The sequence below is a fragment of the Serinus canaria genome, chromosome 6 (assembly GCF_022539315.1).
Source record: "Serinus canaria isolate serCan28SL12 chromosome 6, serCan2020, whole genome shotgun sequence".
Taxonomy (NCBI): domain Eukaryota; kingdom Metazoa; phylum Chordata; class Aves; order Passeriformes; family Fringillidae; genus Serinus; species Serinus canaria.
In genome coordinates this window covers 31449884-31521215 of record NC_066320.1, presented here as the reverse complement: position 1 = coordinate 31521215, position 71332 = coordinate 31449884, and the positions used below count along the sequence as shown (strand labels likewise).

General features: G+C 44.1%; 1 protein-coding gene across 4 annotated transcripts; it reads left to right on the top strand.

Annotated features, from left to right (window-relative positions):
- Nucleotides 1-25775: 25775 nt before the first annotated feature.
- On the top strand, nucleotides 25776-70901 carry CHST15 (carbohydrate sulfotransferase 15). 4 transcript variants are annotated; one of them, XM_050976383.1, is made up of 10 exons: nucleotides 36677-36696; nucleotides 37455-37592; nucleotides 42715-42912; nucleotides 51165-52232; nucleotides 52968-53307; nucleotides 56998-57144; nucleotides 61651-61807; nucleotides 65416-65572; nucleotides 68957-69104; nucleotides 70266-70901. In XM_050976383.1, the coding sequence occupies exons 4-10, from the start codon at nucleotides 51690-51692 to the stop codon at nucleotides 70454-70456; spliced, it is 1683 nt and encodes a 560-aa protein (XP_050832340.1). In that variant the 5' UTR covers nucleotides 36677-36696; nucleotides 37455-37592; nucleotides 42715-42912; nucleotides 51165-51689; the 3' UTR covers nucleotides 70457-70901. The 4 variants fall into 4 exon arrangements, with proteins under 4 accessions (XP_009085359.1, XP_018766081.1, XP_050832340.1 ...); XM_018910536.3 differs by lacking the exons at nucleotides 36677-36696; nucleotides 37455-37592 and adding an exon at nucleotides 25802-25871; XM_018910535.3 differs by lacking the exon at nucleotides 42715-42912.
- The last annotated feature ends 431 nt before the right edge of the window (nucleotides 70902-71332 follow it).

Below are 71332 nucleotides of genomic sequence, written 5' to 3'. Positions count from 1 at the left end.
TCCTTAACTTGGACACCTGGCTTTGGAGATTATTTCATGGCAGGAGCCCCAGGACCATCCCTGGGGTGGCCACTGAAGTGGTTTCAAAGCCCAAAGGTCTCCTGTTTGCTTTTCTGAGCTTGGCTGTCCAGACACAGAGCACAGAGTGCCTGTGGGGCTTGGAATGGGGAAAGGACCACGGGAAAGCAAAATTCCTGATGGCCAAAGCCCCCTGGAAGCTTTCCCTGCCCCTGGAGCAGCAGCAGGGTGCTGTGGGGGTGAGCAGAGGCTCTGATGCAGAGCCAGGGAAGCAGATCCCAGCTGGGAATGGTGAGCTGTTCCATGGAGCCTGGGGGAGGCTGCTGGGAGGGAGGGAGGGATGGAGGAGGTGGGAACATTGCTCCTGGAGATGTGGCACAGCCATCTGAGCTCACCTCAGCGGCTCCTGAGGAGTCCCCAGAATGCTCTGAATTCATGAAAACCACTGAAATCTCTCCAGAAGGTGTGGATGGCATCCCACAGCTCTGCCAGGGACTTGCTGGGGTTCCAGACTTGATGTGTGTGAGTGTGTGTGAGTGTGCTCCAGGGCCATCCATCACCAGGAGAGCACATCCAGGGACAAGCTGAGGGCAAGATGAGACCCTGGTGTGCTGGCTGCCACCAGGAGAGTGTCCCCTCCCTCAGCCTGAGCCTGCAGAGTGCTCCTGACTCAGGGTTTCCCTGTGCCCAGGAGCAATGGGGAGCATTAAGGGAACAGTGAAGATGCAATCACTGCTGCTGTGGATCACATCTCTGCTGTGGTGCCTGAGTGCATTTGCATAATTAAAACATGGAATTCAGCAAGAGGAGTTGCCTGAATGGATGACTCCCCTCACCCTCTACAACCAAGCACCATCTGTCATTTACAAAGAAAATTTGGCTTTTCAACCAAGTTCTTTCTTCACTGGAATTTAGTATTCTTTATTTCCATGGCAGGAAGGCTTTTCTGGTTCCCAGGACTCACTTTGGGATATATAAATCAAGAAGTGAAGGAAAATGTCTGCTCCTAGAGCGTGTCTGGCATGTGCCTGTGCCCAAGACATGGACTTATTTCTGGAAAACCTTGCTGAAATTGGGAAACCCCTGCCCTGAGTGACCCTCACATTATTTGGATTCCACACAGGGAACAAACCCTTTCCTCCTCCAGGATTTCATTCCCATCTGTGCATTCCCTCCCACCTGCCCTCACCTTCACACCTGCACTTCTGTCTGACAGCAGAAATAACATCAGCCTCTTCCATCAGGTTTTTCCAAGCTAGATGGAAAGATTGATTGGTTTGCTGTGATTCATTGTTGTTATTTTTCCTTTTTTTCCTTCCTCAGTGTGGGAATTTGTGTGAGACACTACCTGAAGGGAGGAGGAGAGGCTGGGTGTAGGTTTGATCCTGGGCCAGGGTGGGACTCTGTGGGTGACAGAGAATCTCAGATCCTTCAGCACTTCTGCTCCTTTTAGGGGAGGAAAAAGCCAAGCTGACATATTTTCAATTCACTCCCTTTGAATTTTCTGGGAAAAATCCTCAGAAAAAGAAAAAAAAAAAAAAACCCAGAAAGAAGCAACATTCCCCCAACTTTACAGCAGGCAAAACTGGAGACCCCAGCATTCTCCCCCAGTTAAATAAAAAAATTATTTTCTACCTCCTTTTGCACTCCACTGTCTGCCTGTAGCTCTGAGGGTGCTGCCTCAGTGGCACAGGCTTTTCAAATCTCTGCCCAGGAGCTCCTTGCCCTCACTTCCATGGGCAGGTGTGACCCCAGAGAGAGTGAGATCCCTGGGACCACCCTGCACATCTGGGCTGGGGTGACTGAGTCAAAGGCAGCCAGAATGGTCAGAGTGGTTTTCCCAGGATCCCCTGGCCCCCCTGGATGCAGAAGGAAGGTGAGAGATGCTGAACCACCCTGGGTGCTCCACCCAGCACATGGCAGCCCCTGGAGCCCTCAATCCCCAGGGTCTGCAGCACCAGGGGGTTCCCAGAGTTAACACCTCTCCCTGGGCTGTGTGCAGGAGCTCAGTGGAGCCTCCCCATGGGAGCAGCTTTTCCACTGCTGTTCCCAATTCCCAGTCCCCCACAGTCCCTGATTTCTGCACAGATTGTCTGCTCTTGTAGCACACAGCAAGAAATTCCTGTGGTGGTGTCTCCCAGTGCCAGCACATGTGGGCTGCTCCCTGGGTACATTTTTGAGCTCTTTCCATTTCAGTGTGATTTAAGGCTCTGGGGAAAACAGTTACAAAGTGGGAGAAAAACAAAACCAAACCCCAACCTCTCCCAAACTGCTGTGGCCAGGCTGCTGAGTTCATACTCACCAACCCAAGCTGCTCTGAGATAATTAGCTGAAAAGTCAAAAGAAACAAGCCAGATGTTCCCAAACCTGTTCAGCAGAGATTCTGCCTTTGATTGTGACAGTTTAGCATATGAAATAAAACTGTCTAGAGCTGGAAGTGGAGTTTAATTTCTAAGATGGTTAAAAAAAAAAAAATCTGCTTCGTAGGACAAAACTGTCTCAGGAAGGAGCAAAGAGCTTCTGAAAACCAGCAGGATAAAAGGCACAGTTCAGTAAAAAATTAATGAATTTTACCCTCTGTAGGGTATAAGTCCCAGCTACAACAGAAATTGGAGTATATGAGAAGTGATTATGCACACAAAGATACAAGTAAAAATCCCAGTCCTTACAAATCTGCATCTATAAAAATAATAATTATGGAAAATGAGTGTACAGGCCATGCCTGCCTATCAAAGAATTTGAAAGGAAGCACATGGAAAAACCATGATACTTACAGTTTTTCAGCTGAATTTTCAGTATTTTTCATTTGCCTTCAGTACTAGACTGGAATGAAGTCATGAGTTATCCCATCTGAAGAACTCACCCCATTTAATTTGGGTTTTTTTTCCATGGATCTCAATTCTGGAAGCAACTGAAGGGAATGTAGGAGGATTGAGAAAGGAAAAAAGAGAAGTATGAGAGAAGGAGCTAATTAAGATGCTAGACTATTGGAAAATCCCAATGCCACAGAATATGAAAGGTCAGGTAACTAAGAAACAGTCCAATTAAATTTACTTTCCCCTTTGGCTTTCCAAGAAAACCTCTGCAGCCACAGAAAATTTCACCCAAAGGAAAACTGCATGGAAATATTCGGTGAACTTCAGAGAAAGGGCTTATTGAAATGCTTTCTCAAGAGCCCTGGAACACTGCACTGAGCTGCACAGATACCTGGGGAGGGCTGGGGCAGGAATCAGTGGCAGAGCAGCACTCAGGGTGATTATCTGATTATCCCTCCTGATGAGGACACTCAGCAAAGCCTGAGCTGCTCAGAGTCCACTCTGTGTGTGACCTTTCCTACTGCTCTGCTCTAATCCAATCGCTTCCAGGGCTTAATGTGAAACGTGTGGTCACGGATAAAATCTCTCCAGAGCAGTCAGGAAGAGGAATGACTGCAGCTCTGCCAAAAGGAGAGAGGTTCCCAAGTTCAAGTCTTTATTGTGTTTGACTGCTGGGGGAATCAGTTACATCCTGCCCAGTAGGATGGCAGCTGGTGTCAGAGTCACCCTCTGACCAGCCAGCACTGATGGAGCTGATCTGTAAATCTGTGAGCTCTATTAATCACTTCCCAGCTGGAATAATTTACTGGGCTGACATAATCTAATGGTTCACTGCAGTATCACAGACTGTGATATGATTTCCTTGCTGATAACATTTTTAATTCACAGTCCATACTGATTTATTTTTTTTAAATTAAAATATCCTACTGAGTTTGCACATCTGCTCAGGGTTATCTACAGTAAGTTTGTCATAATTTTGGGTAGGAGAGTTTTGTAACAGGAAGGGTGATTTTGTAACACACTGTTGTACAATAACAAACAAATCTCTTGCAGCTACACCTACCCAGGATTGAGCAGAGTCCTCAAGCAATTGTTCCCAATTTGTTCTCATTCTTCTGCTTCCCTTTTTAAAGACATCCTTATCTAGATTTCTGCCAACCAAAGCCCATCTGAGAGCCATTCCTAAGAAAAACTGACTCGAATCTGAATTTAGCTGAGCCTGGTATCATAGAATCAGAATGGTTTGGGTTGGGAGGGACCTAAAGCTCATCTCATTCCAACCCCTGCCAAGGCCATCACACCCATCCCATTGCTGAACCCAAAGAGTCAGTGTTTTGTCAGGGGACACCAACGAGGATGGACCAAAGGACAAAAGCCTTAGACTTAAATATAACTAATTTTCTAATATTGTCTTGTCTAATGATGAAGTCCCAGATTCCCAGTAAAACTGAACATTTCTCTGCTATATCAGAATGTAGGCAGCAACCCCCTGGATGGCTGCAGCTCCCACATCACAGGTAGCTGGGAAAGATTGATGGCTGCTAAATATTTCTTCACATAAAGGTGAACAAAACCCTGCAAGTCGAACCAAGCTGATTTTCAAAAGTAGTGAGAAGACCTTTAAAAATGTGACTGGTGGAGGAAAAAGCATCTGCAAAGGATGTTCTCTTTAGATCCCTGGAGAAAAGCCACTGCTGTTTCTTTGCTGCTTTTCAGGCTGATATCTACTCACTCTGCTTGGTTAGAGCTCATCTCTTCCCTGTGAAGGAGGAGAGAGTTATCTTCATTTTTCACACAGCATGGCTGAGTTTCAGACACTGCCTTATCTAAGGCCACAGGATGACAAAAGCAGGCACAGAAGGACATCCAGACCACTTGAAGTTGAGCATGTTGAAACTGCTGAACTTCTTCCCTGTGAGCAGGAACTGGACTCATAGCTGTAGAATATCCTGTTTATTAGGGCCACTTGACATAGAGAAATGTTTTCAGGGAAAATCCATGCTTAATGAATTAGTAAAAAGAAAAGCTGATTTTAAAATTGCTTCTGCCTCTAATTATAGGAGGAGAGGAAGAAACACTTCAGCTTCCTCTGCAAAATTCTATTTGCTTTAGTTTGAACCACAACAGAGCTCAGATCCTGCAGGAATGCTGTGAAAGATTACGTGTGTCTTATTTATACAGTATTTGTTGTCTTCTTTCAAAATATTTGTCCAAGATTTGTCTTCATAACCAGCTTCTTCCAAACAGAACCCCCACAAAAGGCAACTACAGTTATTTGGAGAAATGTTTGTGCCTGGTCTGACAGGTAAATGTTAATTGGGTAAAAATGCCTCCCAATTTAATTAGGACAAAAAATAGTCTGTACTTATTCTATTGATCAGAAGAACACACTGAAATATAGCTGAGCATCAGACACAGACAAGTGTCATTTCCAACAGCCCAGCTCTTTCAGCAAATTCAAATACACTTTTATTTACTGCTTGGAATGCTGTGTAGAATTATTATCAGTGGGGCTATGAGGATGCAATTCTAGCATTCAGAACTTACGGAAGAGATGAATTTTTAAAGAACATTTTCAGGCTTTGGTGGATGAGGACAAAGCAAACACAACAGGTCACGCTCCGAGCACGCACTGAGAGCAGCGGTCCCTTGGTGTCCCTTGGTCCCTGCCTCATTTCCTGGGTTCTGCCTCCATGGAATTTTTGCAGACAAAGTTTGAGCTGCAGGGAAGCCTTTGGGAGGTTTCTCCTGGCCCATCCCAAGCATGTCCTCCCCTGGTGGAGATGGCTCTGGCACATGCCTTGCTCCAGACAGAGCCGGCGCCTTGGTCTGCTCATGGCAGATGGGGAAGGAGGTCCGTGAGTCAGGGGGGAAGTGGGAGCTACGTCATCTGTGAGCTCCACAGGTCACATTTGGGACAGGATGAAGCCAGCTGGACATGGGCTGCTTTTCCATGGGCTGAAAAATGGGGCCTGGATTGTGCAACTGGTGTCTGTGGTGAGGGGAATCTGGCTGTGACACAGGAAGGGTCGCACAAGAGAGGACTCATCCCGGGAAGGGGAGTGTGTGCAACCAGCCAGGATCATCTCCTGTGGAATGTTGTTATCAAGAGAAACAAAGCACACACAAACCCAGCCCAAAGCTCCTGTGCTGTTGGGGATGTGCTCCTGGGTTTGGGAAGCAGCAGCAGCAGTGTTTCATTGCCCAGCACTCTCCACCTTGCAGGTAAACAGGAGGGAAGGAGCCCCTCAAGCTGTGAGCACTTTCCTCCTCTGTGTCCTCTTCTGACCTCTCTGGGTATTCCTATTTGGCTTTTGCAAGCCCTGATATTTTGATTTCTCCTTCTCCCCTCCCAAGCACTCCCCTGTGCAGAACCAGGACTTGATGATCCTTGTGTGTCCCTTCCAACTCAGAGTATTCTTTGGTTCTATGAGCTCTGATTTTTGAGTCCCTCTGTGTGTTCTTCCTCAACCCAGATTTGACCTCTTGCTGCAAGACAACAACTTGTTCATAGAATGTTTTCCGTCTAAGCCAGTTCTTTATTTAGGCAGCTGCTTTTCTCTTTCTGTCTGCATACCACGCTAAAAAAAAAAAAAAAAAGTTGCAGGTTTTGTGTATGGTGTAAACTCCAAGTTCTGCTTTTTACTTTCAAGCCTTGCAGTGCCTTTCACAACAAAGATGCTTCCACCCTAGTGGGATCTCCCAGTTCATCCAATAGATCTTTACTGTGTTTTCATTTGGGTAGAAAACTGGAGATGGGTGACTCTTCTTCAGGCAAGGAGGAAAGAGAACATGAAAACAGTCAACAGTGAATTCCCTGGAAAACAGCTCAGATTTTTAGATATTCTTTATTTGGTTCCTTAATCTCTTTTTCCAAGCTGGAAAATCCCCCAAATGAGGACTGAGTTTCACACATCAAATAGCTCCCCACACCTCTGCTTTCCTGGGAGTGTTGGAGAAAGCTGGGCACTGTGGACACAGGAGCTGTAACCTGGCCAGGAATTACCTTCAGTGCCCTTCTAAACACCCTGATATCACAGATGGTGTTTTGGCCAAATTCCTGCAAAATCCACCCCTCAGCTCACAAAAGAGTGCTATCAGCACACATCAAAGTGAAGAGGGAAGACATAAGGAAATGGGGCTGAGCTCTACAGCATCTTCCATGGGTAATTGGATAACCAGAGCTCAGGCTTGGGGCTGAATCTTTCATTTTTAAAGTGGTGCAGGGAGAATTGAGCATTGGCAGGAAAGCAAGTCCTCATGAAGCAAACCAAAAAGCCTGAACATGTGAGTTTAAGCACAATAAGTGCCAGCAGAGAGATAATTGGGTGCACTTCTGGCCTTATCTGCAAACTCTGCTGTCCATGGAGTCATTAAAATCAATCTCCCGGTGAAAGAGAACGCCCGCCTCATATTGAGCTGTTTAAGTGGTTGCTGTAATTGTGCTTCCAGATGTTTTAAGAATTCATATGTAGGAAACTGCAGGTCTTTAATTATAGGTGGGCTGGCAGAGGGTGCACCCTGCTCCACTGCAAACAAGCCTGGGCTGGCCCGGGAGTGACCTCTCGGCGTCTGGTTGGGAAGGCAGAGGCTGATTCCTTCTGCATCCCAAATCAGCTGCAGGGAAAAGGACCTGCTCTGAAAGGACTTCCCTGCTCCAGCTCTCAGTGCTGATCCCCTCCTGGAATGTCACTCTGGATGGATGGATGGATGGATGGATGGATGGATGGATGGATGGATGGATGGATGGATGATGGATGGATGGATGGATGATGGATGGATGGATGGATGGATGGATGATGGATGGATGGATGGATGATGGATGGATGGATGGATGGATGGATGGATGGATGGATGGATGGATGGATGGATGGATGATGAAAGACAAACTTACTCTTCACTTTCTCCTGATTTTCTAATTGCAAATCAAGGTACTCAGGATGTAATGATTTCACTAAGAGAATTAAGCCCTTTTTTAAAATGAAAATTAAATATTTGGAGACAGTGAATACCACACAATCGTCAAGAATGTATTGCTCATATTCCTTTTTTCTTTTTTCTTCTTTTTTTTTTAAATTTAGTAAAGCACTGTGAAAGAATAACTTTCCCCTCTCCCAGGTTATCTGTGATCCACAGATGTACTAGATACACCATTATTTGCAGAGAAAGATTTTCACAGCCAGGTATCTTTTTTTGGCCGTTGATTTCCCTTTGAACTGAGCAGCCCTGGAGGGAGAGGATCCTAAAGAGGCTGAGCCTGGGGCAAGTCCTCAAAGAGGTCTCCCCTTATTTTATTAATGGAAAAACACCCAATAAACAGAAAGGAGGTGCATGTGGAGAGACCTCCGAAGACAGAAAGAAAAGGGAGAAAAGGTTAAAGGGTGGCTGACAAATTTAAATGTGAATGTTTCCAGACTCTCTTGGAACTGGATGAAAGGTGCTGATCTCCTCCAGGCTATTCTCAGTGTTTTGGTTCAGGACTGAGATTCTGCATTATGTAAAATATGCTTTCCTGCTACAGTTTCACCATTTCCTGATGTTAAAACCCAGAATAATTTAACTGTTTCAATTGGTTGGCCAATTGATGTCTACTGATAACTTGGAGATAAGGCCTTTCCCACATGTAAAACCTGTCAGCTTTTTTTACTAAAATTATACCTAATTTTTAGCAAATGCCTTCAATGGCAAAGAACTGTGTAGAACACACATAGAACCATCTGGGTGAAGAGAACTGCTGTCCCAGTGTTGGGGGTTTGGTAGAGGAAGGCACATGTATAAATGAAATTTTGAAAACAGCCATAAAAGTCGTGAATAATCATAGAATAAAATCCCAGGAGGGTCTGGGCAGGAAAGAACCTTAAATCCCCTCCAGTGCCACCCCTGCCATGGGCAGGGACACCTTTCACTACCCAAGGCTGCTCCAACCTGGCCTTGGGCACTGCCAGGGATCCAGGGGCAGCCACAGCTTCTCTGGGCCTCCCCACCCTCACAGGGAGGAATTCCTTCCCACTATCCCATCTATCCCTGCCCTCTGGCAGTTTACACCCATTCTCTCTTATCCTAGCATCAGAGGAGCTGATTCTCCCACTCAGAAAAACAATAGGTGGTTCTTTAGCCCTTCACCCTACATGGGGTTCATGAATTTTTGGCTGGAATGTAAGTGAGCACCATCTTGGACTGAAAGGTCTAGTCTGGACACTTCACCAAAATCAAGGAGCTCCTCCTGTGGGATTTTAAAGTTCCATTTCAATGTAATTGTAATTCACATTTTGTCTCCAAATGTGGTAGCTCATGGTGTTGACATTACAAAATGTCAGCACCATAAAACACCTGCAGGTTTGCAAGCTCCAGCCTGTGCTCCTGGAGACTTGGGTTTATTCTCACAGCACTGTCCATGAGAGCTAATTGAACCCTCCAGTTTCCAGAGGCTCTGGGGGAAGCCTTGTGCCTAAGGGGCAGCTTTTCCTCTCAAATGAGGTGTGGGAGACAGAGAATCAATGGAAGCTTCAGAGCTGAGACACATCCTACAAAGACCACTTCTGACTGGAGATCCTTTCCCTTCCCCACTGAACTGAAACAGGAACACAGCCAGGTTATGCAACAGGGCTGTGCCATTTCTGTGCTTTCTCCTTATCTCCAGCATCATCTCTGGAGTTAGCCATGGAATTTCACCCACCATGGTCTAGGGTTTAAGTGGAGTAAAGGCTTTTAGGAGGAGAAAGTTTATCTTTTATTGGATTACTCTGAAAGGGCAGATAAGCATCCACGCATGCAAGTCTAAATGTTTGGAGAGGAATTCCTTGTTGGAGACCTTGGCCTTTCTCTCCAGCTTTTTCAGTTTGTCTAATAGAAGTATTTTTCCTAGCAAAGCTTGCCATGGCTATTCCTGAAATGCTGCACAGAAGTCAGGGAACAGCAGCCTGGATTCCCAGTCAGGAGAGGCTCAGAGGCAATTTTTGAAGGGCTGGAACAGCAGGCACAAACATGAGTTACACAAAGGTCTCATGGGCTCAGATAGGAGCAGGTCTGATTTGTTTTTTGGCTGCAGACACTCAAGGCCATTCCTTGGCAGTATTACAGGAGCAATATTTACACAAGGATGAAGGACAACTTTGTCAAGGCATTTGCACAAATTAAAAACTTTATTTTTCCTTGCTATTATTTAGAATAGCAGACTGAAAAAAAAAAAAGCCCCAAAAAAACCAAAACAAACCCAACCCAAAGCTGGTTTCCCTATAAAGGAATTTAATTGGTTTTCATGGTAGGATTGAGTGACACTGTTTTCAAAGCACAGGCTGCATCTTGAGTAAACTGTGAGGATGAGGAGGAAAAGGAAAGTATTTTTCCTTTTTATTGGGAATTCTGTATTGATAATGAGGAGCAGAGGTTTTAACACAAGGGATCAATGCTGAGTGATCTGTGCTGAGCTGGAGAACAAATCATTTTTTCACTCATACTATGAAGAAAATTCAGTTTGGCTTCAGGCTGATCCCTGAATATATGATAATGTAGATAAAAATTTATTGAATTTAGCTTCAACTTTAAAAGAATAAAAGAAAAAGGAAAAGTCAGTATTTAAAATCTGTGACCACATATGGACCTTGGTGAGGTCTGTTGATATTTAACACCCTGCTGGAGCTGCTCAATACACAGGAGATACACTCTGTGCACCAGAGAGCAGAAAAATAACAATGAACTACTGAGTTACCTCCCCTGCTTGCTCTAGAATTGAACATAAGACGTTACATAAATTTCTGAAATGAATAATCCCATAGACCTTTCATACAAGAAATAAACCTGTACACCTGCATGGTTCATGGTGGCAGAAAATAGGACAGTGTCCTTGGTGGCTGATTAGAGCTATTTAGAAAAGAGCAGTTCCATTTTGTAGGGGAATGCTGGAATTCCTTAATCCCCTTAATCTCATTCTAAACTGGAATAAAAAGTTAACATTTGCTGGGGCAATAATCACCGAGTTAGCAGTATTGTGGTTTTAGAGTTGGAAAAACCCAAACAAACCCAAAGAAAACTGAAGGTAACATCTTACTGAAATGAAACATTGACAGATACATCAGGAAACCAGAAAATGGAGTCTAGATTCATTTGTCACCTCAAACACTGCTGCTGTAAAACCAGCCTGGTCCTAGTGCTGCTCCATGTCTGTCTTAGCAAGGATTTTTGGATACAGCCCCAGATGTTCTCTGTTTCTGCCCCAGCAGCACCCAGAGGGTGTGAGACACAGTGAGCTGCATCCTGATATGCTTTGGGGTGAAAAAACCAAATATTTGGGCATCTACAATATCTATCTTTGTACTCCCAGGCTCACTTCCTCTCTGAAGTGCAGATTTGATCTCAGCACTTCAGCTCTACCTCAGCCCTGCAATGAAGCAGCGCTGGAAATGGTGGGAAACTTTATGGCTGGTGGACACAAAGGGTGAAGCCAGTCCCAGAAAGTCCACTTTGCCCCAGAGCTCTTTAAAGTGAAAAGCCTCAAACATTTATTCTTGCTGACAGAGTTAGAAATGTATGAGGCTGTCAAAGCCCAACTCAGATGCAGTGTTGTGTCTGTCACGGTGTTGGTGGAGTTTAGATAGGAATGAGAAAAAGAATTTGTCTCCTCGGTAGCAGAAAATTGCTTATTTTACAAGGTGCCACAGAGAGTGTTATCTGCTTGGGATTTATGGGGTGGAGGCTTTAATAATGCATTTCAGCAGGAAAGGAATATTTGCTTTATGACATCCTTCCCAGGGTGGTGCTTGGCTTTTAGATGCACTGTGGCTTGGAAATTACCAACGCACCTATCAGGGAGCTGAGACACCACTTAACCCCGGGGCAAGGCAGGATGTGCAGAGGGGTGGGAGCCCAGATTTTTCCCAAGACTTGGGGGCAGCTGGGCTGTGGAGGCACCCTGGTGGGACACTGTCAGGGACAGAGCATCGAGGCATTAAATGCAGCTCATTATTTTGGACAGCACCTCTTTGTGTGGAAGCACCATTAGCTACAGCAGTGGGGCTGGAGCTGTAAAAACCAATTCCTGCAGGACAGCACCGGTGTGAAACACTGCCCGCTGATATCTGATAACAACAGTGAGATAGCTCGAGCATTTTGAGCCAAATAAGGATAAAAATAATGCAGTTGCTTCTATATTGAAGCCAGAGGCTCTGCAAACAGGCTGTAATGTGAATTTTTTTGGCCAGCAGCAGCTCTGTCAGCTGAGTGGAACGGCCACAGCCGGCTGAGCAGGGGGGAAGCGCCGTGTGACAAACAGCCAACAGGAGGGCAATATCAAGGAGGTGCAGAGAGTTATTTGTTGCTTAATGAAGAGCCTCTTGAGGCTGAAAATTTACAGTGCTTTCACAGTTCAATTTGGTTGGAGGAGGGAACAAAAATAAGCCTTGAGTGGAGCGCGGTGGCGTCGCGGCGCGCAGAGGAAGCGGCGCAGACCCCGCAGACCCACGGCCCAAAATTGTATTGACAAGGGAACACGAGCCAGCCAAGGTCAGCCAGGGCATTGTATGGGGGTGGTAATTAGGCCACTAATTAGATTCTCTAGGGCAGGCTGGGGAAGGAAGAATGCTTTACAGTAGGAAAAGGAAGAAACAAATTCCCGGCGCGCTGTCAGACGTGTCCCTTCAGACCAATCTGCCTCATGATGGCCATGGTGAGCCAAGTCCTGGCAGCCTGAGCAGCTGGGGGTGGGCTACAAGGACCTTGTGACAGGGGTAAGTAGGTTCTCTTCTCCAAAGAAACAGTGAAGTTCAGAGAAGGACCTGCTGTGAGTCCTCCACCGTCCCCAGAGGAAAGTCCTTGGTCAAACAAGTGGAGTCAAAGCTGGGTTTGGAGAAGGAAGGGGAGGAATGGGGGTGTTCCAAGACAGGAATCTTGAGATTCCTGGAGAATTGAGGGAGAATTGAGATTGGAGAGATCTCACTGTCTCTCCATAACGTGAGGGCAATGAGAGTGATGTGAATTAAAAAGGCAGAAAATATTCCCTGGAGAAAGCCAGGTCCCCAGTGAGTACAAGAAACTGAATTCGTGTTGTACAAACACTGCAAGTTGATTTTCTGAGGTGGATTCTTTGCAGAATCACACTCCCCACTGACTTGTGCTTGGCTTCATCCTGATCCCCTCCTCCTGGTCAGATTTATAAAATCACATTTCGTCTTATTTTTCATTTCCTGGGCTGTGAGATCAATAGTCTAGTCACATATCAACATAATCCAAATCTTCTTTTGTACTGTTTTTGTTGTTATCACAGAAAGGACTTGGACTGAAAAGAACATTTTACAAAAGGTTGTTGATTCTGCTGGGATGGATCAAAGCTAGAGCTGTAACATTGAGGGAAGAGAATTCAAACAGAAAGGAAAAAGTGAAGGCATCTGGGACATACAACAAATGCATCACTTTAGCTGTGATTTTTCACCTCTGTTTTACCTGTTCATAGGAAGGAATTGTTCCCTGTGAGGGTAGGCAGGCCCTGGCACAGGATGCCCAGAGCTGGGGCTGCCCCTGGATCCCTGGCAGTGCCCAAGGCCAGGCTGGACATTGGGACTGGGAGCTGCTGGGACAGTGGGAGGTGTCCCTGCCGTGGCAGGAGAGTTATAACTATGTGAACATATCTCCAGTGCATCCACAAATAAAATCAGTGAACTGTGCTGGGCCAACCAGACAGGAGGGAAACTGAGCCTAATTAAAATTACACTCGACTCTTGTGGTGTTTCTTATCTCTGCACGACTTGAAAGTAAAGTTTGGAGTCCAGGTACAGATTATATTGAATGTACAGCATGGAAAATCCTCCCCACAGTCAATTATCCTCAATAATTAAATCTGAAGGGGAACAATCTTTTGTGGATGGTCATTGGCAAGAGCCCAATGCCTTCAACTCCACTGAAAAGTTCCCTATGGAAATGCTGCACTCCAAAAGAAACCCCCAGGCTTGGGGGTGGAACTTTTCTGGTTGTATCTCCTTGGAATTTGGATACTTTGGTCAGAATTGCACCCAATTCAATTAAGACCATACATGTCAGCAACACTCGTGCTGTCACTTTCTTGGCCCGGTGCTGGGATGGAAAGAGGGAGACTCGGGATAAGGGGGAGGACTTTTGGAGCACTTAAAAACTGATCTGTGCACCTTGGCTACAGTGAACGTAAGAGGTTGTTGGCTCAGAAAGTTAATCAGAGGTCACCTTTTCAGCTCCCCAAAGCAGAAAGCACCAGCAGCCTTCACTCAGCTGGCAGCCAGTTGAAAAGGAAAAAATAGATTGTCATTTTTTCGGGCAGCAGCACTTGCCAGCCTCAGCTGCAGCCAGTGGTGAGATTCCTTGTTGCCTGAGGAAGTGTCCAGCAGAGCTGCAGGGAACACAGAGTACGGAGGAAGGGCTGGCTCTGTGTTCCTGGGGCTTGGGAATGCTCTCCCTCCATGGAGCTGCCAGCCCGGCAGCCAGGGTCAGCGCTGGAGCATCAATCCAGCCACAACTTCCCCTGGCAGAAAAAGAGAAGAGAAAAGGAGCAAGAATAAAGCTTGATTGAGGAGTTGGAACTAGAGGGATGTGGCAGGAGGGAGAGGAAGAGGAGTGCCTGATTTGGCTGGGCAGAGGTGCAGGGGGTGAGTGGAAGTCGGAGTGGAGCATCCCACTGCACGCCCTGGCCGGGACAACAGGAGAGGCTCAGCAAACATGGAGCCTTGGGGACTAAAGCAAATTTTCAGCTTGGGATGGAAGCTCTGATTTTATTGTATGACACGAATTCAGTTTCTTGTACTCACTGGGGACCTGGTTTTCTCCAGGGAATGTTTTCCGCCTTTTTAATCCACCTCACTCCCATCACCTACACATTATGGAGAGACAGTGAGTGCACTCTGGCTTGCAAGGGAAGATTCCTGTCTTGAACACCTCCATTCCTCCCCTTCCTTCACCAAAACCCTGCTTTGACCCCACTTGTTTGACCAAGGACTTTCCTCTGGGGATGGTGGAGGACTCACAGCAAGTTTCAATCAGTGGGGGCACAGCAATGATGGGTTATTTTTATTTCCTTGAAAAAATGGACAGAAATGGGGAATTTCATCACCTCCCACCCTCAAAAGATGTGCAGGGAGCTCATAACACCCCAGCTGCTGCTGAGAGCCTTCCCAAGTTCACTGGGCAATACTTTGTGTTATTTGCAGGCAGTAATTGACAGCAGCAGTTTAATTAAACAAAAACAGCAAGACAGTTTCTTGCTAAAAGGGCAGACAAGAATAATTTTCCAGAAATGGATCCTTCCAGCTTTCACTGAGGATAAACACTCAGAGCCCTTGCAAATCCTGATAAGTGACTTCGAGCCTGCCTTGTTATCTTGCCTTTTTTTTTTTTTTTTTAATACTCTGAAGTTGTTGGGAGGAATAAAAAGAGCCAGAAATCTTTATTATTATTCTTCCTAAGGGATTCATTGCATTCTACTTTGCATTGCTTCATCTTATTACCAATTTTTACTGTACATGCTTTTAATAAATACTTATTGCTATAAAGATAATAACATTGTTATCACATTAATGGCTTTGCAGTGGTGTAAATGAAAATTAATATTAATAACATTAACAGTAACCTTGATACAGTAGAGCACCGGTAACTGGGAAATATTTGAGTGTTTTACAGTACAAGAAACCTTTCTTTTCTGGTTTTTCTATGTCACTGCTGGAAGGGAAAGTAGGAGAGACAGAAATTAGATATTTGTGGAAGAGGCTTGGTGATTATTTCCCATTATAGATCACTGCAGTCTGGTTTATTAAAAATATCTTCTCCTCCCAATTCTTCCCTGAGGTATTTCTGCTGCCTACCAGCTCTGCAATGAATGAATGCAGACACCATATGGGCACTTGTCTTCCAGCCTGTGTGTGGGTCTTCTGGGGCTCTGCTCAGATTCCAGCAGATGGGTCAGACTGACATTTCTTTTCTGAACCAGAAGAGGAAAAAAAAAAAGCAATGGGGCTACGCTGCCATTCTAGGCAGGTCTGCATCTTCTCAACCAAAAAGCTGAATGAATCAACCACAGGGAATTTTAAATTGCATCCCTTTGCATGAAAGAAAAAGTCACCTGCAAGCAAATCATCAAATATGGTGATTTTTGCATGCTTGTACATTTCCCAAATATTCTCCTTTTTTCATATGTAGTCTGAATTTGAGATTGGGAGCACATGCAGCTGAGCACCAAAGCTTTTTTGCATGATTTTCTTTTGCCTGTGTTGGCCTAAAAACTCCAGCAGGAGCTGCTGATACCAGTGGTTGTGTATTCTGTAGCAGAGAAAAGAATCAATTTTGAGCAAAGAGCTCTCTGCTAGTACAACACAGGAAATTCCAGTGTGCTGGGGGTGAACTCAGAGGGAATAAGCATTGCAAGATTTCCAGTACTAAGCAGAGATTGCAAACTGTAAAACCAAGGGTTTACACGAGATTAAGCCTTGAGATTTTCAAGTCTGAAAAATCTGATAATGTCAAAGTTATTCTCTTCACCCTGTCACACTGCTCATTTGCTTTCATAGTTTGGGGACATTTTTAAACACTAAGGTATAAATTTAACAGAATAAACAGCAATGTAAAAAACTGCAGATGGTAACTGCAGAGCAAGCAAGCATTGGCTCCAATGGTGAATTTAACTTTAGGGTTCCCTGCTTTAGCAGATGGCAGATTTCAGGTCTGACTTTGCATTGATGTAACTTTCTTAAATGCAATCTTTTGGTGGGGGGTCAAATTCACCAAGATTTTGCTTTAGCTGAAGTTGCCTCAAACATCTAATGTATGTTTGTGTATGTAACTCATCTCATCTCAGGTGTTTGTTTGGGTTTTCAGTTTGGGGAAGGCAGCTGGATTTTACAACAGGATGGGGAGTGTCAGCCAACTCCTGGTGACAGAAGTTACAAGACATGAAATGAAGAATTCTTTTATTATGATCATGTAGAATAACATATTGCTCTGCTTCTAACTGGAGATGGAAATAAGAAAACGTGGCTGCAGCACTGTAGGAACCTTCATTAACTCCACCAATGACTCCTGCAGAGCCTGAGGAACTGTGCAAGAGCCTGACCTTGCTGTCAACATATCCTTCTTTTCCACAACATTATGACAGTGCCCCTATCACTAACTATAAATGAGAAGTAGATGCATTTTACAGGAATATGTAGATCCCGGCAGGCACATTCACCTCTCTAGGCTGGCACCTCTAATCTGTCTCTCTCCATCACTCTGATTTACAGCAGTCCTCAAAATGCAGACTAAGGCCTCTCAGTAGTGTTTATCTCACTGTCACTTTGTCACTTTGTCTTGCTCCTCTGCCTCTGAGCAGGGAGAAGCTGGCAGACACTGTCTCCAGCATAAAAGTGGATTGAACAGCTTAAAAGTGGCCAAAGGGTGTTGTGGAAAGCAGAGGTGTGAAGGAAGGTGGCCAGCTCTCCCAAAAGAATCATTAAAGATGGCAATGCAGCCTTGGCAGGTTAATGCAGCATCCACTGCCCACAAATAACACCATCATTTCACCATCCAGAAATACTCCAGGGAAATAAACATTTCTCATCATTGCCAGGAAAGAGGAATCATTAAGGAACAGAATGATGATGAAATGCAGAAAGTCTTGCTTCTTGAGCACAACACATTAGTTTCTGGGACACGAGGCTCATTTGTAACAGGGATCTAATTCATATAATCAACACCAAGGCTAAACACCGAAGAGAAGATTTTCTGAAATAAAGATTGATTTCAGTGCCAGCCTTTCCATGCTAAACACAGCCCCAGATTGCATTTCTGTGTCCAGGAGCGGGTGTTTAGAAGCCTAAATATCCATTTGTGCATACCAACGGGCAGCTTGCCTGTGCAACCCAAAAAAAGCAAGACAGGGATGGGTTTTCCAAATCTCAGCTCCCTGGTGGTGCTTCTTGGCTCTGGCTGAGAGCAGAACTGGCTCAGTGAGCCTCCCTGTCCCCAGTGCTCCTGGGCAGGATCCACAAGGCATTGAAGTGCTCCATGGCACCGCTCCGAGCCCTTTGGATCGGGATCAGGCTCTCGCTCCCTCTCATCTGCTGCTACAGCAATGCCTGACATTAATATTTCCCTCTTCAGCACAAGTTCTCCAAGCCCTTTTCAAGCCTTATTAAGGTTCACATCACACTCAGGGATGATGCTGAGGTCCTAATGACAAGGAAAACCGGGGACAAGAGAAGTGACTTGCTCAATGTCAATGATTGCAACCCAGAGGGAGCAAAGGGAGGATTTGAGTCTCAGTAGTTTGCTCTGAGCCCTAATGAATACTAATGACTGGCCATATTGATAATTCATAGTGCTTCCACTGGGTTTAACACACACAAAGTGCTGTTGAAATGCTCATTTTTTTCAGTGATCACTGGGGCTCTGCGTGGTGCTCATCCCACAGCCCACTCCACTCTGCAGATGTGGAAATCCACTGAGTTATTCAGATATTGCCCCACCAGTGGGAAGCTGAGCGTGGAAGTGGTGGCAGGATGAGGCATGAAAGAGGATGCTCACAGTGTCTGGCTTCTGGCATGTCACCCAATGCCTGATGGAGGGGAGCTGAGGACTTGGTCTCCCTGATTGCCAGAAGAGGAGCAAGCTCCATTAGAAGCCCATTCAAAGCATCTGAATTAGAAGCTTTTTCTCTCTGCTGAGCCTCTGGAGAGATGAACATTAAAGGTCTCAAGCTAGACATGTGAATATTCTCCCTTAAGTGCTTATTATGATTCCCATTTTGCAGGTGGGTGAACTGGAAAGGACAGGACTGTGCTAAATTAAGCGAGCTGCCTGCACTGGTTAGGCTCCCTCTCTGCTCCCTCATAAAACTCCTGGAAATGTCTATGAGAGAAAAGAATGTAAAGCTGCATAAATCTCCAGGGGAATATGTTTAGGTTGTAAAAATACAGAGACAGCATGGAAATACCTCCAAGTGCTCTGGGAATATATGGTGAGTCATGAGCAGTGTATATTAAATGGTCAACGCTTCTCCAACAGAAGCAATTCCTCATGCGAGACCACAGGAGTCACAGGAGTTGGCTTTGCCCCAAACTGCCTGATCCAGCAAGATAGCAGCAGTGTGCAGGAACCCTGCTCTTGTGCTTCAGCTTTTAGGCACTGGGAAAAAGGAGAAACAGAGATTTTTGATGGATTCCAGCACGGCAGTGTTTGAACTGTGTGAGTAGGAAGTTACCAGAAGAATAAAAAGCAGTAAGAATAGATAATCACAGAAGCACAGAATGTTTTGAGTTGGAAGGGATCTTAAAGCTCATCTCATCCAACCCCCAACACCTTCCACTAGGCCAAATTGCTCAATATAATTATTGCATGAAGTGCATCCCTCCCATGCTATTTCTTCTGTCTCTCAGTTCTCTGCCATCTCTGGCATTCTTCCTGAAGCCAGAATTCAGTTTGCAATCATGGTAGTCATTAAAAATTATCATCTAAGAAAGTGTTTATCAGCTCTATCATTGCAGGTGCACTGGAAGAATGATTGCAAATTAAAATGGCTTTGGAACAAGGCCTGAGCTAGCAAAAAAGGGAAAAAAAGAGGCAGAAAAAAAGGTATATTAATTTTTCTGAAATTAGAAGGTAGAATAACACTTGCAGGAAGCATTTATCATTATGTCAGCAAGGAGGTTACGTGACAGATCTTTTTAATAATGGTTTTCATAACTTTGAAAGTAAAGACAGTTGGTCTATCTTGGTACTTTTCATAGAACATCTAACAAGTTAAATTACTTTATTTGTGTATGTAAAATGAAGGCTAATACAAAAAAAGCAGGCTTGGAAATTAATCTCTTTGCAGTTGTACAGGGGCAGGGCCCATCCTCTGCTCCTGAAGGAAAAATCAGGATGGCACAGGCCATGTCTACACAAATAGACCCCACAAACTCAGCATTAACAAATCAGCCTTGGTGCTTGAAACATTTATAAATTATGGCTAAAATAAACATTTTTTTCTCCTCAGCACTATGAGATGTTTGTCCAGAATGTAAATAATTTTTAAGGAAAGATTCATATGTGCACTCACACGACTTGTATATAAATGTGCTTCATGCCACAAGCTGTTTTATTAATTCTGGAGCCACTGCTGAAAGCTGGGGTTTGCAAGGAACTTCATGAATGAAGAGCAACAGATGGGAAAGGGGAAAAGACTGGGGTATGTAGGGAAAAGAGCCTATAAAATGCAGTTAATCTGCTTTTTACTGGAGGTACACAGAAGGGTAAAAATCACTTAAGGATACAAGGCACACATAAAATCCAAGCACTCATTAGAACACATCCCTGATCAAATTTTAAACGCTTCATTTTGAATTCAGAGGCTGGAGGAGGAGTAATAAATGTCATGAAAGGGAAAACTCGGGGTGTTGGAGTGTGAATGCAAAGGCCCAGTGACCTTAAATTCCCTACCAGTGGCTCAGGGACCAAATGTGAGAACACAAAACACATCTGGAGAGCCACAGCTTGTGTATGGGACAGAAAAGGAAAAATGTTCTGTAAGAGGAACTAAACAGCTCCAGGAGTGCCCTCCCTATCCACCAGAGCCATGTGAAACCACAGGGCTGCTCAGATGGAAAAGAGGAACCAGGAGCAGAGATCCTCTTGACTCCCGTGTGTGCCTTGAATCAAAGCCAGACATGGTGGGGACACAGAAGCCACCTGATCATTTTAGCAGATCTGAGAACTCTTAGAGCACCTTTCCTCATTTAATCTGCTGCTCAGCTATCTCAAGCTCTTCATTAAACACAGCTCAAAAGCAGTGCGGATTTCTAAAGACTTTTATTTTTTTTTTTTTTAATATTTTATTGAATCAAACCATTTAAAAAGAGCTTGAAGCAACCTAAGGTCAAGCTCTGGGCTGCTGCCTCCCTCAGTTTTGCCAGTGCTGTGATGAGCCCTCGGGTGCTGCCGCCTCTCTGAGAGCTCCAGGAGGAGCAGTGTGGAGCTGTCACACGTGAGCTGTTCCTGGTCCCAGTCTGTATTTGCAGGGTGCCCCATGGCAGGAAGGAATGATGGATCTGACTCCATGCTCTCAGAAGGCTGATTTATTATTTTATGAGACTATATTATATTAAAGAACACTAAACTAGACTATACTAAAGAACACAGAAAGGATACTTACAGAAGGCTAAAAAGATAATAATGAAAACTGGTGACTCTCTCCAGAGTCCTGGCACAGCTTGGCACTGATAGGCCAATAAACCAAAACAATTCACATGAAACCAAGGAAACAATCACCTGTGGGTAAACAATCTCCAAACACATTCCACATGAGCAAAACACAGGAGAAGCAAATGAGATAAGAATTCTTTTCATTTTCTCTGAGGCTTCTCAGCTTCCCAGGAGAAAATCCTGGGCGAAGGGATTTTATCAGAAAATGTGAATGCCACAAATCTGAACCTATCTCCAGCTGTCTTCTGGATCATAACTCCTCCTTTCCCATCCCTTCAGAGGCTCACAGAGCTGTGCATGCAGCAGGTTTCAAAGCTTTGCCTGCCCTGGGAATCACAAACACGTGCTTCCAGAAGCAGCAGGTATTCACAGGCTCCAAGGCTTCTCATTGCACACAGTGCCACAAAAGAATTATAGTAACTCTGAGCACTGAGCCATTGAAATTCTATTTTAATTGATTCCCAGCTACCTCACAACTCCAGCATATTGTTAAATCAGTGGTGGATGAAAGTAGCAGGAGGTAACATCTTCTGCATTGCTGCAGGGAGAGCATATCTACAACAAGGCAGTAAATCCTGGGTGCCTCATTGCCAGAGAGATGCAGACAAATTGGAAGAAATTCATAAGAAGAGCAATAAAAATGATTAAAGGTTGGAAGAGACTGAGTTATGAGTGAAGATTAAAGGAACTTAATATGCATCACTTGGCTAAATGATGACTAAGAGGGGAATGATACCCTTCAACAAGTACTTGGAGGGCATAAAGATCACCAGTGAAAAGGAGCTCTTGAGGGTGCTGAAGGACACACAGCTCAGGATGAAAGGATGGCATCAGGCAAAAGGCAACTGAAATCTAAAAATCATTAAAATCTAACAGGCCATTTGTGGGAAACCAGATTCTGCCACATTTACCTAATCAAGTTTTCAGTTTTAATTTTTGCCTGTTGCAGGGACAAAGGCATTGTCTTCCATTAAAGGCTGAGCATGAATTCCCAGAGGCATTCCAAGGATGTGCATGCCAAGAGGAGTAATTCCCAGCCCAAGCTGGGAAAACAGCAAAAAAAAAAAGGCATTCAGAGTATCTGAAGGTTGATATACCCTTTCCTCAGAGCTGAAGGATGTACAAGATATGAAATTAGTGATGTGAATGTGCCTGTTGCCAGGATACCAGGGGCAAAATGAGAGTAATAATGCATTTCTTTAAAACATACACATTCCATTAATTCCAGTGAGAATTACACCAATATTTTAATGGCAGAGCAGACAACTAAGAATAGCAAATCTCCCTGCAATTTTCCCACAGCCTTGGAGTTGGGAGAAGAGCTGAAACCATCTCTGGGGGTGCTGGAGGGCTGTGGCTGCACATCCTAAGCCCAGCCTGCATCCATCGGGATGGAATTAGGCTGGGATTAGGCTGAGCTGCGGCTCTGCTCGGCGCTGAGCCCTCGAGCTGTTAAATACAGCATCCAGAGCACCTGGTGGTTTTCCAGGCTCACTGCACGGAAACTCCCGGCTGGATTTACAGGTTTGTTTTTTGTTTTTTTTTACCCAGGAAGTTGTTGGATTCCAGCTCCACCCCACCTCTGCTTTCCCTGAGGAAGGGGAGTCCCTTGGTGTCCCTCGGGGAAGGTGGCAGGTCCCTTTGCTCCAGCAGCTCGTGGCACAAAGAGGGCTGAGATGTTTTGGGGAAGTTTTAGTTTTTCCTGTCACTGCCCGCATCTGTTTCTGGTGGATTTGATGTAAGGATATCACTTTGTGCTGGCACCCTGCAGCAGCATCCCTTGAGAAAGGCTTTGGGAAGCACTGCCTGGGGATGGAGGTCATGGGAAAAGGGCTCCCCAAAAGCAGCTGGAGCGGGAAGCAAAATCCCCCTCGGTCCTTGCGGGCAATGAACTCCTTCCTCTGCTTTATGAGCTCGGGAGAGAGGAAGCACAAAGCAGAAACATCTGCATTTCTGAGCCCTCTCTGTGAGAATAACCCAGAGATGCTGATGCTGGGGGAGGCACGTGGAGGAAAAGCAGCCCTTTTTCTGGGATTAGCATCCCATTACAGCGGCGCTCTGAGGACACAATCTGATTTTTTTATCCCAGAGTTTAATCTGGCTATAAATGCACAGCTCTGCTCCTGGCAAGCACAGCCACTGGACCTGTCCACCAGATTTCTGTCCCAAGCTACAGCCAGCAGCAAGGAGAAAGGACTCACATGGTTAAGAGAATCACCTTTTAAATTGCACCACTAATTGCAGGCCTGCTTTTCAACACTGCTAAAGGACTCGCCCATCTTTTTCACCACATAAGCCTGCTCAGAGCTAAGAAATATGTACAAACTTGTTTTAAAAGTGGGATGATTCTTTATATGTTGCAGAGTAAGCATGGCAACCAGCAGAAATCAGATTTACAGAGGTGGAGGTCAGGACCTTTCTTTTTATGAAAACCAATCTAGTCAGAGATAGCTCTACTATAATTTCTATATTGAAACTTCTTCGTTTCCTCCCTCTTTGAACTCTGAATCATGAGAATTAAAGGTCAGTTTTAGCTTTTAGATTTTTAGGCTGTTTATTCTGATTTTCCTTCCTCTGGCTCTCATTACAAGAGCATGTAGTGACAGGACAAGGGGTAATGGATTCAAACTGACAAAGGGCAGGGTTAGATGGGATGTTAGAAAAAAAATTCTCCCCTGTGTGGGTGGTGAGGCCCTGGCACAGGGTGCCCAGAGAAGCTGTGGCTGTCTCATCTCTGGAAGAGTTTAAGGATGGGTTGGACACGGCTTGGAGCTGTCTGGGACAGTGGAAGGTGTCCCTGCCCATGGCAGGGGTGGCACTGGATGGGCTTTAAAGTCCCTCCATCCCAAACCATTCTGTGATTTTTCCTGGTAACACTGTTCCTGGAGAGGGATTTATTATGCCATTAAAGTTTGTGTTTTCCTCCCCATCTCTCCAGGTAACACTGAAGGCAGCCTGTAAGTGTCTGTGAGATGGGCAGACTCAGCCTTTATGGAAGTCTGAGCTACCACGTGTGGAAACCACCACCAAGATTTCTACTCCAGCTGCTGCTTGGTGAGGAATAATGTAAACAGAGACTTCCCCAGGGAATGAGGATCTTGTTTTCATGACAGCTTCTTTGATTTTTTTTTGTTATTTAAAAATATAGAAAAAGGAAGGGAGTGTAATTACACAGAAATCTGGCTAAGGATAATTGCTATTCAGAGCATCTCACGAGGCCAAAAAAGGCCTTGGAGGGCAGCATATTTAACTCAGAACAGAAATGCTGAATATTTTATAAATCACAGGTGTGAGTATTTTATAAATCACAGGTGTCACCTCATCAGGGTCTTTATTCTGGGTGGTTTTCTTCCCTAAAAACCAGGTGAGATTCAGATGTGACCTGAACAGAGATGCATATGTGGTGCTGTAGGAAATGTGTGCATGTGGGGTTTTTAAAAGCTTTTAAAAGTTTTTACATGGTCTTACAGGTGCACAATCACCTGCTTGAAATCGTTAATTTGTTTGGCTCCCAGTCAGAGCTGTGTAATTTATAAACTTCTGCTTTGCATTTTACTATTAAGGTACATATGGTTTCACTGCAAAACAGATTCCCACAGAGCTGAGTTTTAGATGCTTCTGAAAGTTAAACCCAAAGATAGGCTTGATCACAAAAGGAAGTACTAAAACAGAGAATTCACTGTTCTTTCACGTTCAGCTCGTGCTTTATCACTTCAGACTCCTAGAAATAATACTGCTGAGCATTAAGCACATGGATTTAAGCTTAACAGTGTAAGGAGGGAAATATGAAGAGTTTTCCTTTTGATAACGTTGGCTTTGCCAGTGTTGCATTAAACCTTGGAGGAAAACGGTGTGTGCTGCATCTCAGAGAGGATGTGTGTGCATCACAGATGTAATCACCAGACTATACATTTAACCATATATTTATCATCATAGCACCACAGGACAGTCTGGAGTGGGAGGGACCTTAAAGACCATCTTGTTGCAAGATGTCCCATGGGCAGGGACATCTTCCACTATCCCAGGTTGCTCCAAGCCAAACCTGGCCTTGGGCACTGCCAGGGATCCAGGGGCAGCCACAGCATCTCTGGGCACCCTGTGCCAGGGCCTGCCACTCTCACAGGGAACAATTCCCTCTTAAAACTTAATCTCAGCTTGCCCTCTGACAGTTTAACAGTTTTTAGGCATATTCACTTTACACATACATAAATACATTTATAAATATTTTGGTAGGATCTCGTTTGAGGACAAACTTTGCATTTAACTGAGTAGAAGATTTTGGCTCCTCAGCCACGTTGGTGCTGTTGCCGTTCCAAGCCCGGAGCAGGGCAGAGGATGCTGCCTGCAGCCTGCCAGGTGTGCAGCAGGGCAGCTCTGACTCCCCAGCCTCGGCAGCACCCGACCCGTGCCCCGAGTCTCCTCGGGGTGACCTTTGCCGTCACATCGGGATTCGGGACAGCCCGAATTCCCGTCGGAGGGGTCAGGAGGGGCCCGTCTCCTCCTGGATTCTCATCTGTCCCCCGCCGCTGCCGCGGGCGGTTCTTGGGGCCGGGATGCCCGGGAGATGCCCCGCATCCCGCCCCGGGGGGTTCCACGGAGCATCCCCCGCTCTGCTCGCAGCCCATCCTCGCAGCCCCGTGCCCGGCGGGACCCCCACGCCCCGGGGAGCCGCGGGGCAGAGCCCAGCGCTGCACTCCGCCTCCCGGGCTGCGCAGCGCGGCCGGGGAGCGGCGGGGCTGCTCCCTCCCCCTTCCTCCTCTCCTCCTCCTCCTCCTCCTCCTCTCCTCCTCCTCGTCCTCCGCCCCCCTCCCCCGGGCAGAGCCGGCGGAGGCGGCGGGCGCGGGGCAGAGCAGAGCCGAGGCGGCGGAGGTAGGAGCGCGGGGATGGGATGGAACGGCATGGAACGGGATGGAACGGCATGGAACTGGATGGAACGGCTTGGAATGGGATGGAACGGGATGGAATAGGATGGAATGGGATGGCGGGAAGGCGGGGGGTCCCCAGGCTGTGGCTCCCCAAGTTTGCAGGCAGCGGGACTTTGCGGGAAGTTGGGCAGCGGGGGCTCGGCTCGGCTCGGCTCGGCTCGGGGGATGCGGGGCTGTCCCCGCTCCCCGCGGGCTGCGGCACCCGGGGCGCTGCCAGGGCATCCCCGGAGCCGCGGCAGGAGCGGGGCCGTGCTCCCGGAGCCGCGGGTGCTGTCACTGCCCGCAGCCGAGGCTGGCGCGGGGCTTGGGGACAGCGCACGCTTGTCCGGGGCTCTCCTAAAAGAGCCATTCCATCCCGGCCGCGCATCCCACCGAGGAACGAGCCGGGCGGGCACGCTGCCGCTGGCTGCCAATGTTTTTGGGTGAAGAGGGGGATTTCTTAAATGCAAGCTGTTGGCTGTTAAAAATAGCTTCATAGCTGCTGAGAATGCAGGCAAGGTTCAGTGACGGGTTATTATGGTCAGAGTCTGTTAAGCAACAATTCACCAGCTGAACTTTGGCGGTCTCATATATGGGCTTCTCTTTTTCTTCTTCTTCTTCTTTTTTTTTTTTTCAATTTTCCTCTGCTGCTTCATTGTAATACTACAGCCGTACTCTGCAGGGATCCGGGTGTCTTAGGCACAGACAGATTTGTAGGTTAATAGGATATGTGAGAGTATTGTTTTGATGATGCATCCAAACACCTACCAAACTCTCAGATTTTAATTGTTTTTTGAATTTAATTTTATTTATTATATCATGCTATGTCCTAAAGTCCCCTTCACGCTGACTTCCTTGCATATGACATCAGAATGGTTTCACTTCTTGAATTGTTAGCCAGACCAAAAACCCATCATCATCATCATCTCCTGCAGAACAAACACGTTCTTTTGTGTTTTGAGACTTAAGAGAAAGAGCAGAGTGGCCAGCTGGGCACATCACAGATTAAATCTGAAAGTTTGCTGGAACTGTTCATGAAAAATAAATATTTTTAAGGTTTAACTGCAAATGGTATGTGCTCGTTTGGATAAACAAACACCTGATTGAACAGCACTGCACTTGATACTGACTAGGGACTGCCTGATCTTTGGCAGAGAGAGAAATTTCCACCAATAAAACATCCCCAAATGGACGGGAACCATACATACATGTTTATATCTGGGCTATTTATAGACATAGATATGTTTTTTATATACAGTCACTCTCAAACCGTGGACTTCACTCAAAACCAGCAAACACCAACAGAGTAGCTGCCTTGAAGCCTTTTTTTGTCAGTGATTAAAATGTTGTCACACGTCTCGTGCCCTGAGAGCTTCTCTGCTACTGCTGGTGCCGTTCCACTCTTGGGCATTAAGTCAAAGGATTCATCTGGCTCTTCACGTGCCAAAAGAAAGAAAATCAATTTGAATGCAGAAAGACTACTTCTATGAAGATGTAGTAGTGAAACTACCTTCTTTCTTTCCTTTTTTTTTTTTAATAGCACTTAGATCCTGTGTCTGTGAGTTGCAGCCACCGTGCAGTTCTGAAATCAATAGGAAAATAGTTTTATGGTTCAGATTTTGTCAGAGGAGGACTAATCTCAAATTCAGAGTGTTTTATTTGGTGGTTTGTAACAGGAACATGGTCAAACAGTGGAGATTTACATTGCAAAACACTTAATTTCACTAATGCAATGGGAGGCAGTAATAGATTTTTATCTTCATTGCTAAACTAAAAGCAGGTATCTGGAAATCATATAAATGAGAGGGGTGAAGCAGATCTCATATTTGAATTATTTCATGTGGTTGGAGGGGAAGGATGAAGGTGTGTAATCCACCAGCAGCATGAACAGGGATTTCATGTAGGCATAATCACAGAGATGCAAATAAGGTGCTGCTTCTGTTCTATTTTAACATTATTTCAAGCAACCTGTGGCAGGAGCTCTGTGAGAATGAGCTTTCAGTGCTCAAAACTTTTGTTGGCAGCCCAGGTGATCTCAGTTTTAAGGATGGGCTGGTACTAAAGCACCTCTCAAAGCACTGGTTTGTGTTGAAGAACAAGTGGGGTGGCAGCAAATTCTGCCAGGGATTTCTTGTGGAATTCCTCTGCTGACTAGGGAGGGAATCCTTCCTTTTATAAACTACTTTTCCTGCACTGATTTTTTCCTTATATGTCCACAGAGCAAAGTGTCAGTGTTGTAGCTCAGGGTTGTGTCACCACTGGCTGCTGATAGAATTTGTCCCGAGGTGAGCTGGCAGCAGAGGGCTGATCTCACCTCAATGACACGTGGATTTAGGAACTTGGAACACCCAGCTGTGCTTCTCTTCCAGCACAGATGCATCACTTAGGTGAAGAGAAGCCATGACATAAACAGATACCTCTCCCTCCTAATTTCCCCTACAGTTAAAGTACATCCCACAGTCATAAATCCCAATGAGATGTGCTCTTAAATCACTCAGTGCTGCCCTGGGTACTTACCTGATGTGGAACACTGCTTCAGACATCTCAGAGGGCTTGCAGAAGATGCACCCTGATTTCAACTGGGCTTGTTGACTGCTGGTTTTAGACTCCCATTTTCCCCTTTAACCCACCTGGTTTCCTCCATACCTCCCACAGGGAGGGGGAATTCTAAATTCCCACCACAATCCTTGGCTGGAGTTATGTTGCTCAGCTAGAAGAATCCAAAATGCTGTGGAAAACCATGGTGGATTTCCATTAAGAGATTATTTTTTTTCACTGCTTTCCCCCACAAATTAGCATTTCTTATTTATTTATGTTTTTTAGTGAAGTGCCCTGTTTTGCTTGCTGACCAAGTGAGGTGTCAGATCTGGAGTCTGAGCACAGCTATTCAGGGGAAGGGATCTGTAACCTCTTGTGAGCTCCTGTTTAGAAACAGCCTGAATTGCACCCATCTCTCCACTTACACTGCAATTTCACTAAGATTCTAGATGATCTAGAACTTTGCTGACCCATTCTCCTAAAAATTTGTGTGGCTGCCTGTGTATCTGACAGAAAACGTGTTGTGTTTGTCCCCACAGCCTGCTGGGTCGTGTTTCCCAGGCTCAAAGCCATGATTACAATTCTGTCCTGGTGCCTGGGCTGGGTTTTTGTGGATCAGGGAGCCAGGGAAGCTCCCTAGGAGGTGGAGAGCCTTGCAATGGGAGCACTGTAATCCTTTGATTACACAGCTGTGCCTGATATGCCTCTAAACAGCACTTTAGGGGCAAGCAGTTAATGTAGCTTTTCCATGGAATATTTATTAATTTGTGTTCCACCTGCTTTCCAGCAGCTGTTGAACGTGGATTGTAAACTGTAGATTTAAGGAGCATCCTCCAAGGGGAGAGAGGCAGGTGATGCCTTGCAGGAAGGAACAGGAGGAGAAATGTTGTCCTGGAGGCAGTGACAAGGAGCTGTGGGGAGGAGGAGAGGCCTGGTGAGGTGGTGGATGTGGGCAGGAGTGGGGGAGCCTTGGCACACTCTGTCCCACTGCCTCTGTCCCCTCTGGTGGCAGCACACCCAGGTCACAGTCTCACACTGGTTGGTGTGGGAAGGGAATGTGGAGCTCATCCAGTTCCAACCCTGACACCTTCCACTGTCCCAGGTTGCCTCAAACCCATCCAGCCTGGCCTTGGGCACTGCCAGGGATCCAGGGGCAGCCCCAGCTGCTCTGGGCACCCTGTGCCAGGGCCTGCCCACCCTCCCAGGGAACAATTCCTTCCCAATATCCAATCTAACCCTGCCCTCTGGCAGTTTGAAGCCATTCCTATTCTTCTGTCACTCCATCCCTTGTCCAGACTCTCTCTCCAGCTCTCCTGGAGCCCTTTGAGGTGCTCCAAAGTCTCTCTGGAACCTTCTCTTCCCCAGGCTGAACACCCCACTCCCAGCCTTTCCTCACAGCACTGATGCTCCATCCCTCTGATCACTCTGCCCCAGCCTGTTGCCTCTTCTCATTCCCAAATCCACCTTTCCCCAACTCCCACAACAGCCTGAGCTGCCTGAACCTCTCATTTCCCAGACCTGGCTGCTGCTTTCCTCCTGTCCTTGCCCAAAATTGAGGTGGCCCATCTCAACTCCAGACCCATTTTTGGAGCTCCTGGGGGTGGGACCCTTCCCCTGTTGTTTTGCTGAGAGCAGCCACAGCCCCTGCAGCTGGGGGATGGTGGGGGGCACCTGCTGCCTCCTGTGCCATGGCTTTCCTTGGAAATGAACCCATCCCTTGGAGAACTGCTGGGATGGAGGGGCAAGGGAACAAGCCAGGCTTTTATTTGTTTATTTACCAAGCAGCACCAGATACACACTTAATCTCCTAAAATTTACTATGCCATCATTTACTCCTCAGATAAACAGTGTTTTATAAATAAATGGGGTTTTGGGCCAAATCTGTATCTGAGGTGGGTTGTTCCTCACTGTAAAAGGTGCAGATCTGTATCTAAGTAGCAAAATACTCAAACTGACATTTTCCATTTGCTTCACGCCTTCCAGTAGGAAAAAATAAGTTTCATGAGGAGATATTTTTGATATTTTTTCCTGTAGAAAAACCTTAATTTTCAGTGTGGGTGAATGTACCCTGCTATCTAACCATAAAATTAGAAAAACTGATGAGAGTGAAAAAAGGCTTTTGTATTGTTGTATTTTACTTTGGTTTTGCATTTATTGCTGTTTGGCTTGGATACAAGTTGAGGTTAGAGTTGTAACTTCTCAGGATTGCATGGAATAGAGGGAAGGTCATTTCTTTCAAAGAAGTCATTGAGTTACAGGTGAGCTTGAGCTGGGAAGAACTCTGAGGTCAGACAAGAGAGAAGATAAAATGCAAAGTTCAAAGTCATACAGAGGAAACAAGATAAGACTGCTTTGAAAAATGAAAAACTCTACAAGATACAAAGGCAAAAGGATATAAAGATTTATGTGCAGACTGTGGATGGGAGTTTCTAATATTGGATGGTTTGCCCAGTTTCAGGTCTTGGAACAGTGTGGAGAAAAAACACTTAATTAAAGTGCTTTAGAAGTGGCACCCAATGAGTGCCAGTGAGATCCCAATGAATAGGGAAAAAAAAGGAGCAGAAATCAGGATTCTGCAAGGTTTTGCCCATAATTTGCCCGGTGTCAACCTTGCTGTGCCTAAATATGGATCTAATGGTCTGAGTGCCAGAATTTATGAATCCAAAGAAAAAGGACTCTTTGACTGGGGCAGCCAGGAGGTTTGTCTGTGTAAAGCTGGAAATAGGAGGAAGTGGAGAAGGATGGTTTAATAGTTTATTAGGAGAATGTATCACATAATGAGATGGGTTTGCCTGCAGGCCCAGCTCCTCACAGGGGAGCTTCATCTCCTGAAAATCCTTTAGCAGCTCTTAAAACCAACACTTCCTTGCAAGCCCATCAAATACCTTATCTAATATTCCTTCCCAGCCTCTTTGATTTTGGCTGCTTTTTAGTTGTAATTTGTCTTTTTTGCTCAGCTCTGTAGATATTAGATAATGTTAAACAGATATTGGTAATGTTAAGTAAATTAAATGGATAATGAATCTCCAATTTTTAAGTTCATCGTTTTGTAGATGTATTTCACTGTGTTAGGCTGGTGATTGGGCTCCTGCTCTTGTCTTCCACCCCTTCCTAGTGCATTTTTAGGGCTGCTGCTGTGCAGCTCATCCTTGGCATTGCTGAAGCCTGAGGACATTTCCTGGGGCTGCCTCTGGAAAGGATTTTGGGTGCTGCTGCTGCAGTGGGAGAGGAGCAGGTTTTGCACCTGTCCATCAGGTGGGAGCCTGTGCCAGGTGATTCCAGGGAAAGGAGCACTGGTTCACACTGTAACTTTCACACCTTCAGGATCAGGAATCCTCTGCCTGCTTTGTGTCTCCCTGGAGCTCTGGGCTGGGATAACACCGAGACATCTGGGTTGTAACTGCACCCATTGCAGGCCATAAAAATTCAGATAAAAACCCTGCTGTGTGTTAAAGACTGCCAATAGAAACTGCAGCACGAGATGCAGTGATGGGCTGTTAATTTAAGAAGACAAAAACATGTTCTTGAGCACTCCAGCATGGAGTACTACAGCTTTATGCCCTGAGCGACTCGTCGGAGCTGTTCGGAAAGTAAATAATTCAGATGAAAAGTTTCATCAATTATAAAGCTCTGAAAACAGTTTCTCAGCCTCAGGATTAACTTGCCTGAGGATCAGATAAGGATAAATCAGAATGAAACCACTATTGCACTTGACACTGAGTATTAGAATTACTTTGCAAGGCTATTTATACCATCTTTAAAACAAGAAATGAGATGTGAGAGGTGAGCAGGAGGAAAGAGTGGAATCTGAGCTGATCCTCTGGCTGAGGAAAAAGGAAATAAAAAATTGTCTGACATCAGGTGATTTTAAATAGGGAAGTTTTTAACCTGTCAGAGTTGATTTTTGAACGTTGCTGAGGAGATCAGCAAAATGAAAATAAACAGCAGAGTAAATGCAATCTAAATTGGCATCCATGGAAATCCCACATGGATTTCTCTGGCCTTAGGCTGGATCAGGAGTGATTCACCTTTTGGGCATCAGTGGTGTGAGGGGGACCAGGACCTGGGAGTGGGAACAGTTTTCCATTTGTCCTGGAGGGATTCAGAGCCCTGTGCTCACCAAGGAATGTGGCAAGGCTGGGAAATCTGGGAAAGCCTCCAGAGCCTGTCAGGGAGCAGCTTTTGCCTGGAGTCAGGGACTCTCTCAGATGGTTCCACTCACCTGCTGCTCATTCCTGCTTCAGCTGTACAGACTGAGCATTCTCCTGCTTTAGCACCAGAGCTGGAATGTTGCACTAACTCATTCTGGTGTGATACAGGGCATGAAAAGCCTCTGCTGAGTTTTGATAGTGTTTTCCTGTAATGATACCCATTAAGTGAGTGTAGTAATCTCTCCAGTTTTCCTTTTTTTTTTTTTTTTTTTGACTCGCTGTGCTGGTACATTGGATAATGAATGAAAAAAAAAAAAAAAAGAGAAAAGCCCTAAAAACGTGCCCTGAAAATGCTGATAAATATGTAAATACCAACAGTATCTTTTTTGGACTATTACAATTCCTACAAGCTAAAGCTTTCAAAAACTGGAAAATGAACAGGCACTTTATGACAATTAATATTTATGCATTAAAAACATGCCTGTTAGTGAAACATCCATCATCACTAAACATTTTACAACTTTAATACTCTCCTTTCTGTATTGTGACAGCAAATAATTCCGAGATAGCAAATATCATTAAGTTGCATTTAACAGAAAACTTGGAAGGTTTCAAATGAGATAACATAAACCCTGTGTTCATTCCAAACAGCAATTCTCTGGATGAACCTCTGCCTTCATTAAAGTCACTGAAATGTTTTCCTGCTGACTTCAGCATGCCAGCATTTCAAAAAAATAAATTGAAATGGGATCTTTAAAAGTTTTCTTCTTGATGAGTGGCTGGAGCTAAAGCCATTCAGCTGTGCTTTTCTGTGCATATGTTATTTAGCTCAGCCAGGAGGTCTCAGGGTGAAGATAATGCCTGGTGGGGATGAGGGAATGTGAGCAGGAAATAATATTTCCCTTTGAAATAATCCATCAGTAGCTGTGCTATCCCAGAGGCCCCTTTCTATGGAGATCCTGCAGATGTGGAGCCCCCTTTCAGTGCTGAGGGAAGCCAAGCATGCAGGTGGACATTCCTCTTAAGGATATTTAGGCCTTAAAAGTGATGGAAAAGCCCCAAAGTCCAGCTCTTTATTTATTGCACTGCTGCAGGGCATGGCTTTGGGGACATTTTTAGCTTTGTCCTTTTGGCATCAGGGATTTCTGTGCAGCAATTGAATAGGAGGAAGGAATTAATTAGATTTAGCCATGTCAAGCTGAAAATGAAGTTCCTCCTTGCACATCCTTCGAGGAACCCTCCATGGTCTGGATTTAGCTGCCATCCGCTCCATTTTTACTGCTGTATTTTTGGACTTCCTCTGCTGATAAATATTTAGAGTCTGTTTATCTTTCATCTCATTTCTGTTACATAGTGCTTACAGATATTTTTTCCCCCCCATAAATACTTACTACTGCAGAAATTAGTGTTGCAAGCCTTGATATTGCAGTGCCAGCAGTTTTGTAATTTTAATTGAGGCTGGCTGACAGTACTTCTATTAATTATCCAGGAGAGGCTTATGGCTTTCTAAAAGAGAAGTGGATTTCTGGCTGGAGGAGTTTGAAGGGGAGTTGTAATTGCTTTATGTCTGGAGTGCAGGTTTAGGTGCAGGAGGCTTGGCTGGATTAGATGTGGCCATTGCTGAGGATCAATAAAGCATGAAAAGGGGAAAAGCTGTTTCAGATTTGTAAAAGTTGTAGCCACCAGGATGCTGCTAAACTCAGAATGAAAAATGCAGCTTTTTCTTTTGGGTTTAATTAAAATCCAATGAAAGACAATTCACAAAGGCCAAAGTTGATATTAATTACTTTGAGCATGTGAATAATTGGTGCAGGTGAATTATTTCCTTCAGAAAATTCTGCAAAGCCTTTTCCTACAGCCTGGCTCTATGTGATTCTTACTGATGCTGCCCAGCTAAATCTCAGTGCTCTTTTCCTGTACCTTCCAAATTCCTTTGTGGAGTTGTGTTTTTCCTGATGTGGATATGACAGTCCCACTTTAATTGGATAACAGCACTTGTCACCCTGGCAGAGGGATGGTGATGCCCAGGGGCCTCAGAAATATCTGCATGAAAATAAATAAATAAAACATCTGAAAAGCTTTGCTAAGAAGCAGTAAATTTAAAAACTGAGTTGGTTAACAGCATTGAAATGAGGTGCCTCATTCTATTACAGCATAAAGCCACCAGATGTCACTTATTTTGTGCACCACTCTTCTGGGGAGAAGCATGTCCTTGGCATGGAAAAGATTAAAACAAAAAAGGACAACTTACTTTAAGTGGCTTTGTTTCTGTTTGTGTTCCTAACTGGCAACTGTCCTCCTTGATAAATATTTTCATCTTAAAATAGATCATATAAACTCATTTCTCACAGATCAAACAGACTTGCATTTTTTATGAGCCTTAAATGTCAGCAGTGCCATTTTGAGAGTCAGTCTTTAAGAAAGTAATTAATAGGTTTACTCCATTTTCAGAAGGGGGAGTGCACATTTTACAGATAGGATGGTTTTATTTTCATGAACTGATTTATCATTAGAGGCACCTCAGCCAATGGCTCACACAGATATTCATCTTCAGCCAAAAGCAGTGGGGGGAGTTTTCAAGTCATACAGAAGGTGGAATTCTTTGTGGAGAGGGAAAGGAATAATTCTGAAATCAGAGACCAACCTCTGCTCCTGGAGTGGAGCAGCTCATCCTCAGGGGTTAAAGGCTTCAAGGAGAAGTGGAGCAAAGGGGGGTGGGGATGTGTCCCCAAAGAGGGAAAACACTTGGTACCCAAGGCCAAGCTGGATTTCCTGGCTTGGATGGGCATGGCCAGTGTCAGGGAGCTGGAGGAGGTGACAATTCCTCACCAGTCCTGGGTGTGTCCTGCTCCACTGTGGGCTTTCCCTCCCCTTACCAGAGATGCCAGACTGAGAGGAGCACACCCTTTCTGCTCCCTGGTAACATAACCCCTGTGCTCTTTCCTTCTTTGGCCTGTACTCAAAGGCAGCACCATTAAAAAGAGGAAATTTAATTTGCTGGACTTGAAGCAGAAAGGCTGAAAATTGAGTGTTTTCCTGAAGGATAATGATTAGTGATTTTTTTCCACCTGGTGGTAGTACTGTAGTTTGTTTTTACATTTTAAATGTGTCTCCAGTTTTGTTTTTTACATTTTAAATGTGTCTCCTCCCTCAGATTTCAGCTTGGGATGGAGTCCCACTCGCTCTGTGGATCTCCTGCAGGTTGGAGGATGTAAATCCAGAGCTCTGAGTGAATGATGTGAGAGTTCCTCTCCAAATAATTTTCCATTTCGGTCCTCAGGAGCAGCTGTGCTGAAAGGCTACCTGCCTTCATTTTTCATCTGAGGTGAAAAATGTACTCTAGCCTGGCATTCTCTAGCTGGAGGCAGAGTACATGACACATTTTCCCCTCCCTTTTCCCTCTGTGCTTGAGCAAAAATAGAGGTGAGCAGAACACTCCTTAACTAATAGAAACAGTGTCGGCTTCTAAATGCAGCAAATTTGAATTTTAGCACCTCGTATGAAAGCAATTACATTAATGAGGGCTCCAGTTCTTAACTGGGGGTTGTTTATGACAGGGAGGGTTTCATTTCCTACTGCAGGTCTTGCACCATTGCTCCTGAAAGTGCCATCTGCCAGCTTTGGACCCAAAAATGCTCCCTGCCACTGTTGTGCAGGGAGATTCTGGCCCAGCTCTGGGATGGGGAGCATGATTGCAGCTTGGGAAGCTGGGAAAATTCACTTTCTGTGTCTGTTGAGCTTATGAAAGGCTGAAATTCATTCTGTTTAATGTGGTTACTGGGGGGGAAAGTCAGAGTCCATGCTGCCTGCCTTAGGTGGTTTATTTAGAAATTGGATTGCTGGTGGCTTTCTGTCTTGTGAGACACACATCTGAATTTCATTCAAAATCCCTCAAATCCCATATAATGGGATTCTGGATGGTGAGTTAGGAGATCTGGGTTTTTCTTGGACTTCTATCGTGTTATTCCAAATGATATTACAGGTGACACATGTCAGAACTCTGTCATTTTGTCCCCCAGAGGTGGAGCAGCACCTTGAAAAGCACTCTGAGATTGATGCTGGGAGTTCCACACCCTTTCTGGACCATAACCCAACCCCAAGGTACCTTTGAGTGCACTCTGAGGCTCCTGTATGGCCTGAATGCCTACAGCTGCATTTTCTCATTTAATTCCTTTTCACCTTGGGCAGAACCATCTCTGTTAAAACACTGATAAAATAATACATGTTGTATTTAATTCTCCATGTTGGGATAAAACATTTTGCCTGGTCCAGATCAGTTTTGTTGGCCCTATATAAGTAACCTGAAGGAGGAATAGTAAGAATAACATCAAATGCAAGTTTTCATGTGCAAAGAAAGAAGCCCATATAATTGTAAGGTTTCATTCTGATTTGCTATTCTTCTCAAAGTGTAATTTAAACCAATGAGCCATGCAATAAAGAAACTGAGGTGTGTTATCAGCATGTGATTTATTTTTTCACCTAACGAGGAGAACTGTGGAATTTTTTGAGTTTATAGATTATTCTGAACTTCTGCAGTCACTTACTTTGATTATAAATGGTTTGGATGCTGAAGGCATTTTCCAGGATTTAAATATGCAGGAAAACTTCAAATTAAATCAAATGATCAGTTGTGAGACTTATTTCTCTCCTGCACCAAGGATGGTGCTCTAGAATGCCTAATTTTTCACATACTGGTGAAGCAACTGCTGTAAAAGGAGCAGGACTTGGTTTTTCACAGGGAAAAATTGTAAAGTCACAGCGTGGTTTGGGTTGGAAGGGACTTTAAAACTCATCTCATTCCAGCCTTTCCACCACCCCAGGTTGCTCCAAGCCTCATCCAACCTTTCATTTTTCTCCAGGAGGGCCAGAGAACCCATCCCTGGCTGCCTTCCCTTGGGGACTCTGGTCTGGAGCTCTGCTCTGCTCAGGCACGGTGGGGATGCACCAGGGGATCACCACACTCCAGCTGCCACCTCCCCCTTGACAGCAGGACAGAGGTGAGCTCCTGGAGCAATTCTTTGGCCAGAGCCTGGAGGTTTTCATGGCAAGGCCACCACAGCAGTTCGTGAGGCAAAAAAACCCAACCAAAACAAGCAGTGTGGCCCCAGGCTCAGGAGGGCTCTCCCAGCTGGGTGGCAGTGCTGGAGTGGTGACCATGGCTCAGTGGTGGAGGTGATGCCTTGTGAGGGCTGGACAGAGCTAAAGAATAAAGCAGGGATTGATTCCAAGGATCTCCTCCATGGATGCACCTTGGGCAGCAGCAGAGCCCAGCCAGGGCTGCACCCAAGATGACCCAAAATGGCCCCAAAATGCCCGGCCGGGCACGGGGTCTCTCCCTGGGATCAGCTCTGCTCCATTCCCACCTTGCAGTTCATTGTCCCAGCCCAGCTTTAGCCCAGGCACTCCCACCCTGCTTGTTTTTCTCTCTCCAGCCCACGGGGTTTGTGCTCCTGGGCTGAGATTGGGATCATTTGTCCTTGGTGCCCAGCTGGAGCAGGAATTGTTTTGTCTCCCTGCTCTGGGCACAGAGCTCACCATCCCATAATATGAACCCAGACCCACACACTAAAGCAGCACAGAACGTGAAAAATAGAAAAGCTCAGACCTGAGGCATCAAAGGTGGCAGCTTGAGGTCGATGGTTGGACTCAGTGATCCTAAGGGTCTTTTCCAGCCTTAACAATTCTCTGGTCAGGCTGCTGAGTTCACCCTGGAGCTGCTGCTGTTGGAGCCAGGGCAAGCCAGAGCTGCTGGGGTGTGCCAGCCTCGCTCTTTGGGCATCTCCTGTGGAGGACATTAAGCAGGGTGGAGGGGCTGCAGTGCCCAGAACTGCTCCAGCCCAGCTGCTGAGTCACATTCCCAAAGATCTGATGGAATATGTGGCATTTCTTGGCATTTTGTTGCCCCTTGCTGCCTTTAGCTATGGGCGTGGAGTGATCTTTGCAGGAGACAATGATTGATGCAGCTTGTGGTGGCACCTGCTGTGCTTTTTAAGCACCATTTTTGAGGGTGGAAAGTGTTAAGGAAGCTGAGCACAGGGCAGCTTCTACAATGCCTTATTCCCAAAGCCATGCAGCTCTCTTTGGAGCCCACTAAAAAGTAACTCAGGAGCATTAGTGACAGGACAGCTGAGGATAGAGCTGTTTTTCACATTTCTCTGGATCTGAGGCACCAGCAGAAGTGTTTCCTCTTGCAGCTTCCTGCATCAGCTGGGCTGAGCTCTCCTGCTGACCGATACAGCCTTTTTCTCTACAGATATCTGCATATAATATGAATATTTTATTTATCATTGTTTCATTGTGGCCAGGTGTCACTTTTGAGACATGAGCTCATCGAAGCTTGAGTCCTCACTTACCTGACAGGGCTTTAGGGGTTTTTCTTAGTGTTATTATTTAGGTTGTACAGCAGTGCTTAAAGGAATAAATGGGCTTGGAAGCCATCTCTTCCAGCCTAAGACACCCCAGGAAGCTTTTATCCAAGTATAGTCCTTGCTGCAGAAATAGATTAAGGAGTTTCTAATTTATTTTACATTAAAAATATCCCCTCCAAGTGTATCTGTGTGCTCTTGATGCTGTCTTAGTCTCCTGCATATTTGAGAGCTTTGAATGCATTAACAGCCTAAACCAAGTTATTACATCAATCTCATGAAATCAAAGGTTCATATCTTTCCCTCCAGGTAAACACCATCAGCAGCAGAGAAATTTAAAAGATGGAAATGTGTTTCAGAACTTGGGAGGCATTTTTGCTGGAGATTTTTTTGTTAGATGTGTCAATTCTGCTTAAGTTGGAGTTTTCAAGTTCCTGCAAAGTATTTTGTGGGGTGTATTCTGGAGATGCTTCTAGCTCTTTGCAGTTTCATAATGTTAACAGTTTCAGTCTTTCTGCACTAGAAACAGCTTTTTGGGTTATCATCAACAGTCATGCATCTGTTCTTGAAAATCTGGCTGCCAACTGCAGTTGATGGAATTTGTGTCACTTCTGATTCCTTGTGTGATTTGCCTCAGCAAAGAGTTTATTTCAAGCAGTGGTGCCATTTCAGCTGCAGTCCTGTAGCAACTCCGTGTCCTCATCTATTTGTCTGGAGCCAAATACATCAACAAGCACTGCTGTTTAGAAATAAAAGCTCATTTTACCTCCCACTGGTCACCTTTGTGCTCTGCTGCCTCCAGGGACACGGGGCTTTTCCATGGCAGTGAGAGATTTCTGGCTGGAGCAGGCATTTGGGAACTCTGGGCTGTCTGAGGAGATGCTGTGCCCCACAGAGCAGATCTTGGAGCATCCTGGTCCCAGGCATCCCTGTGTAGCTCCCAAAAGGTGCTCAGGTAGGGATCAGGAAGGATCTGAATAAGGCACTTGTGCTGTCTCAGAGCTCCATCAAGGGTGGGCTTTGTTTTCTCAATTTCTCACTTCAAAACCTTTAAAAAGTGAATTTTGACCCCTGTGCAGCTGAAGCAGAGGGAGAGTGGCAGGTTAGTTTGGGACAGTTTCCCAATAACAGAAGTTAAGTAATTAACATATCCATTGGAAAAAAAAAATCTCTTGGAGCATTTGCCTTGGGTTTCCTCTGCCCACAAATAAAGACCATGTAGTTTGCTAAGCTAAATGTTGTCTTTATATTGCAGAAGATGTTGCAGAAGAGGCACGGTGTGAGGAACTGCATGCCAAATTTCCCTTGGTACATTCATCATTATGCAGAGTTGGGGTTTTGGTTTGCTTTTCTAATTTCTTTTTCCCCTTGGTTTCTTTTCATGGAGATTGAGTAAAGAACATTCTCAGATTTTTATCTTGTTTGTTTACAGTTTGGAGGCCAGCAAAGTGCAGTGTAAGGCATGAAAAGGTATTTGTGGTTGTGTTCTTTCCAAGTGGAAAACAAGCACGCTGATGCCAAGCACGGGAGAGACCTGCAGGAAGAGAGAGTCCAGGCAAGGGAGTCAGTGGTTCAGTGGCTGAGGGACAGATTTTCTTATTATTGTCCTGGATATTGCAATATTTACTCACTGGGTTCCATATGTAGCATGGAATTTTTCCCTTTTGTTATGACTGCTGTAAACTGGGGGCTTTGTGCTGTTGCAAGATTCCTGGGCTGGATTTTGCCCTTGTGAGAACAGCACCAAGAGCTGTGACATTTCTGAGAGGCTGGTGACAGAGTGCAGCACATCCTCTCTCCTCCACTGTGGAAATCAATGAGTTAAGATATTTGAACTCTGAATGTTTGATATTTGATCCTTTGAAGCTTGTGGTAGAAGTGTTGTTCTTTAGATGTGATGGTGTGAAGGTAGGAGAGGACGATCGTGAGAGTTTCATCCTTTATCAAATGGCTTTAGCTTCCACATCAAGAGTGTGCTCTGCCAGCCACACACACCTCAAAGCCAGGGGTGCAGAGGTGCAGAAATGTCTTCAGAATGATGGGATCTTATAAACTGTTTAATAAAGATGTATTGCACTTTTGTGTAGTTACAATGCACAGACTACAGAGGGGTGAGTGATGGAGCTCAAGCCTTTGCTGAAACACTTTGGAATAGTGGCAGAAGACTTTGGAAGTAAATGTTGCCTGACTTCTGCAGAATAAACACTTTTCTAGGAAGCTGGGAGCAGTATAATGAAATTATATCAAAAAGGTTTTGCTTAATTGGGTGTAGCCAGCAGCTACCTGCAAGAATTTTATCTGGTGATATTTTAGAGATAACTAATTAGAAATTTCTTGAGAACACTTAGAGCTTTCTTGGGTTTTCCACTTTGGGCTCTGAGTCTGCTGCACTTTGTAATGAACAAAGTGGTTTCTTGGTTAATGGCCTGAGGTTTATCTGATGTGTCATTGCTTAAAGATTTAAAGTTGTTGAACATTTAGAAAAGTTACTACTAAGCTTGGAACAGAGTTGGGTTTTTTTTAAAGTGCTGAAACAAAGCCTCAGTTGTGATTTGGCATCAATGAATAGTTTGAGTTAAGTAATTTTTGTTTGAATTTACAAGAAACTTTAATGACAGACTCTAATGCTGAGTTTGTCTTTTCAGGATGCAGCTGTGTATGTTTCCTTTCACCCACTCAGCACCAGATGAAAGATGAAATGCCCTATTCATGAAAAAGCACTTACATGGTACTTATGTACAGATGAGATACGTTTTTCCATCCATTTCAATGCATGTCTCACAGAGAACGCACCGTATATGAGTCACAACAAAAAGAATTCAGATGACTCTGTTAAGATAGTAAAGTTTATGGAGAAAAATCAACTTGGGGGTGGAGGAAAATCCCTTCTCAGCCACTAAAAAATCAAATGAGCAGCTGCGAGCATTTACGTTGCTCTAGAATTGCCATAAGTGTATTGTGTTTAAAGCAAAGTTAAGCCTCACATAGAATGGGTCCCCTTTCAGAAAAACTGCTTATACATGAAGTGTGAAGGTGTATCAGATGAATTCTAGCAGATTCCACTGGTTGCATTATTGCATGCAAAACCATTTTACCACAACATGAGATAAACAGGCACCGAAGGCATTAAGTGATGCAAATTCTATTTATTCCATACAATGTTATTTCATCCCTCAAAAGCAGCCTTAAATTAGCAGCTGATCTCTCACAGCCCACAGGCTTTAGCAATTTGTGCTGCATACCCCTTGCAAAGTGGCAGAAAGTATTAGAGCTCGGATGGTGGATGGAATATGTTCCTCACTTTAGATCAACCTAAGGGAGCAGCTGTTAAAATCAAGGAAAATCAAATGTGTAAAAGGAACAAGATGGTAATCAGAGTAACTCATAACTGTGAGTTATACCCACTATTTTGCAGCATGTCAAGGCTGAAAACACTTGGCAGGACGTTGGAAATACTCTCAGAAAATTTTTTCCCCCACGTGCTGGTTCTGGACCAGTAACCAATGCAAGAGACAAAGAGCTGGGCTTAAAATAATCCTTCAGCACTGACAGATCCCCTCCTGCAAACCCAACTGTGCTGCACCAGCTCTCCTCCTCTCCCTTGGGTGAGAGTCAGCTGGCACACTGACTCTAAAGGGTTTTATTCTTTTGCACAGTGAAGTGATTCCACCATCCCAGGTTGCTCCAAGCCCTGTCCAGCCTGGCCCTGAACACTTCCAGGGATGGGAAATCCACAACTTTTTCTTGTGTTCAGGTGGAGTGGTGAAATCACTGTGCTGTGCTCACCTGAATGAGCTCTGCATGGAGGGAAACCCTCGTGTCTCTGTGGATGGAGTGAGCTGCTCCAGAAGAGCTGTTGGAGTAAATTGCAGCAATGTCTTTCCAGAGAGTCAATGAAGCAGCCTTGGGAGCCTGAAATTAAACAGGAATCACAGTGGATGGCAAGGAACAGGTAACTACAGAACAGCTGGGTCTGAGGCAGCAGCTCTGTCAATACCAGACCAATTCTTTGCCTTGGGCGTTTTCTGAAGATAAACACTTATTTATTTCTGATTACAGCCTGACTGCAGGGCGTATGAGAGCTGTATTTAGAGATGATATTTTTTTCCCTCTTGCCAACCCCCAAACCTCTTCAGTTTGTTTGATAAAAATAACTGCAGTGAAAGAGCTTCATAACAGATTCAGCCTTCGTGCTCTGTGCTTCCCTGTTGCACTCAGAGCAGGAATTTGGCTGGTTTGTGGGATGAGAGTGGGATGTATTCCTTGAAAGAGCAGGCAGGTAAGAATTTCTATTATTGTAAATTATCGTGATGTTCTGTGTTGGAAATTAAACTTCAGCAGCTGCTTGGCCTTATTAAAAATGCAATACAAGCATTTATGGCAAGACCAGCTTTGTCACATTCACTTTCAGCCCCTGAAGTTGGATTTCAGGTGATCCCTGTGCCTTCCCAGGGAGCTCTTAGCTTATTTTTTTTTTTCCATAAAACAAAAAAAAGTACACAGGGCAAATTTAGACTGAACAATTCTCATGGATACGAAATCATTGCGTGAATTTTTTGACCTTCTACATCTGTCTTTATCTAATTTTGGTGTTGCAGTCTCTCTGGACATTTAAGTAGGTGCACTTTTTCTTAGGAAGTGGTAAAAATTAACTCCCAATGGCATCAGTCCTTTATTCTGGCTCTTGGTGAATCGATGGTTTTAATGAGGCACTGGCTGCTTTTTGTGAAATAGATGCAATTTCTGGTTATGCTCTGAATGTCAGAACTTTCTAATGTGGCTCCAGATTTTTGGGAAAGGAATCTGTGAGCCCCACAGGATGGCTGCGTTGGTTTACCCTTGTTTCCATGGGAGGACCCCCAGGACCATGTGGGATCTGTTGGGAGGTTGCTCACAGTTCCTGTGAGGATTGAAAATAAAGATTCCAAACTTTGACCATGCAGAATGATTTCTGAAAGTGGATTAAAGTGGCTTTTTTTTTTTTTTGTGAGAAGAAATGCACTGGAGTAATTTATGTAAAGACACAGTTTTTTTTTCTACAGTGTGCAACTCTTTCATATTCAATATAAACCTGTCAGTGATTCTGTAGCAAGGCACTGTGTGAGATGAATAGGAACTAAGGGAAGGGAAAAGATGAATTGCTGGAGCTGTTGCACATCGTAGGCAGCAAGTTTTGATCAGGAGTTGAGAAGCCAGTGTGCACTGCAGGCAAAATTCTGCTCCAAACATCCTCAGAAATGTATGAAAACAGCACTCTGCTCCATGTTTGTACAGAGGGAGGATTTAAACACATTGATGGGAGCTCTGCCCTGCCACGGGAGCTCCAGGCATGTGCTGCCACAGGTGGGGTGGCTGCTGATGCTGGTTTTTTTCCTTCCAGCGTTTTTGGACCTGTATTTCTGGAAAAAAACTGCTGATTTTTGGTTCTATTTCATTTTCCTGCCTGCAATTTTTATCCTGTAAGTAGCCCAAAAAGTATGGTTTTTGATTTAGGCTGTTTTAAATCAGATAGAATAAAAAGAAGGAACACTGAAGTCATTAAATATAATTGGTGGGTTGGTTTTTTATCCTGCTGCAAAAGGCTTTGATTTAAAAATGGGTAATACTGAGTTTTGTTATTTTCACATTCTCGAGGCAGACAAAACAACAGCACATCCCAACATGTGGCTGTGGCATTTTAGGAGTGCAAGGGACTGGACCTTGGTAATTTCCAGGAACTTGCACAAGACTTTAGGTGCAATAATGCATTTCTGGGGGAGGGCATGACCCTGCTGTCACTGATCCAGGTCAGGGAGCTCCCTTTCCCAATCCCCACTCTTTTCCCTTGCTTCCAAGAATCTGTTTATTCAGGCAGTGTTTATGCCCTGACTGAGTGGTGATTCAAGCTCAGTAACTATTTCCTGAGCACTGCAGCCCAAATAATAGAAGTCATCCTTATGTGATTGAAATGACTATTGTTACGCTGATTTTAGGGGAGTTTGCTGATTTTTTTTTTCCTTTTTTTGCATGTGGAGCAAGGAATTTGTTCCATTCTCACATTTTATTTGGAAGTGTATGGATGAGGAAGGAGCAGATTGTGTTTGGATTAGATTCTGAGCAAGGAACCAGCTGGGTTGGGGAAGAAACCACTGTTTTTTAGGCGAGATTGCTGATTCAGTGGTGATTCAGGAGGTTTTCTTTGGCTTTAAAAGGCCGTGAAATGCATTCTTCAAATGAAAATTTTAGACTTGAACAAGTGTTCAGCAGTTGTTCAGCAGGTTGAGTGTGTAACCATGGGCTGTGGCCACCTGCTCTTGCTTTTAGGATGTACAATTTTCCCCACTGATTTCCTTGAAATTGGTTCCATGGTTCATGCAGCATCTTGGGAGTTGCCTTTATTGATGATTCTTTAAAAATTAGAGGGTTTAAGTAAATAAAGGAGCTTTACATAACTTCAGTCTGCAGGAGGTTGCTGAGCTTTGTAATGAGTCCTGTGGCTTTTCTAAATCACTGCAATTGCTTTTTGCTTGTTTTTGTTGCTTTGTTTTCGTTTTTTTTTTTCCTCTTTTTTGTTTGCCAGAAGTTTATAGAGCTCAGTGATTCATGATCCTCTTTTTATTGACATGTCATCTTTCTGGCATCTTTCTGATTTCTCTGAGGTAATTAGATGTGAGTTCAGGCAAAGTTTATTTCCAAAAATGTAAACTTGAGGAGCCAAATGTGTCCAAGAAGCAGGAGAGAGAAAAATCTATGATTATTTCTCTCTTTTCCTTACATAATGGTCTTTCTTTTTTAATTTAGCTTAGATTTTATTCCTTCTACTGGGCTATTTTTTATTGAAATGGTACAACCTGCCCACTCACAGGATGAACTTCCTCCTGCTGTACAAATACTCCCCTACCCTTGTACAAATACTTCAGGTTGTTTGTGTGCTGCCTGTAGTCTGCTTCAATTCTAACCATTTCCAGTAAGCTTGACAGCTAAAAAATATCTGCCATTGTAAGGTTTTGCAGGTTTTTTGTGTCCAGAAGTAATAAGTTTTTCCTGCCTGGGCTGAAGAATTGCTGTTGTACATGGACAGTGTGGCACTGGGTGATGGAGGAATGGAAAAGGAATGACATGGTTGTGCTGCATTGCTGCTGAATATTGTTGGGCTTTTTCTTTCCATATGAAAATGTTACGAGGATTTCACTCCACCAGCCTCACTTTGCCCTTTCATGTTTCCATTCCTCTTGATGTGAGTCATGGCAAGTTTATGGAGGCAGGACTGTGGGCAGCCTTTCCCTCCCAGAGCTGTATCTCTGTGACTCATGACAGCCTTGTCTTCACAGCAGCTTCTGGGGGGAGACATTTCCACAGGGAAGTTCATTTCTGGAGTGTTCTGTGGGGCGTGGGACCAGCTTTGCTCTGAGATGGCAAAAAACATCAGCAGTGCAAACTGAGAACTTGATTTAAACAAGCCTTCCTGATTTGGCAGGGAAGGAACTTAGGCAGAAGGAATATTTATCCAGATTAGTGGAAGCAATTAGGAGACTATGGATAGAATAACATAGCTGTTACTCTAAGAATGGCCTTAGATATATTAAATTAGGAGCAATCTGATGTTCCTGGCCAGATGATTCGGCAGTATTAGCTTTTGCCTAATCTTTTGTTTGGGTTTTTTTTGGATAAAAATGTTTATCCTTCATTTTATAGCATCTGTAGCTTTTTAAGCAGGCCTCATCCTATCTAATCTGAGAGCTGGTGGATCATTTTCTCACTTGCCTTAGACATCAGTATTTTAGGTTGTGAGCTGCCAATCAGGACTGATTTACCTGAGATCTTCAATTACATTGTGTGAAGGAAAGAAACAAAGTGCTGTAGCTCCATTGACATAAATTCAGGGGAGCATTTACACCCCAGGATGAGAAATGTCCTCCTGGTGTACCTGAAATGTGTTTATAACAGGTTAACAGCCACCTTTTCAAGTGGTGGGAGGAGAAGCTGACTGTGATTAGAAGGAACGAGGCTACAGAAAAATGTAGCCTGAAGAGCACCAGCAAAAGTTTGATTAATTTTTATTTTAAAGAGTTTTGGAAAAAAAAAAAAAGGAAAGCATATTAAATATTAAGGAACTAGTGACCTGGAAAACAGGTCATACACATAGGTATATATATGTGTAAAATCTGTTCAATCTGTTTTATTTTATTTTATTCACAGAGGAGCAGAATTTTAGCTACGTGACTGAGCATATGAAAGTAATTGCTTTTTATAGTCTGTTGGTCTCTTCTCTCCAGGGACAAGCATTAGGGCAAGAGGAAATGGCCCCAAGTTGCAGCAGTGTTGGTTTAGGTTGGATATTAGGGAAAATTTCTTCATCAGAAGCCCAGGGCAGTGGTGAAGTCCCCATCACTGGGGGGATTTAAGAGCTGTGTGGATGTGGCACTTGGGGACATGGTGGCCTTGGCAGTGCTGAATTAATGTTTGGCCTTGATGATCTTGGAGAGCTTTTCCAGCCTCAGTAATTCCATGGTTCTGAGATTCTGTAGCCATTTTGGTTGCAGTCTTCCTTTACGATCCTCACAGAGAAAGGGGAGGAATTTTATGAAATGTTTATTTAATAGGAATAAGACAGAATTTCAGATACTTTCTATACAATCAACAAAACCCATGTGCATGATGAAAAATCTTGCATGTTTTCTTTTGAGGGGAATGTCTCTTTTTACCCTGTGGATGAGATGAGTAGGGCCTGGTGGGTGCTGTATTTTCAATGCTTTGGTGTGAGGTTTTGTGGTTTGCTTTTGCTATTCCTTTTGTGGTTCCTGCCAGTGTTACCTGCCAGCCTCCTCTCCTGCATCCTGAGCCCCCCACAGCCCCTCCTCTCATGGAATGCAGGAATTGTTCAGGGAACCTGCCAGTAAAAGGTCTCACCTGTTTGCTATTAAGTTCTGTTGCATATAAATACCTTTGTTAGCTTGAGCTTGCTCCAGTTTGGAGCAAAGTCCCCCCTGGCTTTGGTGGGAATATATTGAAATCTAGAAGAGCTTTTCCTTTTTCCCCCCATTCCTCTGTGTGTCATCTTGTATATCCATGCTTCCTCCTCAGGCTATTCCCAGAGATCCTGATTTTTATGAGGAGGGCTGCTTTTGGCCAAGGAGCCTTCAAAGGTTGCTGTTGATTTCTGCTCTGTGGTTGGGGCTGGCAGGCATTAATGTACAGCAGACAAATGCAGTATAGACGTGATCATAAATAATTCACCCTTCCCTTCAACAAGGGGAAATTACATGCTACATTATTCAATATACAAAGACACTGCTTGTTGTGTAAAGAGAGTAATTTTCTGCCAGTGAACAGCCAGCAGCTTTGCAGCTAAAATATAAGGAGACACACATGGTTTATTACCAGCTCAAGCCTCATAACCTTCCCTCTGCCTGCAATCCACATCCTTCTGCTCTCAGGAGTGGAATACAAAGAGGTGACGTGTGCTGGTGGCTGTGGCTGCTGGGAATGTTGGATGGGAGGAACAAAACCAGGGCACTGTAGATGTCTTGATTTCATGGGGTGAATGAGGGAAACAAGGGCTGGGGGGAGAGCCTGCCCTTCTGCTGAGCATCCTTCGTGCCATGGTAAAATCTTAGGGAATGAACTTCTATCAAAAACTGCTTGGGACAGAGAAGGGAGTGGCACTGGGGAATTAGATCCCTTTATGTGTTTATTACAATTCAGTTTTTTCATTTCATGAACGTTGACAGTGCAAAATCATGTAAAATGGAGTGTTGGTAACTAGCAGTTATTAAAAAAAATGAGATCAGTGCGTTTATTCTATTAGCTGAGTGATCTGTCATTGTCCTGTGATAGGTCATCAAACTGATCAGCTAATTAAGCAGCCTGATGCAGTGCTTGTGCATGAGCTGGCAGAGTTATGGTTGCTGATGAAACTTTAAATTTCCCCCCCTGACTGGTGTGATTAATATCTCAGTTTTCCTGCAGCCTAAACATATTTCCATTTTTAACCCCTCGTATCAGCTTCCTGATAAACAATTTTCTTCACCTGCCAAAGATGTAGTTAACATGGTTTTTCCTTGGCTTTCTAATATTTGTGGCAGATTTTCTTGAGGAGTGTCTGCAGCTGGGAAGGGTTCAATAAATTCCAGCCCATTTTTTAACACACAAGTGGACATAGGACAGAGAAGGTTATGTGGTTTTTCTAAGGTCTTGTGGTCTGCATTCATTATTGTATTTCTGATTGCTCTTTTAAAAATTTGAGAATTGATGTCAAATACCCAAACCTGGAATTGATCCCATAATGTTATCTCAGATAAATCTGTTCAGTGACTGAGCAGGGTGCAGATCCCTGTTAGAAGAGGACTGGATAAATTGGATTTTTCTTTATTTTAAATAGCCAGTGCATAGGAATTGTCTATGAAAATGAACAGCAAGGAGCTGGAGAGCAGAGAGGGTACTGAGGTGGATGTCAAAGAAGAGGGGTTCAGGGTAGAAGAATTTCATAAAAACAAACGTGTAGAACATGATAAATGTAATTAAAGAGGTGCTGTAGGGTGGGTTTTGCTTACCAGATCTTTTCTAGCTACTGCTTTAACCTCTAGCCTCTTCTTCCTGCTTCTTTTTTGAGAGGGGCTTTTTCACCTTCCTTTTTTATCTTTTGTGATGAAGGCTCTCACTTCCATCCCCCTTTTTTTACAGTATTTTTTTTTGAGCTGTCTCTGTTTTCATGGCTTCCTCTGTTGGATGTGGATGCTGCCTGAGTCTGCCCTGACACTGCCTCTGTCTCTGGCCCCCTTTGCTTCCTCTCTGACAGTATTTGATCAGGGTCTTATTTCTGCCTGAAATATTTACTTGGGAAGTGGAAACTTCTCACTTCTCATCAGGACTTCCCTTTCTTGTCCTTCTTCTCACCACCATTGGTGGTGTTTGGACAGCCATCAAGGTCTTTCCAACCTTGGCTCCTTTCCATAGTTCCCCTTTTTCTTTTGGATGCTTACTGGAGGGATATTTTACACATAAGAAAGCATAAACTTTCTAGGTTTAAAATTACCCATATGAATCTGATTTTATATCTTTAGTTGTCCAAACTTCTGTCAAGGTCATCACAGCTTTGCTCCTTTGGAGAAGTTTTTAAGACTGGTCTCTTTGAGAACTCTTGCACTGATTTCCTTCCCTTTGGTTTAAATATAGTCAGTAATGATTATGCTGTGATTTCTGTCTGCCTCATCTGGCTTAGAGAATAAACTCATTAAGGAAATGAACTTTTTTGGGGTGGAAGGGAAGCATTTTGCAAATACTTTTGTTCAATATTTATCTAATTATTCTTGAGTCCCTGAGACACAGCCTGCTTGCTCTGATTGCAGAAATCCTCCAATATGTGACAGTGCTCAGCGGGAGAAACATCAGAATACAAATAACTTTTTACAAAAGCACTTTGTCTCATACAGAAATGCAGCCAGAAGGATGATGATGAATGTGGGATCTGAAGTGATTGCCCCATTTGATCAGGACACTTTTGTAGGAATGAACCAGGGCTTATTATCTAGAATTATAGCAGTGATGCTTAAGCATTAAAAATAGGTGTTGATAGATCTAAAGGCAAATTGTGGGACTCATAATAGTAATGATTATACTTCTCTGATTTGGTATGTAATAAGAGAACCCATCATTTTGTCCAGAAACCTGAGATCCTGTCATTAGCCTTTTCCTTGTGTCTGTTTTTTAATCCCTTCACTTTGCTGAATGTTTTACTATGGCTTTTGATTTCTTTTTTTGTTTGGCTTTTTATCTCCCATGTTTGAAAGGAGATTGTTACTTTATCCCTGTCTCAAAAAGGGTCTTACCCCACTTGAGGACTGTTCATTTAAGGTCCTCAGGAGCAGATAGAGTGTAATTATTTAAACCTGTGTCACTGGATACTGTCCAGAAATGCTCCCATATTTCAAGAGCAGATTAAGATCTGTTGGGTGGGTTAGTGAGTCGTGTAGTGTTACCTGCAGTAGCAACCAGTCACTGAGGTGAGCAGATGGGTGATGGAAAATCAGGGGCAGCTTGCTGTGAACCTGGAGCCAAATGTTCCCTGGGTTTCTTGTCCTGAGTGCTGTAATTAACAGACTTGGCAAATGGCATCTTTCAGACAGGAATCTGAAATGACTGGTGGTAGGCTGTGCTTTGCTATGGCTGTAGGTATTGTGGATATGATGCCTGGCTGTGTATAAATATCTGGGTTTGTTTCTCTAGGTTGGACAATGCATCTCTTTGGAGCCACCTCTGGGAAGATGAAGCTTCCAGCAGCAGCAGCAGCAGTGTGGTTTGGAACCTGCTTGTGTTAAGGGAACCTGGAAACTTCTACCCATATTTGCCTATTCCAGCATAAAGCAGAGGAAAATGAATTATTTTTATTTTTTGCATATTTTCACACTACATAACAATTTTTTTTCCTTCTCATTTTGTTCAATGGGAAAAACTTGAGCCAATTTTGTTGCTGATCCTTTGCCACATTCCTCTTACTGAGCTAAATTCTTGGGAACCACATCCAGAGTACATCTATTTTTGTGAGTTGGTGGTGGTTGGGGCTTCTTTTTCTTTCTGTGACACATGTCACTTTTTATTCTGTTTTGAACCTGTCCTTTTTCATTGCTGAGTAGTTGTAGAACCACTCCAGGAATGAAATAATTTCAGACTTGCAGAAGATGACTCATATGCTTCAGAACCATTTTTATGGCTGTGCTTGGCTCATTAACGTAGGAGTTTAACAGTAGTAATATGAGGTATTGCATTAATTGCTGCATACATTTATTACCAAATGACTTGCACAGACAGTGTTTCAGATGCCGTGGACCTGACCACAATAACCAGAAGTGTCCTGTGTGCAGAGGAGAAAATAAAATCCCTTTGTACACCAACAGCAAGCAGATGAAGTGGCTCGCGGTTCTGGAAGTGAGGACTGATCACTGTGAGAGCTGGAATGGGTTTTTCTGCCTGAGGAAGGGGAAGCTCTGCAGTTTGATGTTTGGGTTGATCATAATGACTCTGGTGATGGTGTCCTACATACTGACTGGAGCCAAGCATGGCCTGCTGCTGATCCCATCTCCCTTCCATTACGGAGCTTTTGCTAGCAATCCCAGCTTAATGGACAATGAAAGCCTTAGTGACATGAAAGACTATTACCAGCCGTCAAAAATGAATATTTCATATGTAAAGGATTATCCAAGCATTAAATTAATTATTGACACCATTACTTCGAAGATAGAGTTTATAACGAGGCAGCGCCCTGATTTAGAAGAGCTGAGGAAGCAAGAGCCACATGTAAGTATGAACTGAGGCGTGTCTTAAACTGCTTTTTACATCCTTATTTCAAGGCTTGTGGATCAATCTTTTGCCTAGATATAAAAAGGTGCAACTGCTTGGATGTTCCTGCAGTGATTTACACCATCTAGAGTCTCCTGATTCACAGCAGCTGAGGAGTTGATATTGTAGATCACATCCCTCTGAGTCACGGGCAGGATGGATGGGTTCTATAAATGGTCTTGACACCTGAAGCAAAAATCAGGCAGTCTTCTGGTAGCTGTACAACATCACTGAACTTTTACCTTCCCTCATGCAAAATCATTGTGACTTACATTTACCTGTCTCCTGAAATGATAAATAAGAAAAGAGCCTTTCTAATAACTGCTTGCCAGGGCGCATTCCTGAAAATCATTGCAAACTTGTATTTCAGAGTTAAAAACTGGAAGGTAATTTGATTTGAGTATTGGGTGTTTGACTTTGAAAATCACTTCCTGGGATTGCAGAGGAGTTGGGGCAGTTATTGAGGCCCTTTCTGGCCTTAAAATAAAAGGATTTCTAAATACTTGTCTCCCAGTCCAGTGGGTTGCACAGGATTTGGTTCATCAGAAGCAATGAATGGGGTCAGCTTTGTGGGTAGAAATACCCAGGGAGTGTTTCCGTTCTCTCACCGTGCTAAGTAAGAAAAGTGAGTGCTAAGTAAGAAAAGTTGATTGCCTGCTGCTTTGACTGAAATTGTTGTTCTTTATGTTGCAGATGTTTTCGGTAATTCCTAACAAATTCCTTCCAAACAGCAAGAACCCTTGTTGGTACGAAGAGTACCGCGGGAACACGACCACGGATCCCTACGCCACCAACTCCTACGCGCTGTACTCCAAGCGCTTCCGGATCATTTTTGATTACCTCAGGAAGGTGTTCTGGAGCCACCTGTACCACTACAAGGACAAGCACTACCGCCTGCGCTGCCTGCCACACTTCTACATCATCGGGCAGCCCAAGTGTGGCACCACGGACCTGTACGACCGCCTCCGGCTGCACCCCGACGTTCGCTTCTCGGCCATCAAGGAGCCCCACTGGTGGACCAGGAAACGCTTTGGTGAGTCAGAATGTACTCTGCTAGCCAGGCAAGTTGTCCCTCTTAAATTTTTTTAAGTGTTTGGGATGAGGTTTATAGATTTGCTGCGTGTTGGCATGCCTAGAAACCGCTGGAGTTGGTGGTTTTGGAAATCCAGCTGGTGGGCGCTCCACCTGCTTTTGTTCAGTGGTGGTTTGGGTTAAGCCTCTTGAGAAAATGCACATTTAGTTTGGTTTTATTTGGAAAATCTAAGGGAAAACAAAACCAGTGCACAAAACCGGCCTTATGAATTTATAAAGGCAAGAAGAGAAACTGTCAGGTTGTCATGGGGGAGTTGAAGAGCAGCAGTGATAGTTTTGTACTGCAAAATTCTATAAAGCCTTTCTTACATCAATAAATGATGGGTCACACTATTTAAAATTTGAGTCCTTATGGCTCAATAAATACAACTGTGGAAAGAGCTTCATTAGTGCCACCGCTCTCGCCAACACTGATCAGCAGAGATGCTCTGCATGAGGAATCTCTCTCACACTGAGGGCCCTGCACATATTTTTGCTGCTTTTTCTGGATGATATCTTTATTTCCATCTCTGAAGGCAGACTTGACAAGCTGGGGTTGTGGCCAACTGGAGCAAAAGGCATCCATCCCTCATAACTTCACCTCCAAAGGGTGCATTGGAGGGTGCATTCTCTGCTGAGCACAGAATTTCATCCACCTGAAGTGTTTTTCTCCTTCTCTCTCTCTGGATGCTGAAGAATGTCAGTCTTGTGGTTAGAGATTAGAGCTGCAGAAGTCCCATTTGAATTTCCTAACTGCTCCTCTCTAGAGGTGGATGAGTGCTGTGCCCTCTGTATTCCACCCAGGCACTGGATTTTCCTCTTCTTGGGTCTGGCTGTTAAGTGCTGGTGTGCCCTCACTTTTTATGACTTTGGTATCAAAGATCAAACACTTTTCAGTGATTAAAAAAAAAACAAAAACAAAAAAAAACTTTCTCTGTTTCCAAGAGGAAGATTCTGCTTGTTTTGGTGACACTTTAATTTCTGTTTCTCATTTGGTGTTGCTTCATGGCAGACAGAGACTTTGGAACAGGAAAACTGGCACTGGAGCGTAGATGAGGACTTTGATCACTGCTTTCTTTTGGTGCTTTTCTAAGCTTCCTTGGAATGGGAAACTGATGAATTTCTGTGGCTAAAGGAAAGAAAGGACAGTTTCTGAGGCGTTGGGGCACTGGCAGTGCTGCTTCAAATTCTTTATTTCTCCTACATGTGATCTTGTTATTTCCATCTTGTTTCCCTGTGCCCTGGATCTCAGAAGAACCTTTGATCTCCTGCAGGCAGGGTTTTGTTCCTTGCTTCTTGGTGAGGTGCTCTCAGCCACAGAGATGGGATTTCACAATTTTGGTGTTAAATTTTCAGTTTTCTTCCTTTGCAAATGCCATAAGAAAGTTGCCAAACAAAGTATTTTGGACATTTTCTAAATACTTTTTTGTAAACTAGGATGTAGAGCCATGTGATGAAAATGCAGCTTTGCTTTTGAGATAACTTAGTCCTGTTTGAGAAACACTGGAGGCACCAGTGTGAACTGAGGAGTGAAACCAAGTCAGGCAAAGAGAAGCATTGTGGTGCTCCTTAAAGACCCATGAGAAGGGACTTGTTCATCACAATCAGCAGCTGACTGAAGACAAAACATGGGAATTATGGAATAGTTTGGGTTGGAAGGGACCTTAAAGCTCCTCCAGTGCCACCCCCTGCCATGGGCAGGGACACCTTCCACTATCCCAGATTGCTCCAAGCCCCATCCAACCTGGCCTTGGGCACTTCCAGGGATCCAGGGGCAGACACAACTTTTTCTGTGATGGAAAAAGTTATTCAGATAAAGTGATGGAAAGAAGGGACTGTCAGCAAAATCTGTGGAGGATTTGTGTTCCATGGTAGCGCTGGCAGGAAAGGCTGAACCCAACTGGTACCTTAAACTAAAATGTTTTACATCTCCACTTACATGAACCTCAAGATAAATGTTTGGAATGAATTTTGGAGGAGGTAATGCACCCAGCCTCACTTCAGCAAGACTGGGCTCACTAAAGCTCTGAACCTCACCTACCAAACAGGCAGAAGAATGTAAAAAAAAAATCAGGCTGGAGTGCATTTAACTTGAGAACAAGGGTGAATTCCTATCTCTGTGCTGGCATTCACAAGCCTTCCACTTGCAGAGTCTTGTGGTCAGCCACTGGGGACCAAGTGCTGATCCTTGAAGAGAACATTCTTTGCATAATTCAGTTTTTTTGAAGTTGTTTTGTAAAGCTGGAGAATGAGGAAACATTGCAGAGCTCGTGGTCTCATGGGAGAGGGATCTGTAGGGATGACCTTCTGATCATCTCAGCTGTATGCCACTGAGAATGAAAGATCAAGTTTATTCCTGGTGGCTCAGTCCTTTAATTCTGCCTTCAAAGTACATTACCTAATGGTTACTATTTAAAAATTAAAAAAAGAAAAACAGAGGATATGGCAAACACACTCACAAGTGAAACTGAGACAGCCAGCAAGTGGCTATGACTCCTATGCTCCTGGCTATTAACTTGGTTTGGTTTCTAACACTTAGGCTGGACAAGAAAGACTCTTTGTTCAATGGCATCCTCTGATTCAGTGGATTTTTATGAGACTGACTAATTTCAGCTGAAGTTAAACAACCCTCTGGGGAGGCCCCATTTCACAAATCACTCCTTTCCCCTTCTGCTGGGATGGTTGATGCTCCACAGGACTTTGTCTCAGCTTGACTGTCTTCTCTCTCTCCTGGCTCCTTGCCACTGTTTCTGTTCCCAGGAGTGGGGTGGCAACAAACCAAGGCTGTCTGTAGCACCACACTTGCACGTTTTCCCCCCTCAAAACAAGTCAAAAATATGCTGTTGAACTTTCTTCTACCCTCATTAAATCCCACTTTCCTAAGGGGGAAAATCAGAGGCAATGGACAAAAGAACTCCCTTGCTGAGCTTTCCTCTCACATAATTGATAATTATTGGCCTTGTGGGAACAAGAAAGGGAGAGCTGAGAAGTCCTTTGTGGGGAGCACGTACAGCAAATGGAGAAGTGAGACTAGATTTGGAAACAGGAGTGGGAAAAGGAGTACAAAAATCATAGGATGCAGCTCAAGATGCTGAGAAATGCAGGGGGAAGGTGATACTGAACTCACCCTGGAGTGTAGGGAAGGAGAGGAGAAAAACAAGATACTACCGTGGAGCTTTATTTGCATACCTGTGAAAGGAAAAAACCCATGAATGATTTCCCAGCGTGTGTTGATTTGCATATTTGGCATCAGAGCCTGTGCTCAATCTCAAAACAGTAAATCTAGTGGGAGTCCAATATTACTGCAATTTACATGGGTGCAAATGGAAGTAGAATCTTATCTTCTATATTCCTTCCAAAAGCTAAATTTAGAAGAAGATAAATCCAAGCTCATTCATGCAGGGACTACAAAACAGAGCACTTAAAATACTTCCTATCACTGTGAATTTATGGTGTAATCATTCAGTATCTCAGATCTCAGCCACTTCATTATTGGCACTTCTATCTGAGGGTTGCACTTGGTCGGTCTGACCTCGAGCTGATGTTGGCTGGCTCGGGGCCAACCACCTTGGTTTGCACCAGTGGTTAGTCTTGCCCTGTTGTTGGCATAATTGCTGATTTTAATTCTCTCTCTCTGGCTGTTTTTCCTCAGGAATCATCCGGCTGAGGGATGGATTTCACGACCGCTACCCGGTGGAGGATTACCTGGATCTGTTTGACCTGGCAGCACATCAGATCCAGAGTGTGCTGCAGAGTGATGCTGTGAAGGAGCATGGCAAGAGGAACAACATCATCATTGGTAGGGCAGAAACAGCCCCCAAATTCTCTGTAGCTCCACACTGGCAGTGCTCAGAGCTGAGGTATCAGAGGGGGGTTTTGTGGCTGGTTTTCAGCACAGAGCCCCTGATGTTGCTTTTCTCTGGTGTGCCTGGAAGCTCTTGGCTTTCTTTTCCTTCTTTCTTTGATAAGAAGCAGTGATTATCTTCAGAAAATTCCTGAGCAAGTGCTGTATATCTGATGGGCATCAGCATTTAATTAATGTGTTGGTTTTGGTTTTTATTCCAAGAATGAGAATGACCTCAGTGACTCGTTTTCATTTTGTTTTCACAGAACCATTTAGGTTGGAAAAGCCCTCTAAGATCATCACTCCCATCCATTCCCCCAGCACTTCCAAGGTCACCATGAACTCATGTCCCCAAGGGCCACATCCACTTTAAGCACAATTATGAGGGGATTGCCTGTAGTGCTGGGATTGTGGCTTCACTTCCAAATGCTGGAGCAATGTCTGGGATAAATCAGTAACTGTGGTGGTGTGACACGCACTGGGTGCTGCAGGAATCCCAGAGCTGCTGGGAGATGTGGTAGCAAAAGCTCCCAGTGGCTCTTAAGCTCCAGCAGAAAAAAATTGATATAATTAGTTGGTGTTAAATTACTTAATTGCCACTAAGAATGGTCTAGAAGTGCTGTTTTATTGTACTTGGTGGAAGTCCATGGTGAGCACGGGGCTCTAGGGAGGGATCCCTGGATTGCTGTCCCTGACACACACGGGAAATCCACTGGGCTCATCCAGTCTGGCCCACGGTGTACTGGTTTACAGTGCCCATGAGGAACATCACAAACTGCTCAATTCTGCTTTTGCTGTCTGCTAAAACCAGAACACTGAGGGATGGGAATTTTACCAGTCTTATTTCACAGGGAAACCAGACACATTCCGTGCAAAAAGTGGTTGTGCAAGTGCCAGTTGCCTGTCAAAAAGAGACTTTTCAAGCAGGCTTGAAGTCATAATTCTACAGAAAATAGAGACAAGAGTTTACTGCCTGACCTCAGAATTAGGCGGGGTTTGGTCTCATTATAACCTAAAATTTTAACCTGTTGATGGCTGGATGAGATGGTGATGGTGCCTTAGGTTGGTTAAGCCAGAGCCTTGTCTGAGTCACATTTCTTCAGTACTTCCCCAGCCTCCATTTAAGTCCATCATTCACTTTATCAAACATTGCAGCACTGAGCAACATGTGCAAGATGGGGCTCTTAAGAAATGTTGCCTTCAAGGACATCTGCAGATTTTCCTGCTACTTACAATAATATCTCCTGTCCTTTGATGGGTGAAGTGCTTATACTAATTAAATTCACTAATCTAATTGGCAATGTACATCTTTGATTACCCACCTCCTGTTGCAGCTTTTTGTAGGGCTCACTTTGTGTTTCTTTTTCCTGTGGTCTCATTTCTTGTGTCATTAAGGTTCTGCTGGGTTTTCTTATTAAGTTTACAGGAAAAGTCTTGAATGATTATACTCATTAAGGCAGTCTTTTATGACCTTGGTAAAAAACAAAACAAAGACATCTAGCCTAAAATGAATCTGTATGAACATCAGGTTTTCTCATAATCATCCTTTTCTTATTTCAGATGACTGTAAAGAAAAATCAAATTAAAACTGTAAATATTTCAGTAGTTCATAATGTTATAATATTTTGAAAAGTTAGGCTTCTTTGGATATTAAACCTAGTGGGTAATAACTGCATTTTCCAAAAAAATAAAAAGCCCAATATCTGTTTAGAGATGAACCCCAGAGGACAGGGCTGATCCAGCCCGAGGCATTCTGAACAGGATTTGTTTATGTGGAATCATTATAAGATAAATTCAGAGGAATGACTTGTGAAAACACAATGTGATGTTAATCCATTAATGACTGAATGAGGAGGTTATGCACCATTCTTTAGGCAATTTAATAATTCATCTGATCTTTAAGTCCATAAGGAAAAAAACCAATTCAGTTGCACCGGTGTAATTAAACACAATTAATTGTTGGTGATTAATTTATCTCATGTTTGGTATGGCTTGTTCTCTTTGCAGGTATTAAACCTGTATTATATTATAATTATATATACTTATAATTATCCATATAATGTATATATTACATATGTAAATATATATAATTATATATTATATATGCCATTTAATATATATAATATATATATGTATTATATATAATAATATATATTATATATCTATTTTTATATAATATATATGATTATATTATATTAAACCAAAACCAAACACTGTCAAATTGTCAGAAATATTTTTGTTTGCCTGCTACAGGAAATTAAAATTATACAAGTCAGCAGGGACCAGAATGTTATATTTTTATATAATTTTTTTTTCCCCTCATTAAATTTGTGACTTTCATCCTGTGGGAAGATTTAGCCTCTTGAGCCCAGGTTTTGCTGGGCTGGAGCAGCACCTTGAGCCCTGTTAATGCTTACGTTTTGTGCCTGTGATCTTGGGTTGGACTTGGCAATCTTGGAGGTCTTCTCCAACCTTTATGATTGTGGGATTTGTGTCCCTGTCTTATGTCCTGCCTGCAGATTTGGGGTGGTGGAATTCAGAGTTTCTGTGGAGTGTGGGCTCTGATGTTAGGAGAATCTGCCCATTTATGTGTAAATGCACTGGGTGTTTTTTGTAGCTCACATTGCAGCAGTGTAGGGAGGTGTTTGCAGGTTTGGCCACACTGACTGGGATGAATCCAGCAGAACACCCGGGGTGACCAGGGGACAGAGCAGAGAGCTGTGAAGGGTGATCAGATCTAGTCCAGACAGGGATAGGGGTGGCTTGATGGGGTCACTGACTTTAATTACCTTGCCATGACCGAGGCAAACATTTGGAGGGAGCTGTTTGAGGCTGTGCCTGTCAGGGGATGGAGCAGGGACGTGCCAAGGTCACCCCCATCCCTGGAGTGCCCTCCCCAGCAAATCCCTGCCTGCAGGGGCTCCTTCCCTCTGCATTTCCCCACGTCCTGATGGCTCAGGAGAGGTTTCTGTGGCAGGGCTGTCTCAGCTCCTGGCCTCTGGTTAATCCTTTGTGTTTCTGCCTCACCCAGCATGGGAGCTGGGCTAATTGAGTTTTAATTGACAAGTGGAAGCCTGCTGGTGATTAGGCAGTGCTTTGGCTAATTAATTTAGAATGGAGCTGTTGTGGACACCCAGCTATAGCCAATGGACCTGATCTCCTCCTCCTGAAAGAGGCAAAATGAACGTGACAGGAGATTAATGTGTTTTCTAACAACTCCCAGACTTTATTAATGAATCACATTATGTTCAGCCGAAGTTTGGAGCCAGTACCTTTCTCATGTTGTGTTTTGTCCATATTTTTAAATCTTTATTGGGCTTTCCCAGCAGAGGAAGGAAGAAAAAAACAGGGAAATAATTTACAAGTCCATAAGCCTACAACATTATTATTTTTTTAATCTCCTTCCCTTTGATTTGAAAAACCTCATTAACAAGAGTTAGCTTTCATTATAAGTCCCCAAAAAGCTTCTATACATGTTTTATTGAGCAGTACTGTGCCACATAAATGCCAGGATTACTTAAAAAGACAGAGAAGGTTACAAAATTCAAAACAAAGTATCAGATAATTTATTTAGCAGCTGAACCATCATATACCTCACTCTGGCAGAGATTTTTACTAAATATATTTTTCCCTGTAGCATTGCATTCCAAGTGAGATTCTTCTGACACTGAAGATACCAGAATCTGGTATTTGACCAAAGTGTGCTATTTATTCTATAAACCCTTTATCTGTTCATAAATAGTTGACTTGTTCTGCATGAATAATTATATAAAATTAATATTTCAAACCTTAATGACACATCTCAGCTGCTTTTTAAATATTTCTTATATGCTCACTGATTCTCCTGATTGTTTTCCACACTGTTGATCAGCAGGGGTGATGGTTTCCACATTTTTCTGTGGGAAATGTTCCAGTTTGTTAGCAAGCTGCTTCTCTGAGATTGGGAGCATTAAGGCCAACCTGTGGGTGCTGCAAAGAGCATTGCAAGGCTTCAGCAGGGACAGACTCCTGCTCCTCAAGGTTGGGTTGGGTGGAGTTTGGAGCCAGCTAGCCCAGTGGAAGGGATGGGAACAAGATGATCTTTAAGGTCCCTTCCAGCCCAGATCATTCTGTGATTCCATGATTCCTCCTGGAAAAGGTGCTGAGCAGTCCATTCCAGCCCAAATTAAATTTATTTGAATGTGTTAGCCACCAGCAGGAAGCAGTGTGGTCATGGAGAGCAACATTTCAGGTGGAATTGTATCAAACCTGCCTTAAGCATCCCTGCATTCCCAAAGGCACGGGGCAGGGGGGTTGCTGCAGCTCTGAGAGCTTCAGCCAGAGCAGTCTGCAACAACTAGGGTCTGTTGAAATTCATGGAGTCAGTTTTGATCTGCCTAACAGCACTTAAAAATTCAGCCAATTTCCACTCCAACGTGAGGAATGGAATGAGTTACCAGCAGAGATGCTTTTCATTTCCAGGGGAGGCCAGTGCCTCGACAATGTGGGACAACAATGCTTGGATTTTCTTCTATGACAACAGTACTGAAGGAGAACCTCCCTTCCTCATCCAGGATTTTATCCATGCCTTCCAACCAAATGCCAAACTTATCATCATGCTGAGGGACCCTGTTGAAAGGTGAGCATGACAATTTTCTTGTTATAATAATATTTTCAGCTCTCACTCTGTTGGATGCAAGTAAATATTCACGTGATGTTTGAGAGCTACTTGTTTGTGACAAGGGGGGGTTTATTCTGTGTATTTTGGCATGGGTAACAGTGATAATGTTTTAAAGAGAAGTATGTGAGTGTGAATGCCATGAGTTCCATGCCTGGACCTCGAAGGTATTTAAAAAAAAAGAATTTTTATGTTTCCAAATGCAATCTAATGCCATTACCTGAGCTAATATGCCCTGGTTCTCAGCAGGGCTCTTTAGACTAGGAGGGCACTGCATCTCCAGATCTCAGCAGAAGTAGTCCTGGGAAATGTTTCATTTCATTTAAGTAGTAAAATCTATGTTTTCATGGGGTTTGCAGTTCAAACTGATTAAATAATCATGATTAAGAATGATTAAATAGCTCTGGAGTCAGCAAATGATACAATTTTTTAAAACTCTTTTAAGTGCTTGGTGAGACAGTCATGTAAAGGTTCACTGGGCATTTGTAGCTTGCACAGCCAACAGCTACAGGAGCTCATCCTTGTCTTCCTTTGTTTGCAGGGAAAGGGCTTGGATTTTCCCAGGGTATGGGCTGTTTTAAATGGCTATGCAGAGTCAGGAATGTCCATCTTTCCACTTGCATTTCACTTTTTCTCTCCAGTCTTCCTCCAGATTTCTGGCTCATTCCTTCCCACTGTGTCCTCTGAAGGAGGATAATAAGGATGAGGGTGAAGGGGAGGGTGGAAGGGATGGAGGCAGAGTCCACAAGGATCAGACTGAGGGGGTGTGGGTTCCTTCTCACTGTAGCTCCATAAGGATAGTCAGAATACTTGTGGCAGGCTCAGTGCTCAGGGGCAAAGCACCAGAAAAACTCAGGGAAGGAAGAGCTGCAGGTGATGATGGGGGATGCAGGTGATGATGGGGATGAAGATGATGGGGATGCAGGTGTTGGTGGGGGATGCAGGTGATGATGGGGATGAAGATGATGGGGATGCAGGTGTTGGTGGGGGATGCAGGTGATGATGGGGATGAAGATGATGGGGATGCAGGTGATGATAGGGGATGCAGGTGATGATGGGGGATGCAGGTGATGGTGGGGATGAAGATGATGGTGAGGAGCAGGCTCTGGGAGAAGAGCAGGCCTGTGCTGTGTGTGCAGGCAGCCTGTACCTGCTGCCCAGCAGCTTCCAGAGCTGGGGTGGTGCTCCCTAAGGAGCTTCCCTGCTGGCAGGATGTGGCTTTGGTGACAGCAGGGTTGGGAGATGCTTCCCAGCTCCTGTGTCAGGAAATGCAGCTCTCCACATCAACAGCATCTCCTGACCCCGGGAGTTAACAGATGGTAATTTTATGCAAGAGAGTGGCTGGAGTGGCTTCCTCATGTAAATTAGTGACAAACTCCCTGATTGCCTTAACCACCCTCTGTAATGGAGGTGTAGCTCTTTGCCAGCTTTAGCAGGGGTCACAGAAAAAGTCAGTTTCATCTCCTTGACTGTGTTTATGACAAATTGCTTCCTCTTTATTTGCAATTCGCTACATTCCTGATGGCTCATCTGAGCTGCAGGAGCAAAAGCAGAAGGGACAGCCCAGGCATCCATTGGTGGTGCCAGGCAATGGGACAGGTTCCTTGGAGCAGCCAGGAGGGCAGGGGGCTGGGATGGGCTCTTTTCTAACCTGCACAAAGTCTGGGCTAGCCCCAGCTGGGAATATTTGAATTCCATCTTTTTTTGAGATGGTTGTTGTCAACTGGTGTCATTATTTCATTGGAATGGGCAGAGGTTGAAGGGAAGGACTTCAAGTAGCTAGTACAGCTGAAATCCTCATCAGCAAAGACAGCTGTCCCCAGAATTAAAAACAGATGGGGAAAAAAAAGAAAAAGAGAAATGGAAAGGAAATCTCAATTGCCCTGCAGAGGGAGAACTTGTGCTCAAGAATGAAGTTTTTCATAAGATGCCAACGAGTCTGAAAAATGATGCATTTCTTTTGATGGATGGTTAGAAACACCAAGCAGTCATATTGAACCTTTGTAATGACTCTTCAGCCTGGCCCATGCTGTACCTGCTGCCTGCTGGCTGATTTTTCTCAGGAAGAATCCTTTCACCACTCAGTCCCACCATCCCTGGGACAGGCTGGGTCCTGATAGCCACATTTCCTGCAAGCAGGAGATGCTGTTGAGTGTCTAATTTAGGTGAACTCAGCTGGCCTGGCCCTTCAGCTTTTCCCTTTCTTATTTCTTTTAAAATGAACAGAGAGTCTTCATTTGTTTCACATGGGACTTAAAATTCTGTTCTTGCAAAACACTGACATAAATAATGAGTGCAGAGGGGCTATTCCTGTGCTTAAGTGCTTTGCTGGATTTAGGCCTAAACTTTGCAAATGAGGTGTTTTTAAGTACCTACGGAAATATAGGGGAGTTAAAGGATAAATAAACTAAGTGCAATACAAAAGGTTACTGCAGTAATAAGTGAGACCTAAATAGATTGGTGTTTTTATTTCTTAAACACCTGTGGTTTTTTGAAAGAGGCTGAAAAATATGTAGGATTTCTGGAGTTTTATCAAGAGAAGGATACTGTGGAGGCATCAGATCTGTGCTGCTAAAACATCTGGGGAAGTGGCTCCTGGAGTGATACAAAATTGTCTTCAAAATCTTGTGGTATTGTTGTGGTTCTGGTCATTCTAAGCCCAATTATGAATGGAAGTTAAAATATCATGTTCAGCAGATCTAATATTTGTGTCATGTCTGAGCATTTCCTTTGTCTCTTTAAAACATGTTTATCTTGCAAAAGCCTAATCAAGGTTTCAGGGCTTAATGCTAAAATTGATATTTTCTTTGCATGTAGGTTTTGGGTTGTTTCACTGGCATCACCTCCAAAGGAATTTGAATTTACATTATCTTTTTAAAATGATTTTAAGTAATTGTGCTAAGAGTGAGCAATGAGGGGATAATGCTTGTAACTTAGAGAGACTCCTGCTTCATCTTAAAAAAAAAAAATAGAAAATCAACAGGTAAGCTACTGTAAATTGGAAGTTTTTGATGGAAAGGCAACATAAGATTGGAGGTGAAGCTTCCTGTGAAAGGAATGGGAAATCTGGACTCTTTCTAACTCATGATGGTAGCCAGCTTGGTAGTAATGTAAGAATTACTCTTTCCAGCCCACCTAAAGTTAAAGTGTCTAAAATCAGCTTTAAGTTTTAGAGACAAGGACTGTTCCTGACCATGGAACACCAGTGTAGAGGGGCAGCAACATAAGTTGAGACCATTCCTGTTCACAGAGAACATGAATTTAAAGTCCAAATTTTGCCTTCAGGAGAAAACATTGGCTCACACAATTTCTAGGGTCAGGTCTCCAGGGATGCAGACCTTGAAAGTGGGGGTGCTGTTCAAAATCCCCTGGCGAGGGTTTTGCTGTGAGCTAAAACTCATTAAAATGAATGAAAAAACGTCACTGGGTGACAGGCTGTGGGTGGGACGCTGTTACACACACATCCCCTTTCCCTGGATTCTGTAGCTGATTGGAATTGCCAGATCTGTTGTGTAAATAAAGGTTCTTCCATTCCCTCAGCCCCTCACTGCCACGTTCTCCCCTGCCAGGTTGTACTCGGATTATCTGTACTTCGCCAGCGCCAACAAATCCGCGGAGGATTTCCACGAGAAGGTGGCGGAGTCGCTGCAGCTGTTTGAGGGCTGTGTGCTGGACTTCTCCCTGCGAGCCTGTGTCTACAACAACACCCTCAACAACGCCATGCCCGTACGTATTTCCTGGCACTTCTGGCTCCTTGCTCTTTTCACAGAATTCCCAGTGACTGGGTTTGGAGAGACCTTCAAGATCATCAAGTCCAACTCAGCCCCAACACCCCAACTGAACCCTGGCACGCAGTGCCACATCCAGGCTTTGTTAAACACACCCAGGGATGGGGACTCCACCACCTCCCCAGGCAGCCATTCCAGAACTTTATCATTCTTTCTGTGAAAAACTTTTCCCTGCTATCCAACCTGTATTTCCCTTGGGGCTGTGTGCTCTGGTTGTGTCAGCGCTGCTGGAGACAGAGCCCAGCCCCAGCTGAGCACAGGCACCTTTCAGGAGCTGTGAGAGTGATGGGGGCATCTCTGAGTCTCCTTTTCCCCAGCTCCCTCAGGGGTTCCTCTCAGGATTTGTGTTCCCAGCCCCTCTCCAGCCTCGTTGTCCCCTCTGGATGTGCTCAGTGTCCCAAGGTCCTTCCCAAGCTGAGGGGCAGAGCTGGGCACAGCACTCCAGGTGTGCCCTCCCCAGTGCCCAGGGCAGGGCACAGTGACCTCCCTACTCCTGCTGCCACTCCATTCCTGCTCCAGGCCAGGAGCCCTTGGCCTTCTTGGCCCCCAGGGCTCACTGCTGGCTCCTGTCCAGCTGCTGTCCACCAGTGCCCCCAGGTCCCTTTGTGCCTGGGCACTGTCCAGCTGGACAGCCTGGTGGAAAGGTTGTTAAGGCACCAAAATCCCATGCAAGGAAGCAGCGAGAAATCAAAGCTTCTCCCTCTTCATTAGTAAAGTGGAGGGTTTAAGTATATATGAAGCCATGTAAAAGATGGTGTGGGGGCCCAGCTGTCTCCTCAGCCTGTTCCCTGCTGAATGCCAGCAGGGATAACACAGCTTTCCTATTGTGCAAGTGCATGGAGAGCACATTTAGTGAAGATTACAATTTAATGTACAAGCTTTTTGCAGATGTCTCCAAAAAAGTAGCTCTGGCAAAGATCTTTGCAGTACCAAATTGCCTCAAAATCAGAATAAATTATGTGTTCTTTTGTAAGAAAAGGCTACCAATAACTAGATAATTTTTTTTTTTTAATTGTGCATGCCAGAAAATTATACAAGAAAACACAGAAACTGCTGGCAGGGGAATGGATAAGTATTACAGGCTTACAATTCCAAAATTCACAATTTCAGCATAGAACTGACTTCAGATTTTGCTCCAGGGCAGAGAATAATATGGAAGAGATGGACTGGAAGTCTCTCATCTGGCCAGTTTGCCATTCAATCCTCTTTTATTTGCTCAGGCTATAAAGGATTTGGGGGGAATAGTTCCCTCCTTTGCCTCTGGGTGAAGTTATTGCCTCTTCCAGTGGATAGAATAACAGTACAAGAGTGCATTCCATGGGCTGGGGCCCTGCAGCAGCAGAGCAAACTGCTCTCACTTACCAGGTAGGCTGGAGCTGCTCAGCCCTGACTGCAGCCCCCAGGACTTCCTCACACACCAGCTGCTGCAGGGCAGCATCACAGAATTTTCCAGCCATCTGCTTGCACAAATGTATTCCTTCCAGTGTGGCAGAGAAAGGCAGAGAGAGAACCAGAAGGAAAGATTTTCCTCTTCTGTTCACCCTCAGGGTGCAGAACCCTTCTCCATTTGTTGTCTTCTTGAACAGCCCGTCTTGAAGAAGATGCTTTTGGAAATGAGCAGAGGAGGCCTCTTTCCTTCCACAGAGCCACAAGCAGGTGCTTGTAATAAAATCCACATGCCAACTGTGCTCCTCAGTGGCCTTTTTTAGCTTCTTCTTCAGCCAAGTTGCTAAATCTGTTGTGTTCGTGGTTTGCTGTGCATTGAAGGAGTGAGGATTGCTGTCCCTGGTGAGCTCATTAGGTTGCTAATTCTGTGACTGTGCCAGGAAAAGAAGGGGTTTGCTATTTGTTAGTGTGTTTCTGAAACCAGAGAGGTGTCCTAGGCATCCTGGCTGCTGAGGGGGAAGAAAGGGGTGTTTGGCACCTGGAATCTATGGCAAGAACATGACCCAGAGAAAGGCACAGTGCCCAGAGTGATCCCAGCCTTCCAGCCCCTGAAGGAGTGCACAAGGAAGATGGAGAAACTATTTACAAGAGCCTGGGGTGAGAAAAGAAACATTAAACCACAAGTTTGCCCCAGTGCTGAGTGGAGTGAGGCACTGCCTGAGGGCTGGGGTGCTGCCCTGCCAGAATTATCCCATCTTAGCCTGGTGTCCTCATCAAGTGAGAGGTTCCAGGTTCTGGTGTAGCAGATCTGTAAAGAAATCTGGAGACTGATGTTATAAACAGCCAAAGACACACATCAGAATCACACAGGATAATAATAATAATAATTCAGCAATAATTCAAAATAAGGCTTTTTTAGGGGAATCTAGGTATCATTGTAGGTGATGGGGCAGTGTCAGGAGTGAAGGGGGCTGTTGTCTGACTTGATGGGTCTGTGGTAATGCAAGCTGAAGATGTTAAGTCTCTTTTATGAAAGATGCTTAAGACTGGGGATTCATGTTCCTCTCCTCTGAGCCTGAAGGGATTGAGAAAAATATTTATAAGCACAGTTGGAGGCTGGACTTTTTAAGAACACCAAGGCTACTCTTTTTATGTTTCAACTTGTTATGTAAAATTGAGGAGGGAAGAAAAACAGAGATAAGGGCAGGAGAGGCTGAAATCTGCAATTCCCCCTCTCTGTCTGACTCTCTGGGTACTCAGACAAGACACCATCAATGCTGCTGCAGCTGAGATCTCAACCTCATCATTGCAATCAGAGGATGCAGCAAAATGCACCCAAATCTAACACCTGACAGCGAGGCAGAATATTTGTCCTGCTCATGGCAGCGTGACCTGGAATGGAATCATTTAGGCTGGAAAAGACCTGTAAGGTCACTGAGTCCAAGTTAATGCAGCACTGCCAAGCCCACCCCTAAACTATTTCCCCAAGGTGAAATCAAACTGAAATAAGCAGCCTTGGGGTACTGGAGAAGGGGCAGGACTGAGCATCTTGCCTTGAATCACTGTTCATCTGGGGGCTGAGAGTCCTCAGAGTCTCCATGAAGGCTCCAAGCACAGAGAGCTTGGGTGTGAGGTGGCTGAGCATCCTTTTCCGGATAATTGTGTCTGTGCAGCACTTTGACACACACCTGTGGCTGGTGCAGCAAGTGCAGCTTGCTAAAATGACATCTCTCACCAGCAGAAGAGCTCTTTGCAAAGATTTCTTTGAGCTGTTCAGAAAATGAGAGGAAGATTGAAATATATTCACATATTTTCTTTCTGTCATGCCTTAAAAGCACATTTTGGGGATTTTTTTTTTTTTTGCCCAGATGACAGAGTTGAGTGTTGTTTTGTGTTGTAAGGTCAACTAATTTGGGGTTTTTTTTTGTACTTCCAGGTGAGGTTGCAGGTAGGGCTCTATGTTGTGTATCTCCTGGACTGGCTGACAGTTTTTAACAAAGATCAGATCCTTGTTCTTCGCCTGGAGGACCATGCATCCAACATGAGGTACACCATGCACATGGTGTTCCAGTTCCTGGATCTGGGTAGGTGCTTGCTGGCTGTTTTAAGTGTGCAAAATCATTATTATCCTTCTCTTTTTAGGTTGGTTTTGCTTTATTAAGGGACAAAAAGAGAAGCAGAGGAATTTGGCTTGAAGGATGCATTAATCTCATTGCCTGGAGTCAAGCAAAATTAAATTCTCAAATGCCTGGTGTTAGAAGATCTTAGTAAGAGTATATATAAAAAAAAAAAATCCAGACCACTCAGAATGCAGGGATTTATCTTCCCACACAGAAGCCAGCCCTGCTTCTGAAGTCACTCAGGTCTTGTTTGCCACGGGCTTACGGAGATGCAGAGTTATCCTCCACAATTTTAACAAACTGAAGTGCTACCAGCCCAGAACCTCAGTCTGAGCATGATGAAAGGTTGTGTTTGTAGCCGAGGAGAAGGGAGAAATTGTGTTTTTGCTGTGCTGATTGAGACATCTGTTGCTAATCCTCGGAAGAAAACGCCGGCAGACAAAACGTTGCCCAATGTTGATTTGACAGTAGCAAGAGAATGTAAATGTGGCTGAAAAATCGTCTGTCTGGTCCAAGGCTTGGTCTAGATGATGGGAAAGCTTGGATGGAGCAGGCTGAACAGATGAAAAGCTTGGCATCTGCTTCCTGAGTGTGGTTTGTGCTGGAAAACTCCCTAGGTTTTTATCTTGCTGATGCACATTTATTCCCAAAGTGGGGTGTCACTGCACCTGTGTCCACTTTGATCCCACTGCCAGCCTCCAAAATAAACAAACCAGGCCTTTCCTGAGTGCTGAGGGAAGCTTGAAGGGTTTCTGTGGGGTATTAGTCAGCTCACACCATGAAATGAAATAGCAGCATAAAATACCTGCAGCTCCAGAATGGAGGGGAAGTTGTCTTCAATCATTGTTTTTTCCTGAAAATAGCTATTTTCCTCCAAGAGTGATTTATGCTGCTTTTTATAGAAAGGATTAATTAATAGGAGAGGAAAATGTATTATTTCCATATTCTCCAGTAGTGATTTACTTTACTGATCTAAGCCTGTATTCAATATTCTGAAACATTGTGGCTGCTAACAAAAATTACATTTTTCTCCCCATGGCAAACGTTCTGATTCAGTCATTAGATTTCTTTAGGATGGGCATTTTGGGGGGAAATATTTGAAGATAATATTCTCTTTTTCCACAGGACCTCTGAGTGAGAAACAAGAAGCTCTGATTACCAAGAGTCCTGCATCCAACACCCGAAGACCTGAAGACAGAAGCCTGGGCCCCATGCTGCCAACCACCAAGGCAATTTTAAGAGATTTCTATAGGCCTTTTAATACAAAACTGGCACAAGTTCTTTTTGATGATGCTTTTTTATGGAAGAGGACATAACATGTAAATTTCTTGCCACGACTACAGTGCTTAAAGGAGTTTTTATTTTTTTAAATTCTATTTTTGTGCGTGGATATTTTACATTTTTTCTTTCCCATTCCAAAGAGCAGCCGATGGATGAGCTGAGAGTCTCACCTTCAGCCAGCCCACATCTCAACAGCTCTACCACATTTTCCTTGGGAGAATGGAAAGCATCTTGCTTTAATCAGTTTATTGCAACTTCTTTCACCCCAGCAAAGGAGTGGACAAGCATCAGGACAATGATGTCTTACGCTCCTCCACAGGGGTGTTGAAGTGGAACCTTCTCTGAGATGCTGCAACACAGAGTCAGCATCAGTTTCCTACAATTACACTTGTAATCTCTCATTTTCAATATATGTTATTCACTCATTTTTTTTCAAGCAATCAATGTCATTTAGTCATTAAAATTTTTAATTGAATTCAACCTAAAGTTCTGTTTCCTTTTGTCAGCCTGTTTAAAAATGGTCTACACTAACACTGAGTGTGTTTCCTTAATTCTGAAAGAAAGATGAAGTGCATTCACATAAATTTCCAGGTCTCATTTATATCTTCAAGATAAATGGACTTTTCTAGCCACAGTTCTTGTAAAAGAAAATTTTATAATCCAGGTGAGAATGGATGGCTGAAACCTAAACAGGCCATTTTGGTGTTTAGCATAACAAATTCATTTCCTTCCATGTTTTGTTCATGTAAGTATGAATATGTATAATTTATTCCTATCACTCACACATTTTTCCAGGAAACCACTTTTAAATAAAAGTCCACTTCTGGCCATGAAGAGATTTTATGGATATTTGTGCTAAATTCTGCAGGATTACTCTTCTCCATTGTGAAGGAATACACATTTTAAAAGCC

Coding starts and splice junctions, on each gene's coding strand:
- CHST15 (XM_009087111.4), top strand. CDS start 51,690: ATGAGGTATTGCATTAATTGCTGCATACATTTATTACCAAATGACTTG. Junction 61,808..65,415: donor CTGAGGGACCCTGTTGAAAG/GTGAGCATGACA, acceptor CTCCCCTGCCAG/GTTGTACTCGGATTATCTGT. Junction 69,105..70,265: donor GTTCCAGTTCCTGGATCTGG/GTAGGTGCTTGC, acceptor CTTTTTCCACAG/GACCTCTGAGTGAGAAACAA.